The 71426-nt window shown below is 39.5% G+C and overlaps 11 protein-coding genes across 11 annotated transcripts; all 11 read left to right on the forward strand.

Moving 5' to 3' along the window:
* Positions 1 to 3146: 3146 nt before the first annotated feature.
* Positions 3147 to 4100, forward strand: LOC143478332 (olfactory receptor 52B2-like). The gene has a single exon (XM_076977290.1). The coding sequence runs from the start codon at positions 3147 to 3149 to the stop codon at positions 4098 to 4100; it is 954 nt and encodes a 317-aa protein (XP_076833405.1).
* A 7346-nt stretch (positions 4101 to 11446) lies between these two features.
* On the forward strand, positions 11447 to 12412 carry LOC143478333 (olfactory receptor 2AT4-like). Its single transcript, XM_076977291.1, has one exon. The coding sequence runs from the start codon at positions 11447 to 11449 to the stop codon at positions 12410 to 12412; it is 966 nt and encodes a 321-aa protein (XP_076833406.1).
* Positions 12413 to 16079: 3667 nt separating this feature from the next.
* LOC143478334 (olfactory receptor 2AT4-like) lies at positions 16080 to 17045 on the forward strand. The gene has a single exon (XM_076977292.1). It carries the CDS (start codon positions 16080 to 16082, stop codon positions 17043 to 17045), a length of 966 nt encoding a protein of 321 aa, XP_076833407.1.
* A 3126-nt stretch (positions 17046 to 20171) lies between these two features.
* On the forward strand, positions 20172 to 21140 carry LOC143478336 (olfactory receptor 2AT4-like). The gene has a single exon (XM_076977293.1). It carries the CDS (start codon positions 20172 to 20174, stop codon positions 21138 to 21140), a length of 969 nt encoding a protein of 322 aa, XP_076833408.1.
* Positions 21141 to 29070: 7930 nt separating this feature from the next.
* LOC143478337 (olfactory receptor 2AT4-like) lies at positions 29071 to 30051 on the forward strand. Its single transcript, XM_076977294.1, has one exon. The coding sequence runs from the start codon at positions 29083 to 29085 to the stop codon at positions 30049 to 30051; it is 969 nt and encodes a 322-aa protein (XP_076833409.1). The 5' UTR covers positions 29071 to 29082.
* Positions 30052 to 36289: 6238 nt separating this feature from the next.
* Positions 36290 to 39857, forward strand: LOC143478338 (olfactory receptor 2AT4-like). The gene is made up of 4 exons (XM_076977295.1): positions 36290 to 36436; positions 36578 to 36965; positions 37086 to 37175; positions 38866 to 39857. Exons 1-4 carry the CDS (start codon positions 36290 to 36292, stop codon positions 39855 to 39857), a joined length of 1617 nt encoding a protein of 538 aa, XP_076833410.1.
* A 5855-nt stretch (positions 39858 to 45712) lies between these two features.
* Positions 45713 to 46681, forward strand: LOC143478339 (olfactory receptor 2AT4-like). Its single transcript, XM_076977296.1, has one exon. It carries the CDS (start codon positions 45713 to 45715, stop codon positions 46679 to 46681), a length of 969 nt encoding a protein of 322 aa, XP_076833411.1.
* A 1697-nt stretch (positions 46682 to 48378) lies between these two features.
* LOC143478340 (olfactory receptor 2AT4-like) lies at positions 48379 to 49326 on the forward strand. Its single transcript, XM_076977297.1, has one exon. The coding sequence runs from the start codon at positions 48379 to 48381 to the stop codon at positions 49324 to 49326; it is 948 nt and encodes a 315-aa protein (XP_076833412.1).
* A 4127-nt stretch (positions 49327 to 53453) lies between these two features.
* LOC143478341 (olfactory receptor 2AT4-like) lies at positions 53454 to 54464 on the forward strand. The gene has a single exon (XM_076977298.1). The coding sequence runs from the start codon at positions 53454 to 53456 to the stop codon at positions 54462 to 54464; it is 1011 nt and encodes a 336-aa protein (XP_076833413.1).
* An 8615-nt stretch (positions 54465 to 63079) lies between these two features.
* Positions 63080 to 66693, forward strand: LOC143478342 (olfactory receptor 2AT4-like). Its single transcript, XM_076977299.1, has 3 exons — positions 63080 to 63985; positions 65159 to 65224; positions 66616 to 66693. Exons 1-3 carry the CDS (start codon positions 63080 to 63082, stop codon positions 66691 to 66693), a joined length of 1050 nt encoding a protein of 349 aa, XP_076833414.1.
* Positions 66694 to 69871: 3178 nt separating this feature from the next.
* On the forward strand, positions 69872 to 70828 carry LOC143478131 (olfactory receptor 2AT4-like). Its single transcript, XM_076977085.1, has one exon. The coding sequence runs from the start codon at positions 69872 to 69874 to the stop codon at positions 70826 to 70828; it is 957 nt and encodes a 318-aa protein (XP_076833200.1).
* The last annotated feature ends 598 nt before the right edge of the window (positions 70829 to 71426 follow it).

A 71426-nucleotide genomic window follows, 5' to 3' on the forward strand; every position in this document is an offset into this window, starting at 1 on the left:
CCAGCAATGTTGGCACAAAGTTGCTCCCGTAATTGGTGGCCACTGACAGCTGTAATGTCGTCGTTTTCCTGCATATCAGCTTCATCTTCATCTGCTTCCTCCTCAGGCTGAACAACATCTCCTGCTCCCATGCAGATGTTGTGCAGAGTGACACAGGCAGGGGCTTTGATTCGCACATGGCACCCATCTATTGCACCAACTACAGAGTGGAAAGCTGCATGGTTTCCCAGCCTCACAAAGCCATCAGAGATGCTCTGCAGTTCTTCTGGTTTTGGGTGCCGGATAACTTTTGGAAGGATTCGCCGCATTTCATTGGCCACTCTGTGAATTACACGGTGCACTGTAGAACCGTAGGGTATTAAAAAAAAAGCACGGGATACAATGCAGTATGATGTGCCACAGGCCAACCAAAAAAGAAAAACCAACACTTCGATGGCTCCCCCCCAACCATGGGTGCTCTCATGGTTGATGAGTTGTAAAAGCACTTTCAGGGATTCACGGTTCAGGCGAAAGTCAGGCTTGGTGTCTTGGGTGTTTTGGCTTGCTCATTAGGGTTCTGGACCCATAGTATTGTTAACCTTTTAAATCCTGTAAAGCGCTTTGTGACATGTGAAAAGCGCTATACAAATAAACTTTGATTTGATTTGATTTGGGTGTCGTCCAGGAATATTCTCAGAAGTGGTACACTTGTGTTCAGAGCACAGTACCTTGTAGGTCTTTCTCCCTGCAAGAAATGGAAAAATAACTTTTAGTGTGTGTGTGAAGTTATTTTGCGAAACAGAAAAGTGATTTACTTCGTGTTTAAAGAATATCACTTATCTGTTTTGTAAATTAACTGTTCACACAGGTTCTAATTTGATCGATCTATTTATTTATTTATTTAAAATGAATTGTCTACATGTGTATATTTGTATCACTTTGCATAAAATAAAATGCGTATTTGCAGATGAGTTTTATCCTTTAAAAACATACATTTTATGCTTAAAAGACAGCATTATAATAGGGGGGGGGGGATTAATTGTTGAAATCAAGTACAGGAAGAAAGTTTTTACCTCCGAGAAAATCTGAGCAGATCTTACCCGTTCAAGGACAGAAATCAGCGCTCGTCTTCTTAAATTTCGGCGTCTGGCTGCAGCACGTCGGCTTTCACGTCTCCGTCGCTCTTCCTCCAGCCCAAAAACAATTAAAATAAAAACTGCAACAGGTTCGTCCATAATGCCGGTATAGCGATTACCCGAGGTGTTTACCGCAGTTGAGCTGAGTAAACAGCGGGCGCGTGCTGTGGGCGGGGCCAAGTCGTGACGCAGTCGCTGTCTAGAGCGTCCCAATAATGTGCCTTATGAGGCTGGATGGCGGTTAGAACGTTGTCTAGTTAGACAGCTGTCTACATAGTCAATGCCTAGAGAGCTCACTAGGTTTTGAGACAGACCCATACTCTCATTGTAGTAGCTTTTTGTTCCAATGTTCCTTTTTTGACTACTACTGGTGACTGCAGGTGAATGATGAGGAGAAGTTGATGTTTTTTGTTTGCCCATTTAATACAGATAATGATGGTTTACAATAAAGTCATTACTTTAAGAGAGTAAATATAATGCAGTCCAGTAAGTACAATCCACACACTTCCCACACTCCCCACGGTCCACACGATCCACATGGTCCACACGATCCACACGGTCCACACGATCCACACGGTCCACACGGTCAAAAGACCGTTTGCCCTCTCAGCCACACTGCCTGTTTGCCCTCTCAGCCACACCGCCTGTTTGCCCTCTCAGACACTCATGTTCTTATTGCAAGTATAGGACAGAGGTATAGGAGGAATGACCTGGTTTGGCCTTCCAACAAGCTGACATATAACATAGATAGGACTCACACAAAGACGAGCACGGGACATGACTAACTCACACAATATATACACACAACACATAACCACCTGCAACACATTAGACTAACAAGATGGATGTGCCCAGTGTAGATTTCAAGCCCCAGACCCACGCCTATACCCGAGGCCGCCGGTACTCCACACCGCCGAGATTTGCGGCCTTGGTGATATGAAAACACACACAGGCACATTCAACACAAAGCACACAATGAGCATCTGACATTATCAAGAACTCAGGACTGAACTGATGTTTTGTTGGGAGTGTTCAATGTGCCACTGACTCAGCAGGTATGGAATGTGACAGGGCAAATCAAGATTAAATCTCACTCCTAATGTCAACGACCAAGAACAGCACAGCATTAGAACAGAACAAAACAGCAGAATGTTGTTTTGACACATTTGGACGAGGAGTGCAAAATAAAAAGGAAGAGATCATGCCAGTCTCAGGGAAAAAGGAGAATTTAATAGACAACGTGCACCAAGTGAAAACATATATATATATAACCTGATAAGGCACACTTGAATACCATTTCAGGTGACTACTTCTTGAAGTTCATTGAGAGAATTCCAAGAGTGTGCAAAGCAATAATCAGAACAAAGGGTAATACATAAGTACATAACTCCACATGTGTTCATTCATAGTTTTGATGCCTTCAGTGAATCTACAATGTAAATAAAGTGAAAATAAAGAAAACACATTGAATGAGAAGGTATGACCAAACTTTTGGCTTGTACTGTATATATGTACATATGTATGGGAGTGGATAAGTAGATATTGAGAGTGCGATAACTGAATTTGAACTGAATTAATTAATTTTTTTAGTTGAAAAGGCGATATTGCTTTAAAAATACAAAGTGATATCACCCAGAGATTTTAGCCTTTAATATTTGTTCTTACATAAGTCTCTGGAGGTGTTGTTCACAATGTTTTTATTTTCCCTTCCTGGTCATGTGAGATTATGTGAATAATATAAAACAGCTGTGAGACACCATCCACACACTAGTTGCTAAGGAGCTATCATAGTTCATTCCACCATTGCTAAGCAGTGACCTAGGTAAACAGGGAGCATATATTGTCTGAAAATGTCTGTCACTGTCACAAGTAATTTGTAATTAATTATCTACTTAAAATTGATCAAATGTAATATAATGAAATATAATTAACAACAGGCAATGTTTTAGTATAGTACAATCCATGGTGTTGACCTACTTTTGTTTTAGACCTGAAATTACATTTTTCACTTTAAGGACGTGAACTTTAAGGATGTCAGAGGGAAACGTGACTTTTGTGAAGGAGTTTTTCATTGTGGGTTTTCCTGGGCTTCACGTCAACTACTATGGCCTTGTTTCTGCAGTCATGTTCTTTGTTTATATGTGCACGTTGTTAGGCAATGTAATATTTGTTATTTTATTTGTAAAAGAAAAAACACTCCATAAACCTATGTACTATATTTTTGTCAATCTTGTTATATCTGATGTTCTGTTCAGCACAACCACATTACCAAAGATAATTGTCAGGTACTGGTTCCAAGCTGGGACCATTTCATTTGTAAGTTGCTTTATTCAAATGTATTTCGTGCATTATTTTAGCACGGTCGATTCATACATTCTGGCACTAATGGCTATAGATCGATTTGTGGCAGTTTGTTGCCCACTTCGATACCACAGTATTATGACTAACAGAAATGTATTAATTCTGAGCCTGGTGGCTTGGATATTGGCTCATACTATTGTCCTAATGATGGCAATTCGAGCATTTCCTCTCCCTTATTGTGGACCCAACACTATTTTGCACTGTTACTGCGATCACATATCTCTTACAAGACTTGCATGCACTGACAGGACTCCATATAGTATACCAGCTTTTGTTTCTGCAATGGTAATACTACTGGGATCCCTTAGCATTATTCTGTTTTCTTATGGCTGTATTACTGTAGCAGTTCTACGAATCTCAAGCACTCAGGGCCGGTTGAAGACTCTCTCCACCTGTAGCTCTCAACTCATCATTATCAGCCTCTTCTTCATTCCCAGGTGCTTTAATTATTTATCCAACAATATAGGTATTAGTTTTAATGCTGATTTGCAAATAGCCATTGTCATGTTGTATAGCCTCCTACCTCCTATGTTCAACCCTCTAATTTACAGTTTGAGAACAGCAGAGGTACAGAAGATTTTGATTAGCCATTTCCGAAAGACTCATGTACATACAAATATTTAAATATATTTCCAGCTGTGTATATATACATATACACACACATACATATATATACAACTGTGCAGATGTCTTAGACCAAAATTTGATTTGTTGTTTTAGCAGTGGTATTATATTATAATCATATAATATAAATGATATATGACCATATATCATTATTTAGTCTCTATTAAGATACAAGCTAAAAATACTTGGCCTTATACATATTAGCAAGTTTTGTGTGTGTGTATGTGTGTGTGTGTGTGTGTGTGTGTGTGTGTGTGTGTGTGTGTGTGTGTGTAAATGCACTGCAGAAGCTGCTGTGAATTAGGCAAGAACCACACCGTGGCTTTATTGCCATGATCAGAATAGCACTGTGACATGATTGGATTACAGAGGATTAGAGGATGAATGTTCATCCAGGAAGTGTTCTGATCCTATAATATTGTCATGCTTTAGCACAACTATTTAATCTCATCAAGAGTTAAACAATTACCTGCCAAGTTAAATCAACTGTATATTATTTTCCCTGCATGAAAGCAGCTAAAAAGACTCCTGAAAATAAAACAACAAACATTCTTTATTAACATTATGCATTTTCAGACCTCAGACATGTCATGTTTCTGTATGGTGAACATTTTGCATAGAAAGATTAATAAACATATATTTAATAAATGTACTTAGAAAATATGATGCAAGCAAACTTTCAGTGTTCTGTTGCCAAATAGATGTTTGACCCTAAATTATTTCGCACCCTGTATCCTATTGAGATATTGACAGAGACAAGTGGGTGCTCACGGTCTGCTAGAAGGAGTACCAGAAAAGGAGCCAGCCATGGGAAGGGATGCAGAGGATGGGACAGACTGGACCAGGGACACAACACAATAGGCTGAACAGGACAGTGGACAACGGAACTGAACAAGGATCTGAAGAAGAATGGACATGGGAACAGGAATTGTGAAAGCGGGGTTGCCAACTTTTCAAGATCACTTTTCAAGAGATTTGTTCCTGGAGGGGGTGGCGAGTGTAAATTATTGACTTGGGGGGGGGGACACAAAAATTGTTACCGGGCGGGGTGTAAAATGGACACAAATTAAGTATTATATCGCGATCGATCGATCACCAGTGGTAGGCGCCAGAGCGAACTAGTAACTCATCGAGAAATCGGATGTGTGGCGTGTGAAGATAGTCAAATGCGTGTGTCTCACGCTCAATGCGTTAGAGTTGGCAACCCTGTAAAAGTGATAGAAACACAGACATGAGGACTGACACAAAGCCAGATATGGAGACAAAGAGGGTTATAACAGCATGGACAAATACACTATGACTGGGTCAAATACAAATCCAATAATGGAAGACTGGATAAATACAGGGTAGATGAAAATTATTGGCTTGGTACAGGCAATCCAGTTCACGTAGAAGTCTCTTTAGTCCACTACTTGAATAAAACTACAAAAGTACTGGCCTTCCAATGTACTTACATATTGACAGTAAAGTTAAGGCTCTAATTTATAGCGATATGCTCCCTATGTAAAACCTTTTAAAATAGAATTTGTTTTCTTACATACAGTGTAATGTTCAAATATTTATTATTTCACAGCATCAAATGCATTTAGCAAGCTGGAACCTTCAAATGCTATATTTTACTATGGTAAAACAAATAACTAGCTAGATAGTGTGACGGGCAGGGTGTGCGAACTAAAAAGGAAACGATCACGCCAAGTTTTAGGGAAAAAGGATGGTTTAATAGAAAGTGTGCAAACCAAAACCTGTGCAATAGATCCAAATTAAGGATATAATGACCAGAGGTCAACTGGTACAAAGACAAGACATATATAGGCAAACAAACGACCCTCAGGTGAGACGGATCACGGGCTCCGCCCACCTGAGGGACGAACACGACGTCACAAAACAACAACAGCCGCTGTGGACGGAGGCGACCGGTAGGGGGCCACCTCACCGTGACAGACCCCCCCACCAAGCCGCACTCCCCTCCACTGGGTGTGTGGCACACAGCGGCTGCACACAAAACACGAAGGGGCAGGAAGGCAGGGACAGGCAGGAACACACCCCCTACAGTCCAGGAGCTGAAACATAAAACACACAACAGTAAACAGCTCACCTCCCTGGGTGGGACCCTGGACCGACTGGGCCGTCAACAACACATAACCACGCCCTGGTCGGTCACAGGGCCCTCGTGCCCTAATCGGCCTTCAGCCGGTGAGCCCCACAGGTGTGAGGACGAGGAGCTATGGCTCCTTTATCGTCCTTAGTGTATGTGTGTGTGTGTGCAAGTTACCTCTCCAAGGCGTGGTTACTTCACCTTCTGGACCTACCTCCTCCCAGAGCTGACCCCTGCCTTCTGCTAGGGGTCACCCCAGCCTCCTGGGGAGCCAACCCCTCCCGGGGCCTCTCATCGCAAGGTGGACTCCTCCACCCAACCCAGGAGTGCCAGAGACCGAGGCCCAGAGCACACCCGACGCGGGCTAGGGAGCAGCCCCAAGGGCCTCCTGGTCACCCCGGGTAGGAGGGAGGATCTCCATCTCCAGCAGGAGCTTCTCAGACCGGCCGCTAGGGAGGGGCTCTTCATGACTGGGCTCCGGTCACCCCACAACACAAGGGGGCTCGTGCCAGGTGGAGACCCCCACAAGGTCCAGGAACACTGCCAGGGAGAAGCACCTGCACAGAACACATACACACCCACACACACACACACCCAAACACACACCAACATAAAACACAAATGCGCCTCAGACGCCCTCCGCAGGGTTGCCAACTTTTGACGTTCGCTTGGAGTGAGATTTTAACCTGGAGCCGGTGGCGAGTGTATTTTGTTGAGCGGGGGGGGGGGGGGGGCGTAAAATGGACACAGATTCAGTGTTATATCGCCGGTGGATGGCGCCAGAGCTAGCGAACTAGTAACGTATTGAATCATATATGTGGATCTGAGGTAAATAAACTGGATTTTTTTTTTCGGCGTGAGATATCGGAAGTGTGGCGTGAGAGTGTGTGAAAACGGTCAAATGCATGTGTCTCACGCTCAATGCGTGAGAGTTGGCAACCCTGCCTCCGTGCCATACCCCAGTGGCAGGGGAACCACAACCGGTCCCCCCCCAAACACACATTTAAGGGGAGGAGCATGCGTGGAATTACATGTAACAGTTGACAACACGTTAGGACAAAACACACACGCTAATACTAGACAAACAAACAAAAACAGTGTACAGACAGACAGACGGGACCCACAAATGCACGCTCTACGTAAACACATATAGTGACGCGCCGCTCATGTTCGCAGTCGCTCCCCACATGAAACACAAGACAAAACGGGGAGCGAGGCGACGGTGAGGAGCGGCATGCGCGTCAAACGTTAAACATTCAACATGAAACACGACGAGCACGCACACTGATCCACACGTCTGTCAACATGTACACACATTTTTACTCACACAAAACATGAAGAGTCTTCCCAGGGAAGACGCCCTGGTCCTCGCCGTGCCACAAACACGAACGCACGGCGGAACTCTTCAAAACAAACATACAACAGACTCGAAAAGTTTTCCCAGGAAGACGCCCTGGTCCTTGCCGTGCCACAGACACAAAACAAAAGCACGGCGGAACTCTTCACAAAACACTGTGGACGGAGGCAACCGGTAGGGGGCCGCCTCACCGTGACAGATAGCCGAGTGCATTGCTAAGACATTTTTCAGTTGTGTACTAGCAATTGCCTACTTAGCTAGCTAGCTAACTAACCATGTATTCAATGCTAATTACTCATTTGAACAAACAAAAAGAAACATGAAAACGAATATGGCCATGAATTTAATAGCGAGTTACAATTTCTTCCATTTTTATGTAGACTTATATTCTCCGAAAGTTTTACTCCTGCATTGAGGGCAAAACATTTATAGAGAAGATTTCTATTACCATACTTCTTCTTCTCATCATTGTTGTTTTCATTACCAATTACTTCAGAATTGTATTTATCAGTGTATTACATATAATGTTTATATATCTACATATACCAGTGGGGAACCATCAGGGCCAACTACGCCACAGGTGTCAAACTCAAGGCCCACGGGCCGCATCATTTTATGTTGTCCGCGAGAGCTTAAAAAGCAAAATTGTCCAAAAAAAAAAGTTAAAGTGAGCAAAAACTACGATTCCCACAATTATGTTACCCGCGAAGTGACGGCATCTCGACACTGCAGTATTTCCATATCGATGCGATTTTCCCAATAAGTGTGAGAGAAACATCAATGCAGATAGAAGGGCGTTTCATGAAAGATGGGAACGTGATGTTTGCACTTCAAGGAGAAAAACGGGTATGAAGCGGTGGCAGTTGTCAAAGAGTACAATATATGTCGGCATTTTGCGACCAAACACGGAGATAAGTATGCCAAATTTTGCCATCAAGAAAAACAACTAATTGTCAAAGAATTAAAAAGCAAACTGCGATCGCAAAAGAATGTGTTCACAACCACAAACGAAACAGCAGTAAAAGCTGCTTTGTTGTGGCTAAAGAAATCGCCACGCTTCAGTCTTTTTCAGAGGGAGCATTTTTGAAGCGCAACTGCTATTTTCACTGTAATTTGATATTTCAAGTTTTGAACAAAGTAAATGTGATATATTTGATAATTTTTTCTTTATTCACTTGGATAGTTTGATCGTTGATTGATGGAGTAATGTGGGTTTCATAACAAATTTAAAGGATTTATGTTATAATAACTGTGACGCCGGAGGCGTCGTAACAGAGGCAGCCGGAGACGCAGGTGGAATGAACGGGGGTTTATTCTCCATAATAGAATATTAACAGAAAGCAAGGCAATACGCAGAGACTCTGAATGAGTAAACAGGCAGGAGGACTCTGAGACAGCGCTTGACGGTCCAGTAAGGCTCGTAGCGTGAATGTGCAGCACTGGACCGGACGACCTGCGGGCTTAAAAAGAGCAACGTAACAAGAAACAGGTGCATCAGTATTCTGGTGATTGTGATGGTAGGAGTGGCTGCGTGCTCGGGGGTGTTTGCTGGGATCGGCTGCTGACCGGGATGCGCGCCCTCTGGTGGCGACCCGGCCCCCTCACCGTGACAATAACAGCAACAAGCAAACAATTTGTTTACATTTACACAAATATATCTGTAATATTTGTAACTTGAATAAGTAATAAATTCAGAGTTATTTAACATTAAGGACTAGGTACATTTATAAGTTCCGTGGGTAACGATTATGCTGATGTGGCCCGCGGTGAAAATGAGTTTGACACCCCTGCTCTACGCCCTCTCAGAGTGCCTAAAATATTCTTAAAACATAAATATATATAATATAATTTATCCAATTTTATTTTATTTATTTTATTTTATTAAATAAATTAAATAAAGATAAGAAAGAGGTTCTTGTTCTTGGTAATGAATCACAAAGGAATTATGTCCAGACTTATTTAAATCAAATGAATCCAAATGTCAAACAATGTGTTAAGAAACTGGGTGTCACTTTTGATAATGAGCTCAGCTTCAAATCACACATCATGACTACATGCAAGATAGCTTATTTTCACCTTCGAAACACTAAGGTCCGGGATATGCTCTCTCCTACTGACAGTGAAAAACTTGTTAATGCATTTATCACATCAAGGCTAGATTATTATAATGCTGTTCTGTCTGCTCTTCCAAAGAGCTCTATTTCTCACCTACAGCGAGTTCAGAACACTGCTGCAAGGGTTCTGGCCCGCAGGAGAAAGAGAGTTACATCTGCACTCAACTCACTGCACTGGTTACCTGTCAGTTTTAGAATAGATTTTAAGGTTCTAGTGATGGTTTTTAAATGTTTTCATGGTCTTGCTTCTCTTTACCTCAGTGAAATGATGGTTAGATATGTTCCAGTCAGATCTCTCAGATCTTCAAACAGTAATCTACTGGTGATTCCTAAAAGCCGATTAAAGATTGGCGAGGGTGTTTTTAGCCACTAAGGCCCAAAGCTCTGGAACTCTCTTCCTGAAGAGCTCAGAGGCATTTCATTCTTGCACAGTTTCAAAACCTTCCTGTTTAGATCTTCTTTTAGTTAAGTAACTCTAACTCGGTTCTAATTATTTTAATAGTTTTCCATCTTATTGTTGTCTTATTTACTTTACTTTATTACATTATTTTATTTAGCTACATTTTATGTTTGTTCTAGTTATTTTAAACATTGCCATTTTATTTATCTTATTATATTATTTTATTGTTTTTTTTTCCTTTTTATCTTTAATTTCTTTTAACATTTTCTTTTTGTCTACTTATCTTTGCTGTGACGTGGGGACAGAGGCAGCAGGAGGCAGGGGCTGTGCACGCAAGCGTTTATTTTCCATGACAAAAATGAACAGAAAACTCCAAGGCAGAACGAACACAACAGAAAATCAACAACGACTGAAGTTAGGCAAACAGTCATAGTGACGGGTCTCTCGCACGTAGCGAGGCGCGGTAGCAGGTTGAATGAGCAGCGCTGGACAGCGCGACCTGTGGGAATATAAGAGGGCAGACCAGATTAGTGACAGGTGTAAAAACTCAGGTGATTGGGAACGTGGGAGTGTCCTTGGATCTGAGGGTGTGCGCTGCAAAGTGGTAGGCGTGTTGGTTGGTGTACGAGTGACTGTTCGCGCCCTCTGGTGGCATCCGGGCCGACCCACCGTGACATTTGCTTCCTTTTAATGTTTTTTTTTTATTTATTCTGTAAAGCACTTTGAGTTGCATGTATGTATGAAAGGTGCTATACAAATAACGATTATTATTATTATTATATCTTCTCAATTGTGTCGTCAAACATTCCAAGACATAGATATAGATGGGTATGTATGCTGTAGTCCTTGCGGGATGAATACTGCTATGTTTTATGGTAAAAGAGAACAAGCAATAAAACGAGGGCTGATGACATCAAGTATTGTCGAATTAGCATATATTATTGCATCAACTAACTGGACTCAGGTGTAATAGAAACGCATATATAAACTGATGCTTGTGTGAATCATCTTAAGTTGTGTATTGTCAATGTGTATTTGAAAATATTGCATGCCTAAGATTTCTAAAACACAAATACTGTTGAACATAAATAAAGGTAAGACAGTACTTCTAACTGATCCTTGTTCTATGTTACTGGAAACATACATGGACTTATAATAATTGTACTAATAAGTGCTTTGAAAAATAAACATTGTGTTATAAATACTAAATACTTTATAAATAAACATATAAATTATGCAGTTAAAAATGCAATTACATTTCAATTAAAAATTTCCTCAGTACCTGTGTTTCTACCCTTATATTTCTATCATTACATCACCCCAACAGCATTTGTTTCATCAGATGACCTATCAGGTACATTTAAAGCATTGACAAAAGTTATGGATCAACACAATTTTTCTACAGTAATTACAGAAGTCTTCCTGCTTGGATTTCCAGGACTCCTTCCAGAATATCACACAGCAGTTGGATCATTTCTCCTCTTCATTTATCTCACACTTGCAGGGGGAAACATTTTGATTATTGCATTTGTGTCTTATGAAAGGAGCCTTCAAAAGCCATGCTACCTGATCTTCTGCAATCTTGCTGCTGTGGACTTTGCTTTTGGAACCACCACAATGCCCAAAATAATTGCAAAATATTTGCTTAAAGATGAAACTCTGCCATTTCATGTTTGCTTTGTACAAATGTTTTTTGTCCATTATTTTGGGACTGTCACGTCCTTCACTTTGTTAATAATGGCTGTCGATCGATTAATCGCCATATGTAACCCTCTCAGATACCCTGCACTTGTTACTAACCATTCGACAACAATTGCATGTTTAATGACCTGGGTGTTTGCAATCCCACTGGTGACAGCTGTAGTGGTACAGACCACAGCTGAGCACTACTGTGATTCCAATGTAATAGCACAGTGTTTTTGTGACCATAATTCCATAATTAAGCTAGCCTGTAGTGATTTTATGCATGCAAAACTGCTTTTCTTTTCTGTAGCTATGGTAGTGCTGATGGGTCCCCTTGCATTCATCGTATTATCCTACATTGCAATCATTATCACTGTCTTAAAAATATCCAGTGTTGAAGCAATGTACAAAACATTCTCAACATGCAGCCTGCAGCTTCTTACTATATGCATTTACTATGTGCCTCGCTGTACCTCTTATATTACAGACCTAAAAGTTCAAATGAACCTTAGTGCTCGTATTATGATATGCATGTGGTATAGTCTGTTTCCCCCACTTGTCAATCCAGTGATATTCTGCTTTCAAACTAAGCAAATTCGACACATTTTCATCATGAAGCTAAGAAAGATCATGACCCATCATCAACTGAAACCTTCAGGTTAATTGTTTTTGTGATACAATTGCAATGGGCATAAGTTATTTTCATATGGAAATGTTCTGATTGTTCATAAAGATCATGGTTATACCTGCTTCCTCTGTGCTTCTGAAAGGACCAGAAATGTACATCTGTACAAATCTAGAGCACTTTAAAAATGAAAAACAAGGTCACCCTAAAATTATAAGCCATATTACACCCACGTTTTAGGGCTTCAAATACCACAGCATCAAAGCCTGACAAAAATACAACTCCAGGTAAACAAAATTAAACAAGGTAAACAAGATTAATTTACAGTAAAAAGGACCTTTAACATATAAAAAGTGTGAATGTAATTGCTTCATCATTACTCACTATCCATATCCAATATCCAAGAAATAATAAAAAAAAATATTCTGTTCATCAATTTGTTAGGCATGCTGATAAAAATCCTGTGCATCAGTTATTGTATGTTGATATTACAGAGGATGTTAATATGAGCACCAATTCTCACTGTGATGGTAAGTGATAGTGCTCAACATTATGTTAACTGGTGGTCAGAACCATTGACATTATGTAAATGAAGCATCAGCCAAAGTGTCATTACAACCTTCTGTTGTACTTCTTTTCTTACCTTGAGATTCAGATCTTTTCTGTCACATCAGCATACCAGAGTACATGCCCCTATCTGGTCAATAACTGCTGAACTGTTCTACCATTAGTAAATACCTTTTAATAACGAACCCTGAAACAAACATACAAATAAAAGATTTTCCTATTAATTTAGATAGCAAATGTCTAATCACATTTAGCAGATGTTCTTGTAATTAACTACTTCTGATACATCAATGTGCAATTTTCTACACACTGCGAATGCAAAATTTGTAAGCTTAAATGTTCCCCCAACTATGAGCAAACATTACTATAGCAAACATTACCATACAAATGCTACCATAATACGGGAATGATATTGTAATGGCGAGGGTTAAGCAGGATGCTGAAATGAGATCATGCATAGTAACATGTTTTTTATTTATGACAAAAGTCTGCACTTCTAGAGTTAGCAATGACAAAAAACATACAACACACATAGTGAGGACTCAAAGACAAGCAATGATCACTATACCTACACACATAAAAAAAACTTTCAAATAAACAAGACCCAAGTGCAACACAACGTTGAGGGGACAAGCCACAGGTGAGATGGATGAACACACACATTGAATCACACCAAATGGAAATACATATGGAAAAAAATGGATGCAGATCGCACAAACACACGCGCAAGAGGAGGGGTCAGGGACTGCACCATACCTGATATTAATTAGCAGCTTACAGTTTTGAAGGCCAGAGCACTTGTACAGAAATGTGCCACATTTATAATTCTAGCAGACTAAAATATTTTCTTTAAATGCTAATGGGCTTAATGACCAATGGTAGTATTCATATTTGGTTGCTTGTGTATCTGTTCTCAAGAAAGTATATGCTTGTGCGTAAACACAGCATAAATTTTTCCCTCCCTATGGAAACCTTTACTTCTGTCTGGAACACGTCTTCATTCCCGTCTTCTTCCCCCTCTCATCTGGTCCCTTTACCCTAGAGCAGGGGTGTCAAACATACAGGGTGTCAAACCCCCCACCAGGGGGTTCAGTCCAGCCCATGGAATAAACCTGCATTATTAAAGAAGAATAAACTCCATTTTATTTAAAATCTGCAGCTCCTATATTGTCCCTCTTAAGTGAAATGTCTTTGTCAAAAAAGAAAAACGTGGACAAACATACAGGGTGTCAAACCCCCCACCAGGGGGTTCAGTCCAGCCCATGGAATAAACCTGCATTATTAAAGAAGAATAAACTCCATTTTATTTAAAATCTGCAGCTCCTATATTGTCCCTCTTAAGTGAAATGTCTTTGTCAAAAAAGAAAAACGTGGACACAGAGTGTCTGATTTTTCAAGAAAAACTGAAAGTCCATGTGTCACGGTGAGGCGGCCCCCTACTGGTCGCCTCCGTCCACAGCGGCTGTTGTTGTTGTTATTTTGTTACGTCGTGTGCGTCCCTCAGGTGGGCGGAGCCCGTGATCCGTCTCACCTGAGGGTCGTTTGTTTGCCTATATGTGTCTTGTCTTTGTACCAGTTGACCGCTGGTCATTATATCCTTAATTTGGAACTATTGCACGGGTTTTTGGTTTGCGCACTTTCAATTAAACCATTCTTTTTCCCTGAGACTTGGCGTGATCGCTTCCTTTTTAGTAGCTCACCCTGCCCATCACACCATGTGTTCAGAATTGCTTTCCAGATGTGGAAAATGTCACTGTGATCAGTTTTTATGCATAATGCACTTAAATAAATGTTTAAAAGTAAAAGTGTTGTTGAAATTGCACATATTTTTCTTAAAAAGTAAAAAGTTAAAGTAGAAAGTTTTTCACAATATATTTAGTAAAATAACAATTAATTTCATATAAAGATTTTTGTAATTTACTTCTTTGCACTCATACAAATAAAAATGTGGACTTATTGTTACTTCCATGTAATTTTGGAATGAATTTACTGGTCTGCCCCCTTTGAGATCCGATTAAGTGGTATGCAGCCATTGCTGACATCAGGTCTACCATTAATACCTACGTACCTCCAGCAACTCCAATTACCAGAGCTTATACAGTCTATAAGCTCTGATAATGAATTAAAAAGAAATAAAAAGTTAAAAAAGTAACTACATTTACCCTTCTTAGTTGTTCAGTTGCCTATACGCATACTACAAAATCTTTCTGTAAAATATTCACTGTAAATAATATACCTATACATTTTATATTTTGATATTTAATATTATCTTACATTTTTATTATTATGTAAATAAGTGAGACATCATCATTAATCATCACTTCTGCCATAAACATACCCAGCTGAGACTACATCCATGTTAATGTACACTTTCTCTGAAATGCTTTGAATACAGTACATACAAATATAAATATATTCTTGTACTCACCTACTTTTCTCCAGAGGTTATAATCTAGTTATAATGCTGATTATGTAGTTCTTGTGTTGACAATTTGTCATGTAGGACATTTAACCCTAGGGGGAAGAATTACTACTTTGCTTTGTAAATGAGCACAAGCATAAAACACCTAAGCATATAATGTCAAGCATTGAATTTGCATATATTATTTTATTAACTAAATGGACTCAGGTGTAATGGAAAAGCATATATAAACTGATGCTTATGTGAATCATCTTCAGTTGTATTGACAGTGTGGATTTGAGAATTTTCTATGCCTAAGACTAAGAGGAAACAAATACTATTGAACATACATAAAGGCAAGAAAATACCTAGCTCTATATTAGTGGATGTATCATGATTTTATGAATATATACATTTAACATTGTGATGTATTGTAAAAATTGATCACAGCTTGCACATTTGTATTTTTTATTAAATCGGCATTACTAGATTTTATGATATACTTAGAAAATACAACCTAACCTACTGTTTTCCTTTTAAAATTGCAGGGATTATACCCCACATTGTCTTAAGTGTTTAACAGGTCTATTATCAAGTGGATTTGAAACATTAATGTTTGTTCTTTGAACATGTAACCCAATTTCTTTTTGCTTTAAATTGCAGGGAGTAGCTCTCGAAGTGTTTCTTTTGTGTCATCAGGTGGTTTTTCAGGTGGATTTCGAGCACTGACAAAAGTTATGGACCAACATGCCAATTCCACAACAATTACAGAATTCTTCTTGCTTGGCTTTCCAGGACTCCTTCCAGAATATTACACAGCAGTCGGATCATTTCTCCTCTTCATTTATCTTACACTTGCAGTGGGAAACATTTTCATTATTGCATTTGTGTCTTATGAAAAGAGCCTTCAAAAACCATGCTACCTGATCTTCTGCAATCTTGCTGCAGTGGACTTTGCTTTTGGAACCACCACAATGCCCAAAATCACTGCAAAATATTTGCTTAAAGATGAAACAATGCCATTTCATTCTTGCTTTGTACAAATGTTTTTTGTCCATTATCTTGGGACTGTCATTTCTCTAATTTTGCTAGTAATGGCTGCTGATCGGTTTATTGCCATATGTAACCCCCTCAGATACCCTGCACTTGTTACAAACCACTCCACAGCAATTGTATGTTTACTTACCTGGATATTTCCAATCCCACTGCTAACAGCTATAGTTATACAAACCATAGGTGAGGACTACTGCAATTCCAACGTAATAGCACAGTGTTTTTGTGACCAAAATTCCATAGTTAAGCTAGCCTGTAGTAATTTCAAGCATTCAAAGCTGCTTACTTTTTGCATCGCAATGACAGTTCTATTGGGACCCCTTGCTTTCATTATATTCTCCTACATAGCAATCATTGTAACTGTTTTAAAAATATCCAATGTTTATGCAATGTACAAAGCGTTCTCCACATGTAGCTTACAGCTCCTTACTATATGCATTTACTATGTGCCCCGTTGTGCTGCTTACATTACTGACCAGAGGGTTCAAATGGACATAAGCACTCGTATTATGATATGTATGTGGTATAGTCTGTTGCCCCCTCTTGTCAATCCGGTCATATTCTGCTTTCAAACTAAGCAAATTCGAGACATTGTCATGGTGAAATTAAGAAAGATCATGAACCATCATCAACTGAAACCTTTTAGATGAAAAAGCAATTAATTTAAATTAAATTAATTAAAATGATTCCATTATTTATAAGTAAAAAATGTATGTTCATTACACTTGGGATGTACATTTTTTAACTGTTGATTAAATTTGCAGTTAAATTCCCTTCCTCTTTGGGCTGATTTTTGCCCAGGCAATACTGAAAGCATCTTCATACTAAATAAACAAAAATGTATATCTGTACAAAATATACAAAAATTCTTTATATCTTCTCAGTACATTCTAAAAATTTAAAGCGAGGCAAATTACCTCCCAGTTTTAGGTCTACAAAGGATCACACAGCTTCTAAGCTTGTTAGTATCACATCTTAGCTAAGTAAGCCACAAAAATTGCCACAGTCACAAGCACATTTTACATATAAAAATAATGAATGTAATTATTATCTCTTTATTATTCAAATTTACATATCTAATTTGCAAGAAAGAATGACAATATATTGTACTTTTAAATGGAAGTACCTTGCTCTCTATCTTAGCAAAGATAATATCTACAGCCAAATCTTCATGCTGACTGTAAGAACAATAGTAGATAGTATTAAGGGAATATTAATATAGATGACTTCAGTGTGAATATTAGGTCTCACTTTGATCAATGAATGTCACTGTTCATTAAATGGTGGCTAGAACATCTGTCATTATGTCAATGTACTGCCAGAGTCAATATAATGTGTGCAGTCCTCCTTTCCTCCTTTCCAGTCCATCTTTCATCTTATGGGCTCATAAATACTTTATAAGACCATCTGAGTACATGCCTCTGAATACATGCCTTCTGAACTCATTAAATCTGAAATTTTAATGTATTCATATTGCAGATGTCTAACCACAATTAGGAGATTTTGTAACTGTCCAAAACTGTCTCTAGTAACTGTCCAAAGTTAATATTATTTATGCCATTAGATAAATAATTATGTAGGCTAATCATGTGTCAGGCTGTAATTTTACAGAAACACACACGTCTGACATGGAAATGTGCACAAATAGTACAATTGTCACACTAAGCACAATTTGTCAGATTTTTATATACAGTTATATAAAAGAGCATGTCATTTTTCTTTGTTTTTTATTATCTTTGTTATTTATTATCTTTTCCATGATGGATATAATGTTTCTATGTGATCTCTATATATCTTGAGCTTTATAATTTTATCAATTGTTTAATAAAAAAAAATATCATGGTCAGATTTCTGTTTAAGTAACTGTTTTTATGGACCCCGTTTAATTTTAGCCTCCACTTCAGTAAAGTCCTAGCGCTGCAGACATGTTTGTTCCTAATACTGCAGACACATTTGCTCCTGATGCTGCCGACAACGGGACTTGTCTGGAGGGCCCATGCTCCTCTGGTTTTCCCGGCATGGGGGGGGGGGGTTTTTACCTGGATACAACTGTGCTATTTTGTGATTGGCGGTTAGGTAGATGCGTTATTGACCAGTGTGTGACAAGCTTCTTCAGAAATCTGCAGGAAACTGCTAGATGCCTGCTCTTTGTCCTCAGTTAATTAAATAGTGGTGGCCCTTGGTGGACAGTGTCCTAGTCATTTCTGTGCATGAGAGATACAAGGTGTGTCGTGTGAGTCTGTGAACTGCGTGTGTCTCATGTCCATTGTGTGAGGCTTGAGAACTCTGCAATCATCTAGGGTGGCACCTGCGGGCGGGTCCAGTGCTACCTCCGTCCCTCCTTTGGCTCCGCCCATGTACGTAATGTGTTTGACAGACATCATCATAGAAAGCAAGAGGGTTGAGTCAGTAGCAAATTGGCCTGTGCATAGGACTCACAAAGTGTCTTCTTACAACCCCAAAGGGAAACCCCATGTGCTTTACTGGTAAGCTTGTGTAGTCCTATCAGCGCCCTCCTCTCTGCAGAAACCCAAGTCGGTCCATGTCTTTGTGTGGCCTTTATGTCTCTCATGATCCAGGGTTTATTATGTGTCAAACACCATGTTGTGCAGGAGGAGATCACATTCTCTACACAGAATATGATTGAACCTGTGATTCGTTCAGCTCATGTGTCCTCACTTTGTGGCTCAGTCAGAACCTCCCAGTCCACTGTATCAAAACGACAGGCCCAAAAAAAAAAAAAAAAAAAAAAAAAAAGTGACAGGCCCATTAAATTTAGCATTAGGTATATATTTATTATTCATAAATAAGACTTTTATTACACTTTAAATATATACATACTTAGAAAATGTAAAATGTATGGCTTTTGTCTATATTTGTCATCAGACAGGTCCCTCTCAAGAGTATTGATTTTCCATATTTTATGTAATGAAAAAAAAACAATTATGGGAGATGGATAAACAAAAATAAAACAAAATAATTAATTAAAAAATAATAATAATTAATTGAGCAATGTTATCTGAATCCTCAGGGAATTTATATTACTTATATATATATATATATATATATATATATATATATATATATATATATATATATATATATATATATATATCTTGCATTAATACCTAGAGCCTCCCTCTCAATGTTTGTGAATTGACATTTAAACCTCTATTATTTTTAATCTTTTTTAGTGGGGAAAACACTGGTGTGTGTAGTCAGGTCTAAATGAGGACCGGCAACAAAGGGAACATGCATATGACATCAAGTCCTGTTGCATTAGCATATATCATTACATCACCTACCTGATCTCAGGTGTAATGGAACAACATATATAAACTGATGTTTGGGTCTCTCAGTCTCACTTAAGTATTGTTAGTGAGAATCTCAGAGATTTATATGCTTAGGATTTCTGAGAAACAACTAATTCTGTTGAACATACATAAGGCAATAATGTAAGGCTTTTGACTGATGCTAGATTTTGCTTATATAGACATAAAATTATATAGACAGAACATATACATTAACATGTACATATACATATGATTTTATTAATGTATACTTGGAAATAATTGTAGGGATTACACCCTGCATTGTGTCAAGTGTTTCGTCAGGTGGATTATCTCTTGGATTTACGTAACTGGACATGTGTTATGTTTAGATTATGTTAAGGTTAGGGCTAAATTTTACCTACATTTCCCATTTTAAATTACATAAATTACATGTTTGTTTCTTCAGATGTACTATCAGGTGGATTTGGAAGACTGAAAAAAGATATGTACCAACACAATTATTCTACAGTAATTACAGAATTCTTCCTGCTTGGATTTCCAGGACTCCTTCCAGAATATCACACAGCAGTCGGATCATTTCTCCTCTTCATTTATCTCACACTTGTAGTGGGAAACATTTTCATTATTGCATTTGTGTATTATGAAAAGAGCCTTCAAAAACCATGCTACCTGATCTTCTGCAATCTTGCTGCTGTGGACTTTGCTTTTGGAACCACAACATTGCCTAAAATAATAGCAAAATATTTGCTTAAAGATGATACTATGCCATTTCATGCTTGCTTTATACAAATGTTTTTTGTCCATTTTCTGGGATCTGTCACATCTTTTACTTTGTTAATAATGGCAGCTGATCGATTAATTGCTATTTGTAATCCACTCAGATACCCTGCACTTGTTACTAACCACAGCACAGCAATTGCATGTTTAATGACCTGGGTGTTTCCAATCCCACTGCTGACAGCCATAGTTGTAAAGACTATAGCTGAGCACTACTGTGATTCCAATGTAATTTCACAGTGTTTCTGTGATCATAATTCCATAATTAAGCTAGCCTGTGGAGATGTTGCACATGTGAGACTTCTTAACTTCACTGTAGCTATGAATGTGCTGCTTGGCCCTCTTGCTTTCATCATATTCTCCTACATAGCTATTATCATCACTGTCTTAAAAATATCCAGTGTTCAAGCTATGCGAAAAGCGTTCTCCACATGTAGCCTACAACTTCTTGTTATATGCATTTACTATGTGCCCCGTTGTGCTGCTTATATTACTGACCAAAGGGTTCAAATGAACCTTAGTGCTCGTATAATGATATGTATGTGGTATAGTCTGTTTCCCCCACTTGTCAATCCGGTCATATTCTGCTTTCAAACTAAGCAAATTCGAGATGTTTTCATGTTGAAATTAAGAAAAATCATGTTCAAATATCAACTGAAAGTTTCTTCAAGTTGAAATAAATGTCTTTGGTTCACAATTTCAGTGGACATTCATTATGCGCACCTGGGAACTTTCATACAATTCTTTGTTAAATATTTGTCCTCTTTCTTTACTGATGCTTGCATAGTCAGTGCTGAACACAGAAAGGTCATTAATTATGCATGCTGATTGTAATACCAGTTATTGTTTCTATGATACAAAGGACTTTAGTTTGAAATTTCTCTTAGTTATCTGATGTTTGCACAGTCAGTACTAAAAGTCCAGTGATCAACCGAAAATAAATCCGAACTGAAAACGAAACATTTTTCAGTACAGCAATTGAGTACTTTGTAAAAATTTTATGACAAGGTCAACTTGAGATAAAGTTTCTGTATAATGAGTGCAATCTTCCCTCACAATATACATTTGCTCATCTTGGGACCAGGTACATGCGTCTATCTAAATATCACAAAATCATTAAATGCTATTTTTATTGTTATTGAATGTCTTTGTAGCAAGTTAATGAAAAAAAAATCTTTATTTAAAAATAAAGGTTTAACCTGCTTACTGAGGTTGAAAACTGCTAACTGCATATATAGCAGATGTTATCAATAATATTATCATTATTATCAATATCAAAAATTTAAGGTAATTCTATAGACTAATTATAGAAGAGGGTGTATATTCACATTACCACACACACCTGACAAATTAAGGTGCTCAAATAGTCTCATTCTCTGCTTACAGAACATTGTTAGTATACAGAGTCCTTTGGTTTGAGACTGACCAGGATAAATGAGCTGCCGACTCATTGGGCACTCAAGTACAGGCCTCGCTCCAGGAGTGTCAGGGCTGGCTCTAGGGTCTTTCCACCTACTGCCATTGGGGGGAGCCCACAAGCCAGCTCCTTTCAGCACGATCACAATCAGCAGTGATGACGTTCAGCTGTCTTTCCTTGCAGTGTCTCACTGCTGAGTTGTTTGTAGCCCTATGCTATGAGCATGCAGCCAGTCTCTCTCTGTCGGTATCATGTTGCGTTCCCAACATTTTCTCAGTTGGAATCGTGTTGCCTCTGGTGTCTCATCACCACATTTATCACCTGTGTCTGATTCTCTGTTTGGAGATGTTTCCCTGTACCTGCTCTTTCGAGTATTCTCACTCCTGCGCCAATCACACTGGCCTTTCTCAAGTTTTCTTTTGCTGTGTTTTCTCTGTTGGTTTTTTTGTTGTTTTGGGAAGGGATTTTGCTACTTACCGCTGTTGTCAGAGAGCCAGTTACTTCCCCTGGCGTCTTTATTTGGTTTGTTAGATGTATTTATTTTCCTGCATTCAGGATTCCGCATGTCTTGAGTTTGTCCTATTTTTTCCCGTACTTTGCTTATGGCTGTACTTTGTTTCAGCACTTTTCCTGCAGTAGTTTTGGTGAAGGTTTCAGTTCTTTGTTTTTGTGTGGCTAGGCTCTTGGGTTCGCTTATTGCTTTAAAAGCTTACGGTGGATAACGCTACTGAAATCCACCTCGTTACCAGGAGTAGGTCCTGTTAACATTCTCCCTGGCAAAGTAAACATTTTTCTGGATCTATTCTTCATAGTAGTGTTTTTTATGGATTTCCTGATTATTATTATTATTATTAAATTAGGGAACTTCAATGTACAAGCATTGACTCCAGCAGTTGTAGCAATGGCAGCACTGCTAAAATGACAGAAGAAGCAGAGCTGGCAGACTCAAGTGAGAGTTTACCCTCTACTGGGGACATGTTTGCCCATTAATAGGGATGAGATGTCCAAGGTAGTTGGGAAACTCCATGGCAGCAAGACCCCAGAGGTGGATGAGGTCTACAAGGGACTGGATGTCCTGGCTGACACATCTTTACAACATTGCATGGTCATTGGGGGACGTGCCTGTGAATTGGCAGACGGGGGTTGTTTTTCCAGAGGGTGTGCTCCAACTATCAGGAGATCACACTCGTCAGCCTCCCTGGCAAGGTTTTTGCAGAGATACTGGAGAAGAGATTACAGCTGATAGCCGATCCTCAGTTACAAGCCAGGTGGAGAACCTCACAAGGTCCAGGAAAACCACAATCCACCGCCAGGGAGAAGCACTCACACATAACACACACACACACACATTCCCACACAAAACACATACGCTGTTACGTTTCTGAATATCGGGAGGGATGCAAAAGTTTGAATATTTATTGTACAGGAAGTAACAAAACACTAAACTACACCACAAAAGACAGAAAGGGACTTCACTAAAGATAGAGGGGAAGACACTACCAAACGGGTAAGCAATACAACTTTGGAATGAGAACACACACGAGAACATAACCCTACAATCAGGCAAACATGATGGGAAGATATACACAAATGATGTAACGACTACAAGGAGCGACTAGATACAAGCAACAACAAACCATGAACGGATCACGAAACAGACAACGAGCGAACCAACAACCAATGACTGCTAACAACAAGGAACATACAAAATGGGAACACCATAGATCAACGGAGGGAACCAAAACAACAACGAGGGCTAGAATTTACGGAGAACAAGGACAGACAAGAGGGAAACTAGCAAAGATGAGCGAACACAAAACACGGAGAACTTACGTAAAAGCCAATGCAGGGGGGGACAGCAATGAGATAAAACTGATGTAGAACAAGAGCGAAACGCTGGAAAGGTAGGAAAGAGGGAACAGGTAACGGCAGGAAACACAAGAGCAAACACCATAAGACACAACGACCGATACGGGAGTGAAACACTACGGGGATTATATACACAGAAAACAAGACGGTGAAACAAGACTCAGGTGTGCACTGACGAAAAGGGCGTGACAGACAAAGGGAGGAACAAATGGGAACGGGGAAGCTAGGCGGGACCAGGGAGGAGGGAGGGGCTGGACGTGACATACGCGCACTTACCCTGATCCCCCTACCATGGGGGAGGACTCCATCTCAGCAGGGAGCATCCTCTGACTCAGGAGAACCCCCCACGTTCCTGGTCAAGGCCTCCCTCAGGAGCTAAGCCCTCTGTGCCACACTCCGTGGCACAGGACCACCACCGGTCCCCAAATGAAGGAGAAAGTAAAGGAGACTGGTGACTTCCGAAAGTGGCTGGTCATTCTGCGATGGACAGGGAGTGCAAAATAAAATGGAAGCGATCACGCCAAGTCTCAGGGAAAAAGGAGGTTTTAATGAATAAAGTGCACAAACAAAAAACCCGTGACGCGATCCAAATTAAGGATATAATGACCAGCGGTCAACTGGTACAAAGACGAGACATATATAGACAAACAAATGACCCTCAGATGAGATGTATCATGGGCCCCGCCCACCTGAGGGATGAACACAACACAACAACAAGACAACTGCCGCTGTGGACGGAGGCGACAAGTAGGGGGCCCGACGTACCGTGACAGTTGGTGTCATTAAACCCAGAACTCCAGCTCTCGCTGGATCAATTTTACAGCCAAGTGCAAAACAGCTGGGATGAGAAGAAGCATGTCAAAATATGAGACCTTGATACTCAGCTTAGAAAAGGCTGAAATGCCCTCTCTGTGTCAGAAATGAGCCCTTGCCTCAAGTGGGGGAGTTCATGTATCTTGAGATTGAAATGTGAGGTTCACAGATGGGTTGATGCATTGTCTGCAGTGTTGTGGACTCTGTACTAGATTGTTGTGGTGAGGAAAGAGCTGAGCTTAGAGGCAAAGCTATCAATTTACTAGTCAATCTACACTACCGTTCAAACGTTTGGGGTCACTTAGAAATGTTCTTATTTTTGAAAGAAAAGCAGTTTTTTTTCAATTTAGCTAACATTAAATGCATCAAAAATACACTCTATACATTATTAATGTGGTAAATGACTATTCTAGCTGTAAACGTCTGGTTTTTAATGCAATATCTACATAGATGTATGGAGACCCATTTCCAACAACCATCACTCCAGTGTTCTAATGGTACATTGTGTTTGCTAACTGTGTAAGGAGGCTATTGGATATTTAGCAAACCCTTGAAAACCCTTGTGCAAGTAGGTTAGAACAGTTTTGAAAACAGTTTTGCTGATTAGAGAAGCTGTAACGTACTGTGTAACGCAGAACAGGGAGGCGGACACAAACGCTGAGGAGAGCGAGATTTATTCAAGGAAATTCCATTGACAGAGTCGAAATACCGGGCTCAGGTCATATCGGGAGGGCAGTCCATACATGAAATATACACAGGCATGACAACGGGCACGGAAACCAACAAGGCAGACTAACTAAGGAACAAAAGGCAAAACACATGGGAGACGGATAACACAAAGGCGCAAACTTACGAACAGCAGGATAGACTAGGCACAAGTTTGAACAAAAAGACCAATACGGACATGGGAGACACAGGGACTTTTATACACAGAACTAGACAAGGATCAGGTGCAAACAATGACGACAGGGGCATGGCAGGCAATGGGAAATCACAGAGACAACGAGCAGGGCGGGATGAACAGGCAAGTAAACGCAGACACAAGGGAGCCCAGAGTGACAGCTAGGAGAGGGGGCGTTGCCCTACGTGACAGAAGCTATAAAACTGACCTTCCTTTAAGCTAGTTGAGAATCTGGAGCATTACAATTGTTGGTTCGATTAAACTCACAAAATGGCCAGAAAAAGACTACTTTCAATTGAAACTCGACAGTCTATTCTTGTTCTGAGAAATGAAGGCTATTCCATGCGAGACATTGCCAAGAAACTGAAGATTTCCCACAATGGTGTTTACTACTCCCTTCAGAGGAGAGCACAGACAGGCTCTAACCAGAGTAGAAGGAGAAGTGGAAGACCCCGCTGCACAACTGAGCAAGAAGACAAATACATTAGAGTCTCAGGTTTGAGAAATCGACGCCGCACAGGTCCTCAACTGGCAGCTTCATTAAATAGTACCTGCAAAACGCAAGTGTCAACATCTACAGTGAAGAGGCGACTCCGGTATGCTGGCCTTCAGGGTAGAGTGGCAAAGAAAAAGCCATATCTGAGACTGGCTAATAAAAGAAAAAGATTAATATGGGCAAAAGAACACAGACATTGGACAGAGGAAGATTGGAAAAAAGTGTTATGGACAGACGAATCAAAGTTTGAGGTGTTCGGATCACACCGACGGACATTTGTGAGACACAGAACAACTGAAAAGATGCTGGATGAGTGCCTGACACCATCTGTCAAACATGGTGGAGGTAATGTGATGGTCTGGGGTTGCTTTGGTGCTGGTAAAGTGGGAGATTTGTACAAGGTAAAAGGGATTTTGAATAAGGAAGGCTATCACTCCATTTTGCAACACCATGCCATACCCTGTGGACAGCGCTTGATTGGAGCCAATTTCATCCTGCAACAGGACAATGACCCAAAGCACACCTCCAAATTATGCACAAACTATTTAGAGAAGAAGCAGGCAGCTGGTGTTTTATCGGTAATGGAGTGGCCAGCGCAGTCACCAGATCTCAACTCCATTGAGCTGTTGTGGGAGCATCTTGACCATATGGTACGAAAAAAGTGCCCATCAACCCAATCAAACTTGTGGGAGCGGCTTCTGGAAGCATGGGGTGAAATTTCTCCAGATTACCTCAGCAAATTAACAGCTAGAATGCCAAAGGTCTGCAATGCTGTAATTGCTGCTAAGGGAGCATTCTTTGACGAAAGCAAAGTTTAAAGTAGAAAATTATTAAAAAAAAAAAAACATTATTTCTACTTTGTCAATGTCTGGACTATATTTCTATTCATTTTGCAACTCATTTGATAAATAAAAGTATGAGATTTCAGGGTAAAACACAAAATTGTCTAGGTGACCCCAAACTTTTGAACGGTAGTGTATATTCTGACCATTAGTAATAGGGTGAGGAGTTTGGCCACTCAGGGCACTCCTCCACATAAAGAGTAGTCAGCTGAGGGGGTTAAGGCATTTGCCCAGATGCCACCTGGTGAGTTGTTCTGGGTATGTCCAACTTGCAGGAGATTCCAGTGTAGACCCAGGACATGCTGGAGAGATTAGGCAGGATGCTAAAATAAGAGCATTTTTTCTTTACTTTGATTAAACGGTGAACACACAGGACAAAGTGACAGGAACAGTCAACGCAACAACTGACGATGAACAAGACAAAAATACACATTTAAATACATTTACATTACCAAGACACGTGCAAGACATAACGCTAATGAAACAAAAGACAAGTGAAACAGATACTCATGAGCCTAGGTGCAAAAATAGACACAGACTAACACGAGGTAGGGGTAAGGGGTGGCCAACATGACACAGACCCACTTCTGGAATACTGCCAGATACTGCAATTGTCATGCTATAGAGGCCCCCTGCCGGCTGCCCCCATCAGCAGTGGCAGTATTTCACGTTGTCCTGTTGTGACGTTGTGTTCTTCCCTCAGGTGGGTGTGGCCCATTAGGAAACCCAACACCTGAGGGTCATTTGTCTGTCTGTGTTGTATCTGTGTACCAGCTGACTGCTGTTAATCATATTCTTAACTTGGATTAGTTCATGCATTTTGAGTTTGTGCTCTTTATTCATTTTATTTATTATATAATATTTATTTATTATAATGCTCTCTTTTCCCTTAGACTGGTGTGATCGCTTCCTTTTTATTTGCACTCCTCACCTGTTGTCTCATGGTCCTGCCTCCCTCCTGTCAGTCATGTCTTCTGTTTTATTCTCCATGTGTTTGTGTGCCTTTTATTTTGAAATTTCTAGTTGTCTCTGTCTTCACACCCCTGCATGATTCTCTGCTTTTTGGTGTGTCTTGTTGGGTTCCTTGTTTGGTCAGTGTATTTAAGTCTTGTGTTTAGTCTCTGTGGGGTCAGTTATTGTAAGTACCACTTGTTTGAATGCTGTTTGCCATCTTGTTCATCCTGTGTCATTAATACTAGCCTGTATGTACTCCCTGTTCTGTGTATTTGCATTCTCTTTTAAAAGTACTTAGTGTGATTTTGGTTTCTCTATTTGCTTGCTTGTTCATGTCTGTCTTTCTTTTTAACCATGTCTCCCCAGTTCTTTCTGTTAGTGTTATTTGGTTCCTATGGTTGGTGTTATTTGATTGTTCTTGGTGTCTGTTCTGTGTGCTCTGTGTAAATTTATTAGTGTTGTTAATAAATCTTTGCACAGTCCTCACTTGCGTCCAGCCCGCTCTTCCAGTTTATTACACCTGTCATAGCAATTTTTTAAATATATTGATCACTTAAACTTACTCCAGTGGTGTTTTACATCTAGTTATAATACTGGCCATGTAATTTTCTGTATGTCACCTCATGAAAGACATTTCATTCAAACCATAAACCAGGTTTGCTTTAGTGTAGAGGAATAGACACTACTCTTTGTAGTCATGTGTAAATGAGGACAAGCAACAAAAAACATCAGACCATATGAACTAAAGTACTGTTGCATTAGCATATATTATTATTACATCAACTAGCTGGTCTCAGGAGTACTGGAACAGCACATATAAACTGATGTGTGAATGTCTCAATCTCAGTTGAGGATTTTGTATGCCTATGATTTCTAGAAGGCCTCTGAACAAACATAAGACAAGAATTTTTTTGCTTTAAACTGATCCTTGTTCTATATTGGTGGATACTGGTTCTATATTCAATAATGGATTTATTATTATTGTATTAGCATATACAACTAATTTAAATGTGTATTATAAATATTAAAGATTTAATTATTGTTTATTGTAATCTTAGAAAAATAGTAATAACACCTTGTACATTTATCTTAATAAATCCATCAGTATAAGTAGGTTTAGTAGAATACAACCACTGATTCACTTTTAAAATAGACCTTGCATTGTTTCAACTGTTATCAGGTGGATTTACAACACTCCAATTTTATATTCTTACAGCATGTAACTTCTATTTCTCACTTTATATTGCAGAGTGTAGATCTCCCCATTTGTTTATTTCATATCACATCAGATACTGTCAGGTGGATTTGGAGCACTGGCAAATATTATGGACCAACACAATAATTCCACAAGTGTTACAGATTTCTACCTGCTTGGATTTCCAGGGCTCCTTCCAGAATATCACACAGCTGTTGGACTCCTTCTCCTTTTAATCTATCTCACACTTGTAGTGGGAAACATTTTCATTATTGTATTTGTGTCTTATGAAAAGAGCCTTCAAAAACCATGTTACCTGATCTTCTGCAATCTTGCTGCTGTGGACTTTGCTTTTGGAACCACAACATTGCCTAAAATAATTGCAAAATATCTGCTTAAAGATGATACTATGCCATTTCATTCTTGCTTTATACAAATGTTTTTTGTCCATCATCTGGGATCTATTGCATCTTTCACTTTGCTAGTAATGGCAGCTGATCGATTAATTGCCATCTGTAACCCTCTCAGATACCCTGCACTTGTTACAAACCATTCAGCTGCAATTGCAAGTCTACTCACTTGGGTGATTCCAATCCCATTGACAACAGCCGTCGTTGTAAAGACCGTAGTTGAGCACTTCTGTGACTCCAACATAATAGCTCAGTGTTTCTGTGATCATAATTCCATAATTAAGCTAGCCTGTGGAGATGTTGCACATGTGAGACTTCTTAACTTCACTGTAGCTATGAATGTGCTGCTTGGCCCTCTTGCTTTCATCATATTCTCCTACATAGCTATTATCATCACTGTCTTAAAAATATCCAGTGTTCAAGCTATGCGAAAAGCGTTCTCCACATGTAGCCTACAACTTCTTGTTATATGCATTTACTATGTGCCCCGTTGTGCTGCTTATATTACTGACCAAAGGATTCAAATGAACATAAGCACTCGTATTATGATAAGCATGTGGTATAGTCTGTTTCCCCCTCTTGTCAATCCGGTCATATTCTGCTTTCAAACGAAACAAATCCGAGATGTTTTCAGGTTGAAATTAAGAAAGATCATGATCAGTCATCAACTGAAAGCATTCTCAGGTTGAACTAAATGTTTTTTTCTTCATGACTTCAGTGTACATTCATTATGCAGACATGTAGATTTTAGTGTAAATTTTAGGTAAATATTCTTCATCTTACTTTTCTGATATTATGCTAAAAGCATTTTAATGCAGGTCATTAATTATGCATGCTGATTGTAATACAATGCAGTTATTGTTTCCCTGATATTATAAAGGACTTTAGTATGAATACTAGGTCTCACCTTAATGGTAATGGGCTAGAGGTCTTATCATTATGTAAATGTAGCACTAGCCAGTCAGTGTCAAAATCTTCACAATATGCCTTTGTTCATCTTGGGGCTAGACTTATAAATGATACCATGAGTACGTGTCTCAATCTGAATATCAATCGATTTTTTTTACATTCATGAATATCCTCAAAGCAAGTGGGTGAAAATACAATTAATAATAAGGACTGCTTATGGAGATTGCAAACTGCTACCTGCATATTTGCCAGAGCCCGGCCTCTAGTGAGCAATCCAAGGATGAAAAACTCCTTAGAGCATGAGGAAGAAACTTTGCTAGGAATCTGTGAATGCTAGCATTGAAAGCAACTGGACTTTTTTGGTTCTTAAAGATGTTTCACATATCATCCAAAAGGTTTCTCCAGTTCTAGAAGCTGATGTGAAATCTTAAGTATGTAGGTTCAAGTCCCTAGATGTTCCTGACAGTGACTGATCCACCCTGTTAAACTGTAGGTCGTTAACATTTACGGCATTTGGCAGACACCCTTGTCCAGAGCGACTTACTTTTTTTTTTTTTTTTTTATACAAGTGAGCAACTGAGGGTTAAGGGCCTTGCTCAGGGGCACCTCAGTCATAGCCTCAGGTCTGGGAATCGAACCCGGGACCCTTCAGTCACAAGACCAGTTCCTTAACCACCAGGCCATGACTGCCCACAACATCACAGGAGTCAAGGTTTGACTCATTTGCAAATAATTGTCTCATCCTGCCACCACATGACTCGATTGTGTCAAAGTGTGAATCTGGCTTAACCCATGGAATAGCTTCTCTGCATCATGTGAAGATATGCTCCTAAACGTTGCAATGTTTCTTAGGTGAAAAAAAGGCTTTCCTGGGCATATTAATATATTTCTCTTTGAACATGAAACTCCGATATATCATTATGATTGTATAAATAACATTTTTAAAACAGAAAGGCTATTCCACAGAAAGAGGCGGAAGGAGAGAGACAGGAAGAGGGCAGCTTTCCTGGCCAACTCGTTTGAATTGACCAAGCAGCTACTTGGCCAGAAGAGAACTGGCTGCCTCAGTTGCTCAAAGGAAGATATTGACAACCACCTTAAGTCCACATACGGTGCGGTGACCCAAGCAGAGAACAACTGCTAGGTTCATGCAATGCATTGATAACACCACAAGAGCCCACAGCAGACTTCAACCTGAAGGAGCCCAGCTGAAGTGAAGTGGAGGAAATGGTTAGGAGAGCAAAATCAAGCTCATAACCAGGCTCAAGTGGCGTGCCCTATAAGGTGTATAAGAACTGCCCAAAGCTATTAGATAGGCTGTGGAAAGCCCTAAAGGTGATCTGGAGGAGAGGGAAGGTAGCCCAGTCATGGAGATATACTGAGGAAGTGTACATACCAAAAGAGAAAAGGTCTGAGAACATTGACCAGTTTTGGATAATTTCCTTACTTAGCGTGGAGAGCAAAATCTTCTTCAGCATTGTGGCCAAGAGACTCCAACTTCCTTTTGAACAAGTACATTGATACATCTGTACAGAAAGGTAGAATACCTGGAGTCCCTGGTTGCCTAGAACACACAGGAGTGTTAACCCAGCTCAACGGTGAAGCAAAAGAAAGCCGAGGTGACTTGACTGTACTTTGGCTAGATCTGACCAATGTGTATGGCTCTATAAGCCATAAGCTGGTGGAGGTAGCACTGGACAAACACCATGTACCCCAGAAGATAAAAAACCTAATTTTAGACTATTACAGAAAGTTCAGCCTAAGAATGTCATCAGGCCAGCTGACATCTGACTGGCACCTGCTGGAAGTTGGCATAATAACTGGATGCATCATATCAGTGATACTCTTCACTTTAGCAATGAAAATGCTTGCCAAGGGTGCAGAAAAAGAATGTAAAGGGCCACTCAGCAAGTCCGGAACAAGGCAACCACCTACACTGTAAAAAGTGTATTTGAGCAGGAGTTCAAGTAATGTAATTTTTTGAGTCAGTTTTATTCAGTTTCCTGCTTTAGTGATGCTAATCTAATTTTGTGTATTGTATCAACTTAAAAATGACACCATGTTACCACAACCTGCGATTCTCAGTTCAGTAAAAGCATGTCAATTAAGTTTCTTTTGTGCGTCTGACATCATAACGTTAATGCCATGACGTCCATGTAATTTCTAGATTTTACCCCCGCAATTTTTTGTACCGTGACTCGAAAAGAAGGTACGTCTAATACAAGACAAAAATTATATTTTTGTATTAATATGTAAAATGTAAAATGATGCACGCCAATTTTTGTTTACATTGTATTGTTTGCGTTTGCATGAAAACTTGCTCAACCAAACCAGATATAGGGTTGCCAACTTTTCAAGATCGCTTGGAGTGAGATTTGAACCTGGAGGGGGTGGCGAGTTGTTGACGGGGTGGCGAACGTAAATTGTTACCGGGGCGGTGTAAAATGGACACAAATTAAGTATTATATCGCATTGAGTAGGATCTGCCTCATCCGTCTGTAATTCTGTTTTGACTGTGCCTGTAACGATGTTACCCTTGTGCAGTTTGGTTGCCCCTATGAAGTGTTTGATACCATGTTTCTGCCCTTTTACGCTACTGGACTGTCCTGTGTGTGGTCGTCGGGATGGCTGACCTCTTGGCTGTGTAGCATCGGGCCAATGGGGGGTTTGCCAGAGGGTGACGTCATTACCCATGAGCCCTTGCGGCTCCGGCCCTGTTGTGCGTATTATGTGGTGTTTATGTCTGTATAGTGTTATTAATGATTATTAATTGTGTGTTATTAGTTAAGTCACCCCGGTCCATCTTTTTATGTACATATGCATTATCTTACTTCACCCTCCATGTATGTGTAACGTTGCCGTTTTCATGACCTCCCCATGTGTTTCTTGTGCAAGGCCAACCTAATTTAGGTCTCATGTGTATGAATTGTGCCTGTGGGTGCTGGTTTTATTGAAAGTGAAGAATAAAACCTCTGTTCTGTGGGAGAATGGACTTGTCTGCAGCGTCTTTCTCCCAAGTCACAATGTTATATGACTGTTATGCAGAGGACGAGTCCTATTCCCCCTCGATGTGCTCAAAAAGCACTGTGTGTTACGGGGGAGAGGAGAGCAGTCTCCCACCGTCGGAGGACGAGATGGAGGGGACGGACTCCGAGGAGTATTCCCTGTCCGTATGCTCGAAGAGCACCGTTCGTTACGGAGGGGATGACGTCAGTCCCCTCCCATCCGACTACGGCGAGGAGAGCGAGGGGGAAAGCCCTCCATCTGTGTGTTCGCTCCCGACGGTATACAAAGGGGGAGGGAGCGGACCGGACAGTTCGCTCGCGTCGGGGAGTGGGGATTCCTGCGGGGAGGATCCCATGGACCACTCCCAATGCGAGACCCCCGCTCAGTCCATGGACTGGAGCGTGGCCGAGGAGGAGGAGCCGGAGATGGACACCACCCCCGATACCGGTTCCAAAGGGGGCTGGCCTGGCAAAGGAGGGTCTTCCTACGGGGGATTCCCGGAGAGGGAATGTCGGAAGGCCTATCGGGCAGCAAGCCCCTACGGTTCTCCCAGAGGAGGGAGTCACAGACCCGGGAGGAAGGGCGCCGTGAGACCCGCTGGCCGCGCTGCCTCCAAGCGGGACACAAGTCGCGCTGCACCTCACGCGTCTGCCAGGTGTGCTGCCCCCAAGTGGTTGACCAGTCGCGCTGCACCCCACGCGTCCGACCGAAGCACGGCCCCCAAGCGGTCGACCAGTCGCGCTGCACCCCACCCGTCCGACCGAAGCACGGGCCCCAAGCGGTCGGACAGTCGCGCAAAGCTTCGCGCGTCCGCCAGAGGGACTGCCACCAAGCAGTTGTCCAGTTGCGCTTCGCCCAGCGCGTCTGCCAGCCGTGCGGCACCCGGCGGTGAGCGGGCGGAACAGGCAGGAGGAGTACCGCCGTCTGCGGCATCTCCAGCCCCCGGGGCTTTCTCGCCGCTACAGGCATCGCACAAGGCGGGAGGCCTGGCTCCGGGGATGAATGTGTGTTCCTATGTTTTTGTCTATCCCCTTGTGTCTCCCTAACTTCCTTTTCCCGTTTGTGCCTCTTGTGTTTCACGTTCCAGTGTGCGTGTTTGTGAACGTGCCATTGTTTAATGTTTTCTCCCCTGTCTTCCCAGGGAGGGTATACTAGAGCTCTTAGCGGTGGTTCCCGCCGTCGGGGGCGACTGCTCTCGGAGGCTCGTGATCCCGGCGGCTCCGGACCTGCCCGTTGGTGTTGGTTCGGGGCATTCCAGCTGCGCGGGACGCTCCGGGAGTAGCGAGCCCCTGGCGGAGGGTTCTGTCACGGTGACAGCTCCGGACCCTTCCCTGTGGGCGTGCCGTTACGTTGTCTGCGTGTCGTTATGTCCATGTTTGTACTTCCGTGGGTGTGGGTTGTTTGTGAGCGTGTTCGTTTGTTACACCTGTGCCTTGTCTCGAGGTCACGTGGGTCTGTGTTATTCACCTATTTTATGTGCGTTAGTGCGGTGTCTTGTGCTCGTCTTTGTCTATAGTTCATGCCTGTGCAAGCATCGCGTCAGCGTGCTTGCGCCACTTGTGCTGGACTCATCGTGTTTGTGTTAATTAAACGTTCATTGTGCACTCCAAGACGCTCGTCGTGTCTCTTGCTTCCTCCGGCACGCCAGCTTAACAGTTGAGTTGTGAAGGACCGGTATTTGACTTTTCAGTAACGCTAATAATTGAATTGGAAAACTGTGAAAAGTTAAGTTGACTTGCCTTAAAATTTGTATTAATGCAAATTGTTCATTTGAAAATACTTAGATTGTTAAGCTCATCTAACTTAAAAAAAAATATGTTCATCTAACATGTTAACTTGATTTGAAGAAACTTAATTCATTTGCGTGTTACCAATTGAAGTAATTTTTTTAACCCTTATATGGTCCAAGGGTCTGTGGGACCCATTTTTAAAAAATCAGCTTAAAAAAATTCTACAATTTTTTTTTTTTCAAACTGAGATTCATTGGTCCTTGGCTCATTTTCTGTGAGCAACATAAATCAGAAAATATTTTCAATGACCACCCCCCCGTACCCCCCCCCTTCACATTTGTATTACATACAGGGTCCAGGGTCCACTGGGCCCTGGGCTAGTCAAAGTGGGCAATCAACATTGGGTTGGGTAGTTGATAGTCGTCTGTATGACTTTAAAGGATATACAAACAAAGGACAGAGGAGTTTGGCATGCAAAGGTGAGCAACCATCAACACTTTTGATGGTTGTCACATCAGGGGTTGATTGCATATTGTCAGACAGCAGACGAAGAATCTCTATAGAGACAAAGGGGTGAGATCTGAAAGAAGCATCTTTTCTCTCAGCCCTCATTATCCCTCCCTCCTCTCTGGACCTGTGTGTGTGTGTGTGTGTGTGTGTGTGTCTATGTGTGTGTGAGTGTGTGTTTCATCCAATCATGGGGACATGATGCTATAAATGCTAAAAATGCTAAAAATGCTATAAAAGATGGCAAAGCGATTCTCAGTTCAGACTGCCTTACAGCTGCTATTGGAAGAGACAGAGGATTTTGATGGTGATTCAGAAGAAGAAATTTCAGGATCACATTTCTGAAATATCAGAGTCTGATAGTGATAATGAAAAGGAGGATGAGCAGCAGCCAGCTCCGTTAGCACCAGCCCGTCAGCAGCTAGCCATAGGACCAGCCTGTCAGCCAGCATGATTTATGATTCATTTCCTTATTGTGTTACATTTTAATAAAAAAGTAACTAATAAATAAATGAGAGCAAACTAATTTAACATATGTATTGTTTATTTTACTTGCAATTGGGCTAAATCTGCTGATTATTTTAACAAAAAATGCAATGGGTCCCCCACGCCCAGCTGGACCCCAAGAAGGTAGACCACGCCCGGATCTCATCAGGGTTAAGTTGTTCCAACAATTCACTTTTTACAGTGTATCAGAGCCTTCATGGATGACCTTACAGTGACAACAACAGCTGCATCGGGAGCCAGGTGAATTCTACAGGAGTTGGAGAGGATCATGGCATGGGCGCGCATGAGCTTCAAGTCTGCAATGTCCAGATCTGTGGTTCTGAAAAAAGGGAAGGTGTCAGATAAATTCCGCTTCCAGCTGGGAGAACAGCTGATCCCGTCAGTCACAGAGAAGCCAGTGAAGAGGCTGGGGAAGGTCTTCAATTGCACCCGGAATGACAGAGATTCAGTCTAGGCAAGCAGAGCCGACCTAGAAAGCTGGCTAAGGACTGTGGATAGATCAGGACTCCCTGGAAGATTTAAGGCCTGAATATACCAGCATGGGATACTCCCACAGATTCTCTGGCCTCTGCTCATCTACAAGGTTCCCATGACTGTAATAGAAGGCTTGGAGCAAAAAGTGAGCAGCTATCTACGAAGATGGCTGGGTCTGCCACGCAGCCTGAGCAGCATTGGGCTGTATGGGAGCACCAATAAACTCAGGCTACCTTTCAATTCAGTCAAGGAGGAGTTCAGCGTGGCATGGGCACGGGAATACATGCAGTACTCTGGATCCAGAGATGCCAAAGTGGCTGGGGCAGGAATTGTGGTGAGAACAGGGAGGACGTGGAGAACAGCCGAGGCAGTCCAGCAAGCTGAAATGCGACTGAAGCACAAGACCTGCCGCCACAAAGCAGTTGCTCTTACTAGAGCTAACAGTTCCCTGGGAGAAGAGGATGGAGGAGGCACATGAGAGAAAGAGGGAGAAGTATCAGGAGATGGTGGAAGACTGCAGGAGGAATGGTTGGGTCGGGGATTTGCCAGCTATTCTTTGAGCAAGGCATATGGAGCATTGGGCATAACAGGTGCCGACAGGGAAAGAGCCATCAATAGCAATGTGGAGGCTGCAGAGAAAGCATCCAGGTGGCTCTGGCTGAAGAGGGCCAAGAAGTGGGGCTAGTAACATGCCACTTGGACACAGGCCAAGGTCTGATCAGCCTCGGTCGGGTCGCCTGGATGAGGGTGTATGTTGTGAGACCTGAAACACCCAGTGACTCCAGGAAACAACACTGATGATGTGTCCAAGGTAGTGCATCGGACGTTTATTGAAATCAAGAATCCCATGTTGTGATCTTGGTTTAAATGTTATACTGAGATAATGAGACTTAACCCTGGTCAGAAGCCAATAACAGGTCATTAACATTATGATGGAAAATGTTCATGTCACTTGTGCCCCAGTGTATAAAAATGAGGAACATAAGGCAGCTCAAAACAGAGGTTAGAAAAATAAACGCACGCACCACCAGAACTAAGGCCCTTGTAATGTATGGATCCAGCTGAGGCCTGAACAAGGCAGTGCTTATTTTGACCAATAACCACACATAAAGGGCTTTTACTGGATATGGGATTGGAGCAGTAATTTAATAAAATGTAAAAATAGGATCAATATATAAAGATATACAATATATGTGAAAACAAAGTTTCCTTTACTTTGGAAATGACAGCAGTTATTTAATGTAATGGTGGCTGAGGAAGTGAGAGGCGGGTTTGTTCTTTATTCTCCATGACTTTCAACAAATGAGAAGAGTAAACAGCTGTACACTCACTAACACTTTACAGTCACTAACACTTTACACTTACAATCACACACAGGGACTGGTGTTGTGATTGCTTGTCCCGGCATGCAATAAAGAGCATTGATGATACCTCTGGGCTTTAAATATTGTGGTTACAAGGGAAAGGCGTTTAACAGGGGGGAGAGGATGATGGAGCATTGTACGTGATTGGAGCAGGACACTGAGTGACAGTGGGCGTGTTCCTACCTACCTCGGACTGGCCGGGACATGCATGCCTTGACATTTAATTTTGGTTTGGTGAAATTGGTGAATGTGTAACCTGCGCATGAATCATGAATTTGTTTCTTAAAACACTTAATGTTAAACTGAGATTCATATAATTTCACTTTAAATACTTTAAGTATTTTTTTATAATAGTTTTTAGTTTGTCACATCATGACAAATTATTTTTAATATGCTTTAGTAGTCAGGTGTACATGAAGACAAACAACACAAACAAACATTAGTGTATTGGACATCAAGTGGTGTTGCATAATTTGCATATATTATTATTACATCAACTAGTCATCGTCAAGTGTACTGTAACCACGTATATAAACAGATGAGTGGGTGGTTCATTCTCAGTTGGATATTGTCAGTGTGGATTTGAAGATTTTGCACACTTAAGAATTCTGAAAGACAACACATACTGTTGAACATACATAAGGCAAGAAATACTTAGCTTCCAATGGATCCTAGTTCTGTATTACTGGACACATATACTTGATTTATAAAGATTTCAAAATAGTTTTTATAGTTAGAAAGATATAAATAGTAATCACAGCTTTTAAATTTGTGTTAATAATTTCTAATTTGCTAATAAGTAGGTTTAGTATGCTTGGAACATTCAACCTAACCAAATGTCTCCCTTTTAAAATTGCAGAGATTTGAGACTGTATTGTCTCAAGTGTTTATCATGTGTATTGTCAGGTGGATTTGCAGTACTGATAATGTTTTTTATTCTTAGAACATGTAACCTGTCTCTACATTGCAGGGAGTAGATCTCATAGTGGATAATTTGTTTTATCAGGTGGATTTGGAGCACTGAAAAACAATATGGACCAAGACAATAATTCCACAGTAATTACAGAATTCTTCATGCTGGGATTTCCAGGAGTCTTTCCGGAATATTACAGAGCAGTTGGATCATTTCTACTCTTCCTTTATCTCACAATTGCAGGGGGAAACATTTTCATTATTGCATTTGTGTCTTATGAAAAGAGCCTTCAAAAACCATGCTACCTGATCTTCTGCAATCTTGCAGCTGTGGACTTTGCTTTTGGAACCAACACAATGCCTAAAATAATTGCAAAATATTTGCTTAAAGATGATACTATGCCATTTAATGCTTGCTTTGTACAAATGTTTTTTGTCCATTATCTGGCAACCGTCACATCTTTCACTTTGCTGTTAATGGCAGCTGATCGATTAATTGCGATATGTAAACCGTTCAGATACCCTACACTTGTTACAAACCACTCCACAGCAATTGTATGTCTACTGACCTGGGTGTTTCCAATCCCACTGCCGACAACTCTAGTTATAAAGACTGTTGCTGAGCACTATTGTGGTTCAAATGTAATAGCTCAGTGTTTCTGTGATCACAATTCCATAATTAAGCTAGCCTGTGGAGATGTTTGGCATGTAAAACTCCTTAACTTTTCGATGGCTATGAATGTTCTGATGGGCCCCCTTGCTTTTATCATATTCTCCTACATAGCAATAATCATCACAGTCTTAAAAATAACCAGTGTTCAAGCAATGTACAAAACATTCTCCACATGCAGCCTTCAGCTTCTTGTTATATGCATTTACTATGTGCCCCGATGTGCTGCTTATATTACTGACCTAAAGGTTCAAATGGACATAAGCACTCGTATAATGATATGTATGTGGTATAGTCTGTTTCCCCCACTTGTCAATCCAGTGATATTCTGCTTTCAAACTAAGCAAATACGAGACGTTTTCATGGTGAAATTGAGAAAAATTATGACAAATCAACTGAAAGCATTTTCAGACTGAATCAGTGGACATTTCCATGTACATATGTGAATCCTCCTAAAAGTCTGATGTCTCTGATGTTTAGACAGGCAGAACTATAAAAAGAAAAATTTTTCAGTTCACAAATTCAGTAAAATTTTACAGCAGGTCTGCTTTAAAATTCTAATGCAAATGAAAAATAAATTCTTTCAGTGCACTTTAACCAAGGTATTGTCCATATAAAACAGAAAAATTTATTAGACATGCTGATTTGTAAAACAATGCTGCGTCAATCGTTGTGCTGATATGAAAGGACTGTAGTATGAATACTGGATATCAGCTTGATGATAACTGCTCATCACTATATTGACTGAAAGATATAAGTCTTGTCATTATGTAAATGCAGCATTACAGTCAGATTTTCAGAATAATGTTTGCAATCTTCTTTCTCTTATCTTGGATCTCAGATACTGTCCACGAGTACAATCCTCCTGAATATCAATAAATCATTAATTAAAATTATGTTTTTCTTGTTGTTTGTTTATTTCTGTATTCTTTTACACTTATTGAATGCTCTCTTAAAAGGATAAAGAGAATTAATGAAAAATAAAGGGGTTACCTGCTTATTGACAATACAAACTGCTAAGTGCATATGTAGCAGATTTTATAGCAGTACTTTTTTGCCCAGCATGCACTGCACCCATACTTTTACCCTGAGACTTATGGATGGTGTGCACACATAGCCCTCACACACTGCGACCTTGGGCCAAGAACGCCCAGGATGCATGAGCTTCTCCATCTCCAGGCGTGTGATCGCTACAGGCCTGACTGAAGGGGTAGGTTCCGGGAACCCTCCCCAGGCAAAGTAACCCTCTCTTCTGTTACTTTTTTCATAAGACTGTTTTTTTTTATGGATGATATATCCTGAGAATTCTGCATTTGAACTACACGTACAGATGGAAAACACTATACATTGTACATAAGCAGAACATAAAATATGTAGATCAAGGAGTAAGCGTACCTTGGCAGAAACATACAATAAATTAATAGGCATGTGCAAGTGCAAATGTGTGTAAATTATGGAACGGTAACGTGCAAGGATGGACTCTGGCAGATCCAGTTGTTTGCACAGATAAAGTGTAGATGTTCTATCTCTCTTTTGTTATAATATTATTACATTGTAAATGTAATGTCACCTAGAAGTAGCATCTGTAAAGAAAAGGGCATAGAACCAATCCTTGTGGGACACCAAAACTATGCATGGTTTATACTGAAAAGACTCCATTTATGTTGTTAAGTTACACAATTTTTAATTGTTTTTAATTACTTGTGTATTATGTTCTAATTACATGTTATTCGTTTTTATTACATTGTATTAACAATTGTTTTATTACATTGTAATTGCATTGATTTAATTTCATTACAGTGTATTTTTAAATTGGTACATTACATTGTAATTACTCTGTGCTACTAGTGTTATTACATTACATATTACACTTTTATTACACCACGTTTTTACATTTTAATTGAACATGTTATTACAATGTAATTGCATTGTCATTACAATATGGTTACAATGTTATATTTTACTACACTGTTACTACACATCGGTATAACATTGAAATTACAGTATTATTCCTTTGTAATTACACTAAGTTATTACATTGTAATTATGTGTTTTTTGCAGTTATAGTTGTTACGATGTGTAGGAGGTGGAGGTAGTTGGTCTAAGGAGTAGGGACTACGGAGCCAGGAATACCCTGCAAATATGCATGCAGAGAGGATGTATTCATGCTTTACGTCAATACTCTCTTCACACAAATAATAGGACAGTTTAATATATATTATATAGGACAGGGTGCCAATCTGTGTGTTGTTTCTAGGGCAGGGGTACTCAAATAGAAATGATGAGGGGCCACAGTTTTTTTTTTCAATGACTCAATGGGCCATTTATTGGGACCATGTATAATAATGTATCATAACAATATAACATATAACATTTATAACATTTCCTTTTTATTCAAAACAAAATATTACCTAAAATAAAAATTTAATTTGCATTTGGGCATAAATTAAAATTAATAGCTATTCCTTATCTCTGAATCCGTGAATGGCTTCATGTGCTTCATCAAAACCCACACTACTCTAAGGGAGCATTGTGTTGCCGTTTGTTGTTTTGTCAAAGAAGTGTGGAGGATTCGGTTGGATGTTTCATATGATGCTTTAAGAGCATTTAATTTTGTTTTTCTGATCCCGGCGTTTTGCTGAAATGTCTCTTCAAAATGCTTGAGTTTTGATTCATAGTGTCGTTTCATATTGCACATTTTTATTGCCGCGACAGTTTCTGGCCGAGTACTGGACGGTGGTAGAAAGAACGCAAACCTTTCTGTCCATTCTAGCTAGAACTGGCGGTTTTCGTTGTCCAGTTTTTTGGGGGGGGGGGGGGGCAAATTTCGGGCATGTCATTATTGCTCCGGTCGGTAAAGGTGTTGCTGATGCTGTCTGTTTATTGTTGCCATGGCGGCAATCCCCAGCCTCGTCTTGAGATTGCGGTGCGTGATTTCAAAATAAGAGCGGATAGCGCGATTGAAAAAAAAATCATTAAAAAAAAATGTTCAAAACAGCTCACGAGCCAAAAATAGATGCCCAATGGACCTAAAAAGGCCTGTGGGCCACTATTTAAGTATGGGGGTTCTAGGGGCTTGGCTTGTTGAGGAAGATTGTTGTGCATAAGAAAAGGAATATAATGTGATCCTATGTTTTCTCAGTAAGGTATTACATTTACTCAACTGTTTAGCCTCATATAGATACTTTTAGTTTTAAAGTTCCTTATTCCATTTAATGGATAGATACATGAGGCAACATTTTAAAAATGTCTTTTTTTTTTTTAAACTTTCTATGAGAGTGGGAGTTTTTATGAATTAAGAAAGTCACGATAAACCATAAGGAGGGGCGTCTTCAGGTTAATCCACTCATGTGAATTTAAATGTGTTGAATTTATATTTAATATTAAAGAGTTTCTGCATGGATGCGTGATCTAGCATTCTCTTTACGGTTTCTTCTTGTCTGCTAATTATGTCAAAGTTGAGGTTGTCAGACTAAACATCCTGACAGAACAGCAAATGTGTTCTTTCTTACCCCACTGACATCAAGCCTACCAGAAATATCAGGACCTCCTGCAGCTGGAGTCATTAAATGCTTATATTGTTCCTAAGTTTTTTCCTTGAAAAGTGTTTTCTACTTTGCTCTAAATTCATCATTGATGTTTTGGACATGGTAAGAAATGTCTAACAACATGTTCCCATATTGATTGTTTAAACTTACTCCAGTGGTGGTCTACATCTAGTTATAATGCTCATCATGTAGGAATGTGAATATCATCATTGTACAAGTACAATGAGATACCAGTGGTGCACTGTAAAAAAAACACTTTTTTTACAGGTTTTTCCCAATAAATTTTACAGTTTTTTCCTGTATTTTAAAATGACAGGGAAAGTGTATTACAATTACCAGAACAAACTGTTTATTTAAAAATGTCATGTGATTTAACAAGAAAAATCTGTATAAATTAAATACATTATAAATCTGTTTTTTAACAATTCTTAGATAATAATTTTAACTAAACAAACTGTAAAAAGAAAGTAATATTGATTAATCTTATTGAGACAAAGTAATAGAATCTTCTGGAATTAATTTCAAGGAAATATTACAAGACAACATTGATGCATGTTTTAATTTAAGTTTTGACATGTTAAATATGTGATTTTCATGTTATAAAAGTAAGTAAAAAGTAAAATGTTCTTGACTGTGATTTATTTTTATATTTATAACATACATAAAGATTTAAGGCGTTCCAGATCCATCTCATTTTCAATCCACTATTAAATATGCACTGTATCTGTATCACTGTATCTACACTGTAAACCCGGATTAGGTTTTAATAAATTATTTTAGTAATCATTAATTATTATTTCATGTTTTGTAAAAAATATTGCCATTACTAAATAAAACTAGTTGTTATCATTATTGAGCTGAAATAGGCATTGCAATGATCATGTTAAGTAACTGAATATGTTACGTTTATGATTGGTAGGGGTGGGGCCTGTTTGAATCAGACCACTCCACAGTGTGCATGAAGAGTTGTTCTGGTTGGGCATATTGTTTGAAGAACCTTTTGTTATCACCCCGCTGCAGCCCAAATGTATGAGTTTTGAAATCAGTGTTTCTTCAAATGAGTATTTGCAACATTGTCAGCTTTCAGTGCATGTAACTTATTTAGTTAACGCGTAATATGTTCTTATCGGTTCATGTGTCTGGCATTCCTGTCCGATCATATTTTAACTATAACCGTAGCGTTGAAATGTGTGTTCTGACGGTTCAGAGTTTATGGCTCATTTTAACTATTAACGTTATATTTTTATATTGAAGCGTCGGTCCAATGGGGGACGGCGCTACTTCCCATGAGTCCCTGCGACTCCGGTATTGTTCTCTGTTAATGTGATGTCTATGCATGTGTTGATTAATTGTGTACTTGATTATGTGCATTACTTGGTTTAAGTCCCCCTTCATCAATTAATGTAGTTGTACTGTGTGAATTATTCTATGCCATGTTTGTGTAGTGTTGTGTTATTGCCGTTCCCTCATGTTTTGTGTCTAAATTAAGTCTTTTCTGCGTGATCGTGGGGTCTGGCGTGATTATGTTGTTGAGGGAGTTTGAATTAAAAAAGCCTTGTGCTGTGGTGGGTCTGTTTGCTACCTCTCCTTCCTACACCACACTGCAATATTGTTATAATTGAATGTGAACTAGAGTAAAGACCACATTCAATTTTGGGAATAAATCCTGTAAAATGACAGTGTTGCATGTTAAGTGTTATAATTGTGACGGGCGGTGTGAGCATCAAAAAGGAAGCGATCACGCCAAGTCTCAGGGAAAAAGGATGGTTTAATAGAAAGTGTGCAAACCTAAAACCCGTGCACTATCTCCAAATTAAGGATATAATGACCAGCGGTCAACTGGTACAAAGACAAGACATATATAGGCAAACAAACAACCCTCAGGTGAGACGGATCACGGGCTCCGCCCACCTGAGGGACGCACATGACGTCACCAAACAACAACAACAACAGCCGCTGTGGACAGAGGCGGCCGGTAGGGGACCGCCTCACCGTGACAATAATCACCGTTTTTTTTACAGTTTATGTATGTTTTTTAATTTACAGTACTTATCTGTTTTTTTACATGAACTGTAAAAAAACGGTAATTTTCTGGAAACAGGGGCGCCAGAAAATTGCCGTTTTTTTTACAGTTTATGTATGTTTTTAAATTTACAGTACTTATCGGTTTTTTTACAGTAATTTTCTGGCGCCCCCATTTCCAGAAAATTACCGTTTTTTTTACACTTTTTTTTTTACAGTGTGCTCTCCAAGAACCCAAGAGCACACATATAGTACTATATGAACTTCTCACTGTTTGTAGTTTCAGGGATCCTTCAGAGATAAATACAGCTGTGTTAGTTCAGAAGCATATTGCATTAAGCATATGACAAATTACTGGTGCTTTAACATACATAATTATTACATCAGCTTGCTGGCCTCAAGAGTACTGGAACCACATATATAAACTCATGTGTGGATGACATCCATTATCAGCTGAATTTTGTCAGTATGTATTTGAGGATTTGAGAGTATGTATTTGAGGATTTGAGACTTCTAAAAAGCTACAAATTCATTTGAAAATACATAAGGCAAGATGTACTTAGCTTTTGTCTCTATATTAATGGAAACTTTAGTTCTATATTAATAGATACATGCAATAGATTGTAATGAATTTTAAAATGTATAGTATTTTAATGTTTTTAATTGTTTCATCAGGTGGATTTGAAGCACTAACAAAAGTTATGGACCAACATAATAATTCCACAACAATTACAGAATTCTTCATGCTTGGATTTCCAGGACTTCTTGCAGAATATTACACAGCAGTTGGGTTATTTCTCCTCTTCATTTATCTCACACTTGTAATTGGAAACATTTTCATGATTGCATTTGTGTCTTATGAAAAGAGCCTTCAAAAGCCATGCTACCTGATCTTCTGCAATCTTGCTGCTGTGGACTTTGCTTTTGGAACTGTCACAATGCCTAAACTAATTGCAAAATATTTGCTTAAAGATGAAACGCTTCCATTTCATGCTTGCTTTGTACAAATGTTTTTTGTCCATTATCTGGGATCAGTTGCATCTTTCACTTTGCTATTAATGGCAGCTGATCGATTCATCGCTATATGTAACCCTCTCAGATACCCTGCACTTGTTACAAATCATTCCACTGCAATTATATGTCTATCAATCTGGGTGTTTCCAATCCCACTGCCGACAGCTGTAGTTCTAAAGACCATTGTGGAACATTTCTGTGAGTCTAATGTAATAGCTCAGTGTTTCTGTGATCATAATTCCATAGTTAAGCTAGCCTGTGGAGATGTTGCACAAGTAAAGCTGCTTAACTTTTCAATGGCTATGACAATGCTGATGGGCCCCCTTGCTTTCATTATATTCTCCTACATAGCAATTATCATCACTGTCCTAAAAATAACCAGTGTTCAAGCAATGTACAAAACTTTCTCAACGTGCAGCCTTCAGCTTTTTGTTATATGCATTTACTATGTGCCCCGATGTGCTGCATATATTACTGACATAAAGATTCAAATGAACATAAGCACTCGTATTATGATAAGCATATGGTATAGTTTGTTTCCACCTCTTGTCAATCCAGTGATATTCTGCTTTCAAACAAAGCAAATTCGAGACGTTTTCATGATGAAAGTAAGAAAAGTCATGATCAGTCATCACCTGAAAGCTTCTTCAGGCTGAAAAAAAGATTTTTGGGACACAAACACATTTGTTTGATGTACTGATTGTAATATGTAAATGTTAATGTAAATAGTAATAGTATATATTCTTCATCTTTCTTTTCTGATGCTTGCACATCACACTCAGTGCTGAAAACATTTTAAGAAAGGTCAATAATTATGCATGCTGATTGTTATACAATGCACTACCACCGATTTTTTCTCTGATATTACAAAGGACTTTAGTATGAACATTATGGATTATCTTAATGGTAAGAGAAAGTTTACATAACAATAACTCACAGCAAGAAAAGTCATTATGTAAATTTAGCAGCCAATCAGCTTTTTAAAATAATTTTTGCAACCGTCCTTCTCTAATGCTGGGACTTGGTACTTTACCATGATACCAGCTGATTACACTCCCCTGAATCAAATCAAAATATATTTGTATAGCGCTTCTCAATCTGAATATCATTAAAACATTAAATAATGTTTTTTGTTGTTGTTGTTATTGAATTGTTGTCACTGAATGTTCTCATATCACGTTAATGAAAATTTTAATTAAAAATAAAGGTTTTTGCCTTTTTATTGGGCTTGCAAAGTACTAAGTTTCTATATAGCAGATGTTATTATCAGTAGACAAATTTATCTGCACCAGTCACATTTGGCAAGTGTAAGGTAATTATCTGGGCTAGTTATTTATCATAACTGCACACACCTGACAAAAACAGTTTTATTGTAAATGCCTATCTTTAAGGTAAGAGATATATCTGGTAACTTTAGTAAGAAGACAATTATTTAGTGTTCTTGAGGAATAAATACTGCTCTCTGTAGTCATGTGTAAACTCTAGTGGTGTTTTACATCTAGTTATAATACGGCCATGTAATTTTCTGTATGTCACCTCATGAAAGGCATTTCATTCAAACCATATTTTTGGCTTGCTTTAGTGTCCTTGAGGAATAAATACTGCTCTGTGTAGTCATGTGTAAATGAGGACAAGCAACAAAAACATCAGAGCATATGAACTCAATTACTGTTGCATTAGCATATATTATTACATCAACTAGCTGGTCTCAGGAGTACTGGAACAGCATAAATAAAATGATGTGTGAATGTCTCATTCTCAGATGGATATTGTTAGTGTGGATTTGAGGATATTATTTGAATAAGACCTTTAAAAGACAACAAGTTCTTTTGAATATACATAAGGCAAGAAAGTACTCAGCTTCAAACTGGTCGTATATCTGTATTACTGGACATACACAATGGATTTGTAATGATTTTTTAAATGTGCACTTAAAAACACTCTGTAATGTATTACATTACAGTGGATCTATACCACAGGACACACAAGGATCTGTAATGATTTTTTAAACGTGTATTTAAAAACACTCTGTAATGTATTATAAATAGTAATCACACCTTGTAAATGTGTCTTAACAATGTCATCAATATAAGGAGGTATATTATTCTCGGAACACACAACCTAACCTACTCTTTCCTTTTTAAAACTCTAGGGATAAGACACTGCATTATTCCAAGTGTTTGTCAAGTGTATCAGGTGTGTTATCGAGTGGATTTGCAGCACTGATGGTGTTTAATAGTGTTAGCACATGTAACCTAAATTTGATTTCCCACTTTACATTGCAGGGTGTAGATTTCCCAGTGCTTCTTTTGTTTCATCAGCTTTATTATCAGGTGGATTTGGAAGAAAAGTCATGAACCACTACTCCAATTCCACAACAATTACCAAATTCTTCCTGCTTGGATTTCCAGGACTCCTTCCAGAATATTACACAGCAGTCGGTTCTTTTCTCCTCTTCATTTATCTCACACTTGTCGGAGGAAATATTTTCATTATTGCATTTGTGTTTTATGAAAAGAGCCTTCAAAAACCATGCTACCTGATCTTCTGCAATCTTGCTGCTGTGGACTTTGCTTTTGGAACTGTCACAATGCCTAAAATAATTGCAAAATATTTGCTTAAAGATGATACTATGCCATTTCATGCTTGCTTTATACAAATGTTTTTTGTCCATTATCTGGGGTCTGTCACATCTTTCACTTTGCTAGTAATGGCAGCTGATCGATTAATTGCTATTTGTAATCCACTCAGATACCCTGCACTTGTTACTAACCACAGCACAGCAATTGCATGTCTACTGACCTGGGTGTTTCCAATCCCACTGTTAGTAACTGTAAATATAAAGACTGTAGCTGAGCACTATTGTGACTCCAACATAATAGCTCAGTGTTTCTGTGATCATAATTCCATAATTAAGCTAGCCTGTGGAGATGTTGCGCATGTACAACTTCTTAACTTCACTGTAGCTATGAATGTGCTGCTTGGCCCTCTTGCTTTCATCATATTCTCCTACATAGCTATTATCATCACTGTCTTAAAAATATCCAGTGTTCAAGCTATGCGTAAAACATTCTCAACGTGCAGCCTTCAGCTTCTTATCATATGCATTTACTATGTGCCCCGATGTGCTGCCTATATCACTGACATAAAGATTCAAATGAACCTTAGCGCTCGTATTATGATATGCATGTGGTATAGTCTGTTTCCCCCACTTGTCAATCCAGTGATATTCTGCTTTCAAACCAAGCAAATCCGAGATGTTTTCATGTTGAAGTTAAGAAAATTCATGACCAATCATTGACTGAAATATTCAGGCTGAAAAAAACATTTTGGTGCCCTACTTCATTAGACATTCATTATGTGCACGTGGCAATTTTCAGTTAAAATACTCTTCCTCTAAGTTCTTTGGTGTTTGCAGTCAGTACTGAAAACATCTACAGTCCAGTCATCAACTGAAAATACCTTTTCCGTACACTGTAAAAATTTAAAAACAAGTTTAAAGTGCACTTTAACAAAGGTAATGTCACTGAAAATAGACATATTTGATAATGTAAAGATAATATTTGCAGTCTGCGTTCTCTTATCTTGATATACTCCATTGCTGATACCCAGCTGTGTCAAGTAACGAAGTACAAATACTTTGTTACCTTACTTAAGTAGAAATTTTGGGTGTCTATACTTTTCTGGAGTAATTATTTTTCATACAACTTTTTACTTCAAACACCGTGACTACTGTAAATGGTTTTAATAAAGTTGCATTTTACTAAAATTCATTCGTTTTAATGGGCATATATGCAGCTGAAACAGTTACCCTTAAGCATTTGTGTTTTTTAATATCGACATTACAGTCATTATGGCTTTAAGGAAAATGTTTTTGGGGGGAAGGTTGGGTAATGCTCTATAGGCCCTGTGACATGGCTTATGTTTTTGACCTTAATTGCATTTTTCTCCCTTACATTACATTTATTTTTATACTTTAAGTAATTTTGAAACCAGTACTTTTACACTCTTACTTGAGTAAAAAGATTGAGTTGATACTTGAACGTCTACAGAAGTATTTTTAAACACTAGTATCTATATTTCTAACCAAGTAATGAATGTGAATACTTTTGACACCTTTGCCGATACCAGTTAAGTACATGCCTCTATCATTCAATCAGTGTCATTAAATGCTGAATGTTTTTTCAGTGTTACTTAATGTCCTTGTAACTACAAACTACTTATAAATAGGTAAATGTTTTGCTAGGTTTTTGATTTGCTAAGTGCTAACTGCATACTTAACATATGCAATTATCAGTATCAATAACATTAGACAAGTGTATAGTAATTCTGTAGGTATTTACTCTGACCTGTGTGGGTGGTGGTCACATAGTCCTCACACACATGAGCGTTCCTATCAACAGGCACTCATTCGCAACAGGTTTGACTCCAGGGAGTAGGTCCTGATAACCCTCTCTCAGGCAGAGTAACTCTCTATCCTGGCTCTATTCTTCATAATGCTATTTCTATGAATGGCATTTCCTGAATATTGGCATTTTATTTGAACTACGTGTACAGATGGAAGACGCTCAACATTATACATAACCAGAACATGAAATTTGCAGGTCAAAGTCGTCAAATAGCAATTTTTTTCAACAGCTGTTGCTACAAATCAGTTTTAAAGTCCAAGACTGCAGTGAGCAAGCCAAAGGTAACAGTGGCAAAGAAAAACTCCCTAGAAAATGAGGAAGAAACCTTGAGAGGAACCAAGGCTGAAAGATAGGGCCCAACCTCTTGTGACTGACAATAGCTACCACAGTAACAAAAATCTAAACAATAAAGAGCAAAATAAATAATAAGGAAAAAATAAACAATGATGGTCTGTTTTATTCTTCTGGAAATCCTTGTCTGGGCTCAATGTGCGTGTGTCCAAAACCCATCTGGCATGACGTCTGTCTAGAGCAGCAGAGAGGTATGTGGGGTGAAGTGGGCATCAACCACAGCCAGGACAACTGAGTGATGGTGGGAGGAGCCATAGTGGCATAGACAGGTGATTCTTAGTATCAACATGACATCAAGAGTAAGCATACCTTGGCGGAAACACACAATACATTATTAGGCATGTGCAAGTGCAAATGTGTATAAATTAAGGAACTATAATGTGCAAGGATGGACTCTGGCAGATCCAGTTGTTTGCACAGATAAAGGTGTAGAGCCAGAAGGAAAGTCAGACATGAGGGCTTCATGGGACATCAGCATTTCACTGTTCTCAGTCTACAAACTAGAGTAGCAAAAAGAATCATTTGATCTCCCATCTCCATTTGGGTTTGTTAGAGCTACATGCCATAACATTAGTGTTTTGGCATTATTAGTTATTAGTTATTGGTGCACTTGCACATGCCTGTTGTATGTTTTTTGCTCACGTTGTACATTGTCTGACTATATTTTGTTATAAGTTTGTTATACTGACTTTACACTTTTGATTAGGGTCTTCTCTTTGATGTGTTGAACTTTCTCTGCCAAACTTGCACAATGGTTGATATTATTTTAGTGGTTAAAAATTACCTTTGGTGTACTTTTCAATACAAAATTACAATACAAACAAATTTACAAGATGTATAACACTTTTACTTGTAGTCTACTAAAATTAATTTACAAACAGTTAATCAGAGGGAAATGGTAGGCACAATACACAGAACGTGCTTGTTGCCAACCTTTGTGTCAATTACACTAGTGGAGTTTGCAGCGGGCATTGAAGGTTTTGTGGCATTGAACTCATTTTAGCCAGTTGGCATGCTTTTGTTTTTCTTGTGGGAACTCTTTGGAGCTAGCTAGTGGCATTTAAAGTCCACTTACTTTCACATTTCCAAATGGTTTAGATGTCTGAGAATCACCCTATGTCTGCTCTTGTGAAATCTCCAAAACCTACCACAAGAAAAAAACAAAAGCATGCCAACTGGTTAAAATTTCTTCCACAAAATGGACAAAACATGGTTTAGGTTTACTGACTGCCACAAATTCAACGCACTGTATCCCCATGAACTATCATGAATGACAAACTGATCAGCAACAAGTACTTTCTCTATATCTGATTCGCCGTTTTATTCGCCATTATCATTTATTTAGTGATTTTATTTGTACTTTGTGTCATTTTGTTTCTTAAAATGTAAATTGTTCTTGTGATTCTTGGCCACCACGATAGCATTGAGATAGTCATTTCCTAAAGAAGGGTCGCTTGATTTGTCTTTCATTGATGGCGAGGGTTTTTCTATGGATGAAAATTGCCTGGCGTTCACTCCATGGTTATCTCTTAGCCATTACCTTATCGTTCCTGCAATTTACACCAAAAGTGAAGTTGAGGTTGTCAGACTACAAAACATCACCAAACTGCTGACAGAACAGAAAATGTCCTACCCCACTGTCATCAAGCCTACCATAAATACCAGGATCTCCTGCAGCTCAGTTCATTGATCACTTATGTTGTTTACAACAGGATAAGAAAATCTTTGGGAGTGCTGCTTTCTGTCTTATGTTGTTTTCTCTTTTGCCCTCAATACATCATCAGTGTTTTAAGCATAATAACAATAAATAAAATGATGTTCCCTGATTGATTACATAAATGTACTCCAGTGGTATTTTATGTCTATATTTTATTAAGTTCTCAATTTACTGTTTGTCACCACATTAAATACATTTAGTCAAGTGTAAATGAGGACAAACAACGAAAACATCAGAGCATATGAACTCAAGTACTGTTGCATTAGCATATATTATTATTACATCAACTAGCTGGTCTCAGGAGTACTGGAACAGCACATATAAACTGATGTGTGAATGTCTCAATCTCAGTTGGGCATTGACAGTGTAGATTTGAGGATATTATATGAACAAGACCTTTAAAAGGCAATAAGTTCTTTTGAATATACATAAGGCAAGAAAGTACTCCGCTTCAAACTGGTCATATATCTGTATTACTGGACATACACAATAGATTTGTAATGATTTTTTAAATGTGCACTTAATAACACTCTGTAATGTATTACATTACAGTGGATCTATACCACAGGATACACAAAGGATCTGTAATGATTTTTAAACGTGTACTTAGAAACAATCTATAATGTATTATAAATAGTATTCACACCTTATTTGTGATTTTTTAAAATGTATTACAAAAAATATGTATTGTAAAAATCAGTCACAGCTTGTAAATGTTTCTTAACCATTGAATCAGTATAAGTAGCTTAAGTATCCTTAGAACTTAGAACACAACCTGTTTTCCTTTACTGTTTTAAAATTGTACCTTGCAGCAATGAAAATTTATAATAATCTTAGCACATGCAACTTACCTTCTCTTTCCCACTTTATATTGCAGGGTGCTAATCTCCCAAAGTTTCATTTGTTTCATCAGCTGTTTTGTCAGGTGGATGTCACGTACTGACAAAAGTTATGGACCGAAATAATAATTCTACAACATTTACAAAATTCTTTCTCCTTGGATTTCCAGATGTTAATCCAGAAAATTATACATCCGTTGGAATTCTTCTCCTCTTCCTTTATCTCACAATTGTAGGAGGAAACATTTTCATGATTGCCTTTGTGTTTTATGAAAAGAGCCTTCACAAACCATGCTACCTGATCTTCTGCAATCTGGCTATGGTGGACATTGCTTTTGGAACTGTCACAATGCCCAAAATAATTGCAAAATATTTGCTTAAAGATGATACTATGCCATTTCATGCTTGCTTTGTACAAATGTTTTTTGTCCATTATTGTGGGACTGTCACATCTTTCATTATGCTATTAATGGCTGCGGATCGATTCATTGCAATATGTAACCCGTTCAAATACCCTGTGCTTGTTACAAACCGTTCCACAACAACTGTGTGTTTACTGACCTGGGTGATTCCAATTCCACTAATTGCAACTATAGTTCTGAAAACCATAGCTGAACACTACTGTGACTACAATGTAATAGAACAGTGTTTTTGTGACCACAATTCTCTAGCTAAGATAGCCTGTAGTGATTTTAGGCATGTAAAGCTATTGACCTTTTGTATTTTTATGGCTGTGCTGTTGTGCCCTCTTGCCTTCATCATATTCTCATACATAGCAATTATCATCACTGTCTTAAAAATATCCAGTGTCCAAGCAGTATACAAAACGTTCTCCACATGTAGCCTTCAGCTTCTTATTATAGGCATTTACTATGTGCCCCGGTGTACAGCTTATATTACTGACCAAAAGGTTCAAATGCATCTTAGTGTTCGTATTATGCTATGTATGTTATATAGTCTGTTTCCTCCTCTTGTCAATCCAGTGATATTCTGCTTTCAAACTAAAGAAATCCGAGATGTTTTCAGGATCAAATTTAAAAGAATCCTGACTAATCAACTGAAAGCTTCAGCGCTGAAAACATCTTCAACCTTCAGTGAACAACTGAAGCCATCTTTAGGCTGAAAAATCAAAAAATGTTATATGGTTAACTTAAAACTAGAAAGCGAACCACTTCACAGACTATAACAACTTAAAAGCGTTAAAGACCTCATAGCTTCTTACTTTGGGCAAAGGTTATCATCTTTCTTATTATAAGATAAAATTCCAAATTTTCTGTATCCAATATCCAAGTAAGGTTGAATAAGACAACTAACAGTTAGTGTGTAACTCTGAAACTAGTCAGATTTGTTAGACATGATGATTGTAATTCTGCACAATTTATGTTTTGAACACTAGGGCTAAAGTAAACATGGCTTGGAAATGATGACAACATATACTTTGAAGCACAAATAAACAACCAAACTTTGGCAAGCTTTAAAAATGGCTTAGTGGGGGCAGATCTGATTTCTAATGGTATTCCACATCATCACAGCTGCAACTGCAACATCTGTTTACTTTCAGCTTCATTTGAGACCAGGGAACAGCTGCAAGCTGCTAACTCTGAGATAGTATAGACCTGGATGAGGATTATGATTTAAGTAATTCTGTAATTTAAGTCAGAGCAGCTCCATTATGGGCCTTAAAAACAAATGAACCTTGAACTGAACCCTATAATGACAAGGAGCCAGTAAGGGAAGACTATACTCACGGTAATATGACCCTTTTTCTTTGTGCCTGTAAGCAATCTTGCTACTGCACTCTTAACTGAATTTAGATTAAAAGCCCTTGCATTAATCTAGGTGAGATGAAATCAATGTGGATACCCTTCTCTGGAAGTATGGAGAAGATAATTGGTCCTAGTATAGACTCTTGCAGTACTACATGTATTTTCCCCACTAGTCCATTCTTGTTTCTGCTGGTTTGCTGCTTGTGAGCCAACATATAAAAAACTATTTGCAATCAAAACTGTCTGCATCAACACTACACTGCTGTCAGAAGTGTGGGGAGCCAAATAGTATCCCTCCTAACTGACTCCCATTAAATCGAAGACATCACAGAGCTCATATGGCAGCTTCTTGTCAAGGATGACCATGTTTGTTCCATGTACGAGTGTCAGGGCCAGCAACACCAGGGCATCGCCAGAGGTTCCCTTCCCCAAAGTCCAGAGATTACCATGGATACTACCTCATCTGCTCCCTATTGCATTAATTGATGGCTTATTTAAACCTGCAACTCCCATCATTCATTGCGAAGTATTGTAGTTTGCATACCAAGACATTATGTAATGTTGATCTCTATATTCTCTTGTGTTTGCATTGTCCTTTTGCACCTCTGCTTGGTTTATGTCTGCCTGCCTGGTATTGACTCTGCCTCATTCCTGTTGGTTGCCCTTTTGCCTAAACCTCATTAAACTATTCTTATCTGCTAATGGATCCCTCTCGTGTCCCTGAGTCACATTTGTTACAGAATACTTCACCACCGAAGGATCCAGCAGATGTATCTAGTTTTCAATCTGTAATCAGATCTCAAGGCTCAACATTTCAAAGAGGTACTCGACCATTCAAGCACTAGCAGGGATCCCAACGAGCAATTGTTAAAATTAAAACAAGGGAGGTCGACAGTGATGGAATATTCTTTCCTGTTCCATACTTTAGCTGCTGCCAAAGAGAGGGTGTTTGTCACCATCTATCATGAGAGTTTTAATGACACTGCCAGGGCCAAGCTAGCCTGCAAGAATGACTACCTATTCCTCAGCAACCTGATTTGGTTGTCAATCAGGATAGATAACTAGTATGCTCTCGCAGAGGGAGACAAAGGCCCACTATCAGGCATTATCAGACATTGCTGCATGTGAAGTGGACTTGGTGGCAACTTTATTGGTCACCTCACCGTCAGTGGTGCCAGGTGAGGCATCATCACCACTGTCAGGAACGCTGAGATCTGCATGATGGGGTGCCGCTGCTCATGGCCTGAAGAGATATCGAGCCTTAAGGTCACGTTGGTTGCGCCTGAGTCGACTGCCTGTTTGTGTGACGATCCAGTAGGAGTCTGGATGTTTGTCGGCAATGTCTATGTAGCCCGCTTTCTGCTCTGATGAGCAGTCCTCGGTGTACCAGATAGGTTGCCGTGGCGCGTAGTGTACCTGTGAGGCATGTTGATGTTTCAGATGGGCTGCTTTCTTGTCTGTGAGGTTGAGCTTCTGTTCCTCAGTGAGGTGAGTGGAGTCAAGTGGCTGACCAAGCCGAGTGTTTATGCGTCTGCTGAGGAATAACTCAGATGGCGATGGCAGGTCTGCACTGATTGGGGTGTCAAGATAGGCCAGGATGGCTAGTGTGATGTCAGCATCAGTCTTAAACTTCTTGAGCATGTTACGCACAGTTTGTATTGCACGTTCGACTCTGCCATTGCTTTGATGGTGGTAAGGGCTACTGGTGGTGTGGTGAATCTCAAACATCTCACAAAAATTCTGGAACTGTTTGGCCCGAAAACATGGACCATTGCCAGATATGATCTTCTCAGGTAGGCCGAATCGCCTGAAACTGTCATTCAAGCGGGCAGTTACAACACTGGTGGTGCTGCTTCATAGTGGATCTATGAATACATAGCCAGAAAGCTAATCGATAGACACCAGGATAGGCTGGCCTTGGAAGTCCATAAGGTTGCAACCCAGAACCTCCATGGGTCTGGTCGTTGATATTTGTCTCCTTGGGGAGCGGGGTTTCTTTGCACCATGTATTTGCAGCGATTGACAAAATCAGTGATGTCATCCTGCATCTTTGACCAGTAAACTGTACGTCAAGCTCGTTGGAGTGTGGCCGATATGTCTTGGTGGCCATCATGTAAGCATTACAGTGTGTCTGACCTAATTGTTGATGGGACAACTACTCGACTACCCTTCATTATGAGGCTGTCAGTGCATGAGAGCTCGTCACGGAAACACCAATAACATTGCAATGTATCTGGCAGTTCTTGCATACTATCAGGACACCCATTGCTAATCAGCTGACCTAATCTGGAGAGCACAGGATCACACTTGGTTTCCTCCTGCAAGATTGCCAGGTGTGTATGCCTCATCCTGAGGACCTGGGCGATGCTGACGTCCAAGCCTGGAATTGTCGGGTCTGAGCCAGGTTTGACCAGTCTGGACAATGTGTCAGCCAGAGGGACATGATTGGCACCAACGTATTTGACATGAATGTTGTAAGTGCAGTTTCAGAAGCATTCTCTGCAGGCGTGGTGGAGCCAGGCTGATTGGCTTACTGAAAATGGATTCCAGTGGCTTGTGATCAGTGTGAATGTCGACACGTCTTCCAAACACATATACGTGCAGCCAGCCCCGTCGACAGGGGGGGACAACCGGGTCTGTTGTCCCGGGCCCCAGGGCCAGGGGGGCCCATCAAAGAGCCCAGCTATTTATTTTTTATTTAAAGTCTATAATTTTAAATAATCTTGAAATCTTTCATTAATATAATTTTTTTTACTCAAAATAAGCTCAATGGCTAAAATATATGTTTTTTTTACCTATCTGCATATTTTCCATTAAGTGCATATACCCCCGCCTCCCACTGAAAAATGGTTTGATCCAGCATCGACCGTAACCAGCTGGTACCCGCCCAACAGCGGGAAATACAGTGGAGGATAGTTAAAGTAAACAGAAATCTGGAGGCAGAAAAGAAAGAAAAAACATTTACCTGACGAATTTTAATGTATTTTAATGCATTGTGTTCCAGGTTTGAAAAGTGCTGGAATTTAGGCTAAAGTACTACTTCGTTTCACAACAAATGTAATTCCAGGACGAAACATGAGAGAATGTGAAGACGTTAATATTGGGCGTTTTGAAAAATAAACAACCATTAAATAATGTAAATAAAAAGCGAATTATTTCGAGTATATGTATAAATATTTAACTTAATTAAGTTTAGCGTTCAGGGAAATATTGAAATGGACCTTTAAAGTGACGTACAAGTGCTTTAATTCCACCTTGTGAAGGTGTATGAACCCTGCAAACGTGACTTTGTTCATTGCGCTGAAGCGCGGCGCGCGCGAAGTTACAAAATTCGAGAGGTGCACGACCTCGCGAATCGACAGCGCGCGAGACCCTCGCGCACGTTCGGTGCCACTGCGATTACGTAATTTTCGCAGCGCAGACCCTCGCGCCGCTCGCGATGCGTCAAGTATAAACCAGTCAGCTGTCAGAAACAGCTTTGATGTGTGGCTATATTATATACTATATGACCTAACACAAGGATTGTCTGCTACAGAGAAAATTCAAATGACGTAAGCGGGGGGGGGGGGGGGGGGGGGGGGGGGGGGCACATGAAACGTTATTGTCCCGGGCCTCAGCAAGACTGTCAACGGGCCTGCGTGCAGCTTCTCACATGCAAAAAGCACTGCCAAGAGTTCTCTTTCTATGTTCGAATACTCACTCTCAGTAGCGGTCAGTGACTTGCTCAAGAACTTCACTGGGCATCCATCTTGTAGGAGCACTGCCCCAAGCCCTTTGAGGGATGCATCTGTCTCAATAACCACCTGTTTGACAGGAAGTGTGTAAGCTTCATTGCTTGTAAGATCCCTGCTTTGACACTGTCAAACTTGGTTTGCATTTCAGCAGTCCAGGTGTAGCGAACATCTTTTTTCAGGAGGCCACGCATGCTGACTGTTTTCTGAGCCAGATTTGGGATGAAATTGGACATGAAATTGACAAACCCCAGGAAACTCTGTAATTCCTGTTTGTTGTCTGGAGCAACAAGCTGTAGGATGGCCTTCACCTTTTTGGGGCAAGGTTCCACGCCGTCTGGGGAAATGATCCTTCCGAAGTACTCAATATGTGTCTTTTTCACCTGACACTTGTCCATGTTGAATTTAATCCCAGCAGCCTTGGCTCAGCTCACTGTCTCAAGAAGGTGGATGTCATGACGCTCTTCAGTGGAGCCCTGGATTTTGATATCATCTGCACAAGGAAATGTGTCTGGGATTCCCGCCAGAGCGTTGTCCATTTGGGCACAGAAGATTTCTGATGATACAGATAGGCCAAATGGTAAGCGAACAAATCAGTATTTCTTGAATGGGGTGTTGAATGCGGTCAATGGCTGACTTTTTGGGTTCAGTTGAGCCTGGGTAGTACGCTCACCAGGACCGTACGTGGGGGATGTTGTATGGACATGACACCTGGTGTCAATGGCAGCTTTGCCTCACCATCAAATAAACCGACAGAACCATCAAACATTTCAGGAAATGAGTTTCAAATCCTCCAGGGGATCACCTGTCTCCTTTCCCAAGGGTAAGTTACGTTGCCACTTCTTTCGGAGAGACTCATAGTCTATCTCAGACTCCTCTGTAACATGTAACATGCATAGCCTCAACATTAATGTTTCTCTGAATGCACACACTGGATATTTGGACAAGTTTGAATTGCTTGCAAAACTCAAGCCCAAGTATAAGCTCTGTACCTACGTTTGTAATGATAATTTCGACAGTGCGGGTGATGCCATTGCATGTGACTTTTGTTCTGATTTTGCCACTGACTGGTATGCTTGCTCCAGTAACACTACGCAGTCGGATGTTGGTGGGAAGTAGGGAGCTCTTTGTGATGTTCAGTTTAGGCAAGAGTGAATTCGGCATACTTGTTGTCACTTCTTCAGTATCAACCTTTCCTTGAAGGCAATGGTCGCCTGTGGTGTGGAAAATGGCATCAGCCATTACCTCATGTGCATGAACATTTGTGGGTTGAACAGTACTTATGTCATAGGCATAACCAAGGCCGGAGTGGGCCCCTTTTTCAGCCCGGGAGTTTCATGCCCATATTCCGGCCCAAAATTATTTTTCCCTCCCAATTGGCCCAAACTAGAGATTGACATGAGCCGGCCCATCGGGAATTCTCCCGAATCTCCCGATTAGCCACTCCAGATCTGGGCATAATCACATGCATCTTCCTCTGCACTCAGATCAGTGTCTGCTACTTGAACTGCGTTCGCGGTTTTTACTGATTTTTTAAGCCTACACACTTTTTCAAAGTGACCCGTTTTTTTTTGCAGAAATTGCATTTAACATCTTGAGCTGGACATTTATCAAGAGCATGAATCTGTCCACCACTCCATCTGCATTCCCTATTTGAGTCACCTGTTGCAGGCTTGAACTCATGGTGGGTAGAACGGGGATCAGTTTCTGGCTGCTTCGTTTTCGGCTTATCTCCCCGCTGCTGGGATTTGCGTGATGGATCGTAAGAGTATGTTGCATGTACCTGTGTTTTGGTGAAACGTTGCATTGTTGCATTCACAGATTCGTATCGCCATAACATGTCCAAGCAAGTTTTTACTGTTTTTTTCTTTAGTCATTAGCTTTTGTTTGCATTCGACATTAGTGCAGCCATGAATTAATTTATCCACAATGTGGAAATCAGAGCCTTCTGGAAAGTCAGCTTGTTTGTGTAGCTCAAGAATGCGACTGTAAAATGTGGTAGTATTCTCATTAGTGGTCTGTTTTGCATTATAAATGTCCTCTCTTGCCTCGCGAAAGTGTGTTGAGTGTGTGAGGATTCCATCAAGGCAGTTTAGCAGCTCATCTACCGTGGTAACTTTACATTCAGGGTCTTCGGCTTGCTTGGCTTCAACAAGCCATTCAACTTGCGCACCAGCCCATATAAATACATGATTTAGCTTAACTTTATCAAGTTCCTCGTGGAGGGGGCCATTAACAATTCGTTCGACTACTTTGTGCCACAAACGGTATTGAATATAAGCATCTCTGGAGTTCCAGTCAACTTGCATCCGAGGTTTGTAGTGCTGTGCCATGTTTTGCTCGTTCAGAGATATCTAGCTGTATATTTGGCTTGAAGATATGATAGAGAGTCTATACCAGTAGCGAACTGTGACCTTTAAACCTGGGCCCGCTACCCCCCCCCCCCCCCCCCAAATTTTTTTTTTTCCTTTCTTAATAAACTGCAATAAAGAAAAACTGAGACGACAGTACAGCTTTAAAAACGCAATAAACAATAATATCTGTACTAGATAACGTCTTAAGCAAAATAAGTTTCCAAACAAAATAAGGTTCACAGCTCCGTGGTTCTCGGAAGCGGAATATGTAAACAACGCGCACGAGGACGTCAAAGGGATGAATCGAAACTAGCTAGCGGTGGTGCTAACGACAGCTAGCGTCGCCACAGCGGGCGGAAATTATCATACAGTTAAGCCCGCCCACTAAGAGAGAAGATATGATTGGTCAATTTTGCTGTCATTTGAAACTGGTATTGCGCTGAATTATAACTTCCAGGCCCTCTGTAAACGAACAGCGGGCATCACAGTCCTGATAGGGGGAGACACAGGCTCACAGGCTTCCACTTAACCCCTCACCTTCCAACACAGATTGAATAGACACGGGTGAATATTTTATTTGCTTATATTTTTGTAATTGTTTAGATGTCGAATGTCAAACTGTAAGTAGATAAAATAAAATTGGATAATTATATTTATAATGCTTTAAGAATATTTTAGGCCCTCTGAGAGGGCGTAGAGGGCCCTGACGGTTCCCCACTGGTCTATACCCCTTCGAGAAGCATTACACACAAGTTTCCATCAAGTTTTGGAAACTTGTATTTGCGGCATAGCGCCTCAATGTCCAAATCTCAGGGTCACCATGTTCAGGTTTCTTTTATTTCTCTTTGAGAGAGTCAGCAACAACAGTAGAACAGCATTCTGGGTAAAACTTCATCAATACAAAAACCCATCAGAAGGTGGCAGCATATACAAGGGAACAGAGTACTAACTATTACAACACCTGTCATGTAATCTTAGTTGATTAATGACTGTGCTGCAATTTTGGCTTTAAGTTGGCATTTAATTTAAATTTAATCTTGGAATTATAGTGGTTATCAATTGATTTTGCCAATTGATTAAATGTAATACTGCTACATGACTTTCCTCAAAGTTTTGAAACACAATAGTGATAGATTTAAACTTATACTACACAATTTGATTTACCTTTCCCTGTGGGTCAGTTTTTCAGGTGTGTTTCAGGAAGTGAAGATGATTCAGGAACTTAGTTCGGCTTCATCCACTCACGTATTTGAATTTGTTATAGTTTTGTGTCCACCTTTCTCTCTGTGGTTTCATTTTTACTGTCACCTCATGGAAGACAATTAACCCTCTACTACCTTAACTTTCCTTTAGAGGGAGAAATACTACAGTGTGTAGTCAGGTGTAAATGAGGACCAGCAACAAAGGGAGCATCAGAGCGTGAGTCCTGTTGCATTAACATAAATCATTACATCAACGAGCTGGACTCAGGTGTAATGGAAAAGTACATATATAAACTGATGATGCACAAGCATCAAGCGTGAATCATTCTCTATTGGGTATTGTCAGTGTAAATTCAAGAATACAGTATGCCTAAGCTTTGAAGAGACAACTCCTGTTGAACTTACATAAAGGCAAGAAAGAACTTCATCATTATTACCAGACACATATCATGTGTAACATATCAGACACATATCATGAATTTACAATGATTTGAAAATGTTGATTATAAGTAAATATTTACTATAAATAAATCACAGCTTGTAGATTGGACTATTTCATCAGTATAACCTTGTTTAGTTTTCTTAAAACATACAACATAAACTTGTTTCCTTTTAAATTTGCAGGGAGTAGACAGTGCAGAGTTCAAGTTTCCTATGTGGTGAATTTGAAGCGCTGATGAAAGTTATGGACCAATATGCTAATGCAACAACAATTACAGAATTCTTCCTGCTTGGATTTCCAGATGTTCTTCCTGAATATTATGGAGCAGTTGGAATTCTTCTCCTCTTCCTTTATCTCACAATTGTAGGGGGAAATATATTCATGATTGCTTTTGTGTCTTCTGAAAAGAGACTTCACAAACCATGCTACCTGATCTTCTGCAATTTGGCTATGGTGGACATTGCTTTTGGAACTGTCACAATGCCTAAAATAATTGCAAAATATTTGCTTAAAGATGATACTATGCCATTTCATGCTTGCTTTGTACAAATGTTTTTTGTCCATTATTGTGGGACTGTCACATCTTTCGTTATGCTATTAATGGCTGCTGATCGATTTATTGCCATATGTAACCCCTTAAAATACCCTGTACTTGTTACAAACCGTTCCACAACAATTGTGTGTCTACTGTCTTGGGTGTTTTCAATCCCAGTGCATACATCAGTAGTTGTAAAGACCATAGCTGAACACTACTGTGACTCCAATGTAATAGCACAGTGTTTTTGTGACCATAATTCTATAGGTAAGCTAGTCTGTAGTGATTTTAGATATGTGAAAATGTTTACATTTTGTATGTTTATGGCTGTGCTGTTGGGCCCGCTTGCTTTCATCATATTCTCCTACATAGCAATAATCATCACAGTCTTAAAAATACCCAGTGTCCAAGCAAAGCACAAAGCGTTCTCCACCTGTAGCCTACAGCTTCTTATCATAGGCATTTATTACATCCCCCGTTGTGCTGCTTATATTACTGACCAGAGGGTTCAAATGGACATAAGCACTCGTATTATGATATGCATGTGGTATAGTCTGTTTCCCCCTCTTGTCAATCCGGTCATATTCTGCTTTCAAACAAAGCAAATCCGAGATGTGTTTATGACAAAATATAAAAACGCCATGATCAATCATCAACTGAAAGTTCCTTCAGGCTGAAGATAAATAGGCCCTATGTACTGTAAAAGTTATAATCAAAGTGACTTTAAAATTAGAAGGTGAATTACTCCATAGACTTTAGTTAACTTGGCATTACAGTAAAGAGCTCATAGTTTCTATCACATCTCAGTTAGCTAAACAAAATTTAACTGTAATGACAGTACTAAAGGTGAATGTTACAGCATCAAAAGACTGAAAACATTGTACAGTAGAACCCCAGAACTCGACGCTAATTTGTTCAGAAGGAGTGTCGAGAAGCACTGAAAGAAATATAAGAAAATAACTTATAACGGATTAGCCTAATCCGTTATTAACCACCAAGTTGAATTCCAATGCTAATTCCATCACACAAATGCCTTTTTCATACTTCTCTATGATCTGCTTTTTCAATTCTGTTGTTGTTCTTACCATTTTCCTCTTCTGCTTTTCTGCTATGTCTTTCTTGGGACCCATGTTTTTTTGTCTAAAACAGTACAAAAAACACAAAAATACAGCAAAAGCTTGAAGCACAGCCACAAAATGGTTTAAAACCCACTGAACAACGGCAACTTGCGGCATGTGACCGAAGCACAAACTGTATTTTGTTTACAAAAGTTACGAGTCGGGTCGGATTTTGTTCAAGCTCCGAGACATTTTGCGTCGAGTACTGAGGCGGTCGGGTTCTACTGTACTTTTAAATACAACTTAACAATGTGAACTCTTCACAGGAAACAGGCAGATTAGTTAGACATGCTGATTGTAATTCAGTGCAACACAATTTATATTAATGTCGTTTTTAGTAAGTATTCATAACTCACATTTAAAACCAAATAGATATGTAACCTTTGTGCTTTCTACTTAAACAAAAGTAAACGATGAAAACAGACCATTTGTTGGTGTAATGATTGTGACTGCAAAACCATTGTTTACTTTTTTTATTGATTTTAATGTGCTTGGTATCTATATTAATTGGTGTACATGATGATATACTTTGAAGCACAAATAAACAATCAACAGGGCAAAGTTCAGTAAGCCAACTGGTTTTCAGCCTTGTTTTAAAAGTGGGGGTGGAGGTGGCAGATTTTTATGGTAAGCTATGGTAAGCCATATCAATGTTGCTTCCATCCAGAGGAATTCATACAAATGCCTAACTGGAATAGAAAACATGGGGAGTTAGTGGCAACACTCAGAACAAACGTGAAACACTCACATAAATAGGCACGCATAACCCTCCCTTCCCATTGACTGGGGTTAAGTGTGGACGTAACACCAGAGGTTCCACAACAAATGATCCCTCGGGGATCAATAAAGTTTATGTTATGTTATGTTATGTTATATGTTATGTTATGTTATGTATATGAACAGTTCAGAGTTTAGCTCTTGACAACACATCAGGGACTACATTTTCTCATTTTTGTGTAGGATATTCAAACCAAACCATTGCATGATGAGGAACCAGTGAATACAACACTGGATTGTAGTTGCCATGCACCTAAAAAACACAAGATCAGTATGCACCATGATTATCTACAACCTGCAGCCAGTATAAACACTGGGACACTGGGGTAGGGGTGACCTGCAATAGTCACTGATTCGACTATAGTCGACTTTACCCCCTAGTCGACTATGAATGTCATAGTCGAATGTACCATTCTTACTGCATGGGGGTGCCCAAGGACGCTGCTAAGCATTAGTTGTTACATTAAATGTCTTTGTTTTCGTTATATATAGCCTTTTGTCAAATAAAATCATCCTAATTTCTGTTAATAAATATTTTTAAATGATGTGTGCGCATTAACAATAGGCATCTTCCTTACTACATATTAATAAATCACACCCTGCAGTTGCACAATCCAAATGAGCGGAGCTGAACACGCTACAGATTATAACGGCTACAAAAAAACTTCAAAAGTATTTTGAAAAAGATAAAAATGAATCAAACAAAGTAAAGTGCAAGTTATGTCATCAACGTTTTTTATTTTGCACGACAACAACCAACATGGCATACCATTTAAAACGCGTAAGGCGAAAAAAACAGTTCAGCCGTTTGTCGTTTCGGTGTGTCGTCTCGTCGCGGTGCGTCTCGGCAAGTAAGCCTAAAAACATTTTTTGTTGTTGTTTGTTTTTTAAACCCCGTTACTTGAACCTTTCCTTATAATTTGTTTGCTGTTGTGTGGCAATTTTTTATATATATATTTTCAGGCATATTTTATTTAAAATATTTTTGACATTTTGAACAGTGCCAGTTCGATATGCGCACTGACTGACGGTTAATGTTCTCTACCGTTTCATTAAAAAATAAAGAAGTAATAAATAAAAGCTGAATAAAGCCAACCTACCATGTTTATTCATTTATCTGAGTGTTTTAGGTTTTTACTTTGAAGTGGAAAAAAGTCCTGAATGAGAACGAGATCCCGTTTAAGGTGCTCTTTAAAAAAACCCTGATTCGACTATTAGTCGACTAAAGGGAAAATCTGACGAATCAGATTCGACTATGAAAATCTTTAGACGAATACACCTCTACACTGGGGTACGCAGGTCAGATCACAGCCAACCCCTCTCACCCTGTGACTTTTTGACCCTCTCAGGCAGGAGTCTATGGTCCATTTGGACCAGAACCTCCAGCCATAGGAATAGTTTCTGCCTCTCTGCTGTTGGACTCATGAACAGTAACCATAAGATTGTTACCACCACTGCCCACAAATGCTCATGATCCTATGTTTATGTACAATTGTCTGAATATAGTTTACATTTTATTATTTCTCCAGTCACTTTAGCATTCACCTGCTGGTTTGTTCTCTGCACTAAATGTTTATAACTTATCTCAGTCAAACTCCGTACTGTATATTTTGTAATATTGTGTTATAGTGTGAAGTCTTATTCCATTTTATTTCGTTTTTGTACCGCAGCAATTTCATAATGTTATGATCCTGTTCACGCATATAGCAATAAAAACTTTCTGATTCTGATTATGTTGCAGTACTAACATTAGAGCACATCCTTCTTTCTGTGCTGCTGTGCACCAACTGGTGCTTCATAATTATTTTTAGAAGCATCTGCCAATAACCCTTCAGGAGGTCAAGCTTGCTCACAAAATTACCTGGACCAAAATTTCCTGGATCTTATCAACACAATCCTCTGTGCTAGGCAGGGAGAATGATTCCTGAACTGTGAGGAGCATCAGAAAAGAAAAATGAATGTCTCTTTATAAGCACAAAAAGGCCATCCTGAGATGAAGATGGCAAGTCAGACATCTTTTCAGGAAATGCTGTAGGGCCTCAGAGTTGGGCAGACGAGCACACAGCAAAGCATTGTGAGTCAAGTGTGTCTTGCTCAGAGGAATACTCTCAATACCTGCAAACCCAGCTAGTGGAACAGGGGTACAGTGACAAGGGACCTTTGTATCCTGAGCATTCCAAGCACCATAAGGTTTTACTACATTGATGTGATCATCTATTTGAGATCCATCCATTGGAGGATTGTAGGTTCCCAGGCTAGGGCTGACCACCGCCCTGGGCACGTGTGCACCCCAGCCCTTTAGCGATTACTAGTGTGAGTGTTCTCACTGCACAGATGGGTAAATGCAACGGCACATTTCTATTGTTTCTATTGTGAAAATCACAGCTAACAAATATGACAACTTATATTTGTCAGTATCTGCAGTTCCCTCCCTTGTCCACCTCCCTGGAATTCTAGGGTTGCCATGGTTTCTTACAGCTGTTTCCAATTCGACTATAACTTGTGTTCATATACCTTTCCTAGTTTACCCTCACCTTGTGAAGTATTGCCATTCCTCAATGTTTGCATATCCCTCTACTGCACGCATTATTACACCAACATGTAAAAAATTTTTACAGTGTTTTTTATCACTTAAAATGAACTTAGATTTACATATTTAAAGTTTTTTTAGAAATATTTATTTTTTAAGGGGTACGTTTTGGTACGTTGCCATATGGCAACATTGTGCAACAATGGAAACAAGATCATACAGATCATAGAACTTTCATAGATGAGTATAATTAGTTTTGTTCACTGGAAAATGTTACAATTGATTAATCAATGAGAAATTTGTAATAAAAAGTGACATCTCATTCCTAATCCATAGGGTTCAATATGACGTTGGTCCACCCTTTGCATCTAGAACAGCTTCAACTCTTCTGGGAAGGCTGTCCACAAGGTTTAGGAGTGTGTTTATAGGGAATATTGACCATTCTTTATAAGCGTATTTGTGAGGTCACGTACTGATGTTGGATGAGAAGGCCTAGCTCTCAGTTTCCGCTCTAATTCATCCCAAAGGTGTTCTATCGGGTAATGGGCAGGCCAGTCAAGTTCATCCACACCAGACTCTACCATCCATGTCTTTGTGTTACTCCAAGGACCTTGCGTTGTGCACTGGTGCACAGTCATGTTAGAAGAGGAAGGGGCCAGCTCCAAACTGTTCCCACAAAGTTGGGAGCATGGAATTGTCCAAAATGTCTTGGTATGCTGAAGCATTCAGAGTTCCTTTCACTGGAACTAAGGGGCCAAGCCCAGCTCCTCAAAAACAACCCCACACCATAATCTCCCTCCACTTGTACATGCATGGCTTGGATGCAGCTGCTTGTCCATGGAAACCCATTCCATGAAGCTCTCTGCACACTGTTCTTGAGCTAATCTGAAGGCCACATGAAGTTTGGATGTCTGTAGTGATTGACTCTGCAGAAAGTTGGCGACCTCTTCACAGGTCTTCAGCATCCACTGACCCCACTCCGTCAGTTTACGTGGCCTACCACTTTGTGCCATTTATCTTATGACATGGTACACAAAAGAATAAACATATTTGTAAGCATATAAGCATATCTGTAAACATATCTGTCTAGTCCTACACCATTTATCTATCTATGTGTCTGTCTAGCTCCACTGACTATATTGTTCCATTGTTGCACGATGTTGCCATTTGGCAACGCACCTAATTTTTTGAATAAAAAGACAATATTATCATAATTTAAACATTTTTCTAATAAAATTAAGTCATAACGCCCCACAGAATCTGTCAGTATTTTTTGTAATGCTGTAAATGGACGAAAAAATGGCAAAATCATTGTAGATTGAGCAGCTCTTCGTCAGGTGACCTCAGTATGGGAACAGTGTGGGAAAAGGCACGACTTTGGAAGGAATAAATGTCATGTGATGTCCCCCAAGCACATAATTGGTTAAACTAAGGCCCCAGGTTCTATGTAAAAGCCAATCAGTATTGAAGTTTCTTTTTAAATACCAGGAAATTGCAAAGAAATGGTATGTTGCCATATGGCAACACCGTGCAGTAGAGGGATATAGGTGTGCTTTGTTTTCTTTGAGGAAGAACCACTGCTGTGTCTAGTTGGTGCTACATGAGGACAGGCAACAAAAGCATTAATCAGGACATATCACAACAAGTCTTATTACATTATCATATTTTATTATTGCATCAGCTAGTAAACCTCAGGTGTATTGAAAATACATATATAAATTGATGCTTATGTGTATCATTCTCAGTTGGGTATTGTCAGTGTAGAATTGAGAATATTATATGCCTAACACTTCTAAAAGACAAAAATACAAAAAGGTTAGACAGAACTTGCTGATTTAAAATTATTTATTAGACACATTCAATAGATTTATGAATGTATTATGTTATATGTTCATAGAAAAATAATTATTATAAATATAAATCATAGCTTTTAAATGAATAATTTGATTGATACAAATATGTCAAATTTGTGTCAAAAATTCTTAATCTTATATTTGCCTTTTAGATTTTCAGGGAGAAGACCCTGCAGTGTGTCATCAGGTATTACCAGGTTGGTTTAAAGCATTCACAAAGTCATGGATCGACATGCCAATTCCACAACAATTTCAGAATTCTACCTGCTTGGATTTCCAGGACTCCTTCCAGAATATCACACAGCAGTTGGACTCCTTCTCCTTTTAATCTATCTCACACTTGCAGTGGGAAACATTTTCATTATTGTATTTGTGTCTTATGAAAGGAGCCTTCAAAAACCATGCTACCTGATCTTCTGCAATCTTGCTGCTGTGGACTTTGCTTTTGGAACCACCACAATGCCCAAAATAATTGCAAAATATTTGCTTAAAGATGATACTCTATCATTTCATAGTTGCTTTGTACAAATGTTTTTTATTCATTATCTTGGGACTGTCACGTCTTTCCTTTTGCTTTTAATGGCAGCTGATCGATTTATTGCCATATGTAACCCCCTCAGATACCCTGCACTTGTTACAAACCACTCTGCATCAATTGCCTGTGGACTAGTATGGTTTTTATCAATCCCAACAATGACAGTGATAGTTGTCAAGACCATAGCTGAACAGTACTGCGACTCCAATGTAATAGCACAGTGTTTCTGTGATCAAAATTCAATAGGTAAGCTAACCTGTAGTGATTATAGGCAGTTAATGATATTTTCCATTTGTGTGGCGATGATTGTCCTGTTGGCCCCCCTTACTTTCATCATATTCTCCTACATCTTAATTATCATCACTGTCTTTAAAATATCGAGCGTTCAAGCAAAGTACAAAACATTTTCCACTTGTAGCCCTCAGCTTCTTATCATATGCATTTATTATCTTCCCCGATGTGCCGCATATATTACTGACCTTAAGGTTCAAATGAACATTAGTGTTCGTATTATAGTGAGCATGTGGTATAGTTTGTTTCCCCCTGTTGTCAATCCAATGATATTCTGTTTTCGAACCAAAGAAATCCGAGAAGCTGTCGTGATGAAATTAAGAAAATTTGAAATTAAGAACATTATACACTGAATGGTCTTTTACATTAAAAAATCTTGATTAAATACTTATGCTCTCAGTTTTGTTTTTTTGGTCCAGTGAAAGCATCTTCAGGCCACTGATCAACTAAGAGCGCCTTTAGGTTTAAAACACATTCATGCTTAAAAAATTTTCCCATACACCACTTTGTGTTTCTAACACAAAATTAACCGCTTACTCATATGTTAAGAAATCACAAGAAATCCTGACAACCTAAAATATCACAGCAGAAATAACCTCAAATCTAAATTGACTTTTAGTTGTCGCAACATGTGGAATAAACGCAAAACCACTATTACATTGTTTCCATGTCCTTTGAGCTCTTTATTGAAAAACAATACGTGGGGTTTTGCCTTTAAAATTTAAACTAAAATTAAACACTGAATTTGTGTCAGAACTGAATAAAACCTATATTTTAAAATAAATTAAGACACAACTATATTGCATTTACATACATATTTCTTCAAAATACTGTATATGCCTCAGTGAAATGCAATCATTACGGGGAACACTGTAAAATGCAATGTTCAGATGAGGCAGTGATATTCAGATAACATTCCACAAAGAGACATACAGTTGATTCAAAGGCCCT

The sequence above is a fragment of the Brachyhypopomus gauderio genome, chromosome 16 (assembly GCF_052324685.1).
Source record: "Brachyhypopomus gauderio isolate BG-103 chromosome 16, BGAUD_0.2, whole genome shotgun sequence".
NCBI classification, from domain to species: Eukaryota; Metazoa; Chordata; class Actinopteri; order Gymnotiformes; family Hypopomidae; genus Brachyhypopomus; species Brachyhypopomus gauderio.

What these genes read in the sequence shown, in the direction of transcription:
- LOC143478332 (XM_076977290.1), top strand. Translation starts at nt 3,147, where the DNA reads ATGTCAGAGGGAAACGTGACTTTTGTGAAGGAGTTTTTCATTGTGGGT.
- LOC143478333 (XM_076977291.1), top strand. Translation starts at nt 11,447, where the DNA reads ATGGATCAACACAATTTTTCTACAGTAATTACAGAAGTCTTCCTGCTT.
- LOC143478334 (XM_076977292.1), top strand. Translation starts at nt 16,080, where the DNA reads ATGGACCAACATGCCAATTCCACAACAATTACAGAATTCTTCTTGCTT.
- LOC143478336 (XM_076977293.1), top strand. Translation starts at nt 20,172, where the DNA reads ATGTACCAACACAATTATTCTACAGTAATTACAGAATTCTTCCTGCTT.
- LOC143478337 (XM_076977294.1), top strand. Translation starts at nt 29,083, where the DNA reads ATGGACCAACACAATAATTCCACAAGTGTTACAGATTTCTACCTGCTT.
- LOC143478338 (XM_076977295.1), top strand. Translation starts at nt 36,290, where the DNA reads ATGGCATGGGCGCGCATGAGCTTCAAGTCTGCAATGTCCAGATCTGTG. An exon ending in CAGTGAAGAGGCTGGGGAAG is followed by an intron (nt 36,437 to 36,577) that starts GTCTTCAATTGC and finishes ATACTCCCACAG; the next exon opens with ATTCTCTGGCCTCTGCTCAT. An exon ending in GGGAGAAGAGGATGGAGGAG is followed by an intron (nt 36,966 to 37,085) that starts GCACATGAGAGA and finishes TGGGCATAACAG; the next exon opens with GTGCCGACAGGGAAAGAGCC.
- LOC143478339 (XM_076977296.1), top strand. Translation starts at nt 45,713, where the DNA reads ATGGACCAACATAATAATTCCACAACAATTACAGAATTCTTCATGCTT.
- LOC143478340 (XM_076977297.1), top strand. Translation starts at nt 48,379, where the DNA reads ATGAACCACTACTCCAATTCCACAACAATTACCAAATTCTTCCTGCTT.
- LOC143478341 (XM_076977298.1), top strand. Translation starts at nt 53,454, where the DNA reads ATGGACCGAAATAATAATTCTACAACATTTACAAAATTCTTTCTCCTT.
- LOC143478342 (XM_076977299.1), top strand. Translation starts at nt 63,080, where the DNA reads ATGGACCAATATGCTAATGCAACAACAATTACAGAATTCTTCCTGCTT. An exon ending in AAACAAAGCAAATCCGAGAT is followed by an intron (nt 63,986 to 65,158) that starts GTGTTTATGACA and finishes TTCCATCCAGAG; the next exon opens with GAATTCATACAAATGCCTAA. An exon ending in TGGCAACACTCAGAACAAAC is followed by an intron (nt 65,225 to 66,615) that starts GTGAAACACTCA and finishes TGACCCTCTCAG; the next exon opens with GCAGGAGTCTATGGTCCATT.
- LOC143478131 (XM_076977085.1), top strand. Translation starts at nt 69,872, where the DNA reads ATGGATCGACATGCCAATTCCACAACAATTTCAGAATTCTACCTGCTT.